Source organism: Oncorhynchus mykiss, unplaced genomic scaffold, assembly GCF_013265735.2.
Source record: "Oncorhynchus mykiss isolate Arlee unplaced genomic scaffold, USDA_OmykA_1.1 un_scaffold_248, whole genome shotgun sequence".
NCBI lineage: Eukaryota > Metazoa > Chordata > Actinopteri > Salmoniformes > Salmonidae > Oncorhynchus > Oncorhynchus mykiss.
Genome location: NW_023493707.1, coordinates 181,800 through 252,076, shown reverse-complemented (window position 1 = coordinate 252,076; position 70,277 = coordinate 181,800). Strand labels below are relative to the sequence as shown.

General features: G+C 46.5%; 3 protein-coding genes across 3 annotated transcripts in view; 1 reads left to right on the top strand and 2 right to left on the bottom strand.

Annotated features, from left to right (window-relative positions):
- Positions 1-11,410: 11,410 nt before the first annotated feature.
- Positions 11,411-29,228, bottom strand: LOC118948715 (small integral membrane protein 27-like). Its single transcript, XM_036973406.1, has 3 exons — positions 29,010-29,228; positions 26,850-26,987; positions 11,411-11,651 (listed from the first exon to the last, which is right to left on the bottom strand). Exons 1-2 carry the CDS (start codon positions 29,052-29,054, stop codon positions 26,880-26,882), a joined length of 153 nt encoding a protein of 50 aa, XP_036829301.1. The 5' UTR covers positions 29,055-29,228; the 3' UTR covers positions 11,411-11,651; positions 26,850-26,879.
- Positions 29,229-36,291: 7,063 nt separating this feature from the next.
- Positions 36,292-38,625, bottom strand: LOC118948716. The gene is made up of 4 exons (XM_036973409.1): positions 38,614-38,625; positions 38,154-38,347; positions 36,532-37,574; positions 36,292-36,443 (listed from the first exon to the last, which is right to left on the bottom strand). Exons 1-4 carry the CDS (start codon positions 38,623-38,625, stop codon positions 36,292-36,294), a joined length of 1,401 nt encoding a protein of 466 aa, XP_036829304.1.
- A 24,741-nt stretch (positions 38,626-63,366) lies between these two features.
- Positions 63,367-70,277, top strand: part of ddx58 (DEAD (Asp-Glu-Ala-Asp) box polypeptide 58) — a 60,559-nt gene continuing 53,648 nt past the window's right edge. The window contains exon 1 of the mRNA XM_036973405.1: positions 63,367-63,591. Within this exon, the coding sequence (XP_036829300.1) occupies positions 63,486-63,591 (106 nt within the window). The 5' untranslated portion in view covers positions 63,367-63,485. The remainder of the gene's footprint in view (positions 63,592-70,277) is intronic.

The window sequence follows — 70,277 nt, the reverse complement described above, 5'->3', positions numbered from 1 at the left end:
CTACTCTACCAGTCTAAACTACTAGTCTACTCTACTAGTCTACTCTACCAGTCTACTCTACTAGTCTACTCTACCAGTCTAAACTACTAGTCTACTCTACTAGTCTACTCTACTAGTCTACTCTACCAGTCTACTCTACTAGTCTACTCTACCAGTCTAAACTACTAGTCTACTCTACTAGTCTACTCTACCAGTCTAAACTACTAGTCTACTCTACTAGTCTACTCTACCAGTCTAAACTACTAGTCTACTCTACCAGTCTAAACTACTAGTCTACTCTACTAGTCTACTCTACTAGTCTACTCTACCAGTCTACTCTACTAGTCTACTCTACCAGTCTAAACTACTAGTCTACTCTACTAGTCTAAACTACTAGTCTACTCTACTAGTCTACTCTACCAGTCTACTCTACTAGTCTACTCTACCAGTCTAAACTACTAGTCTACTCTACTAGTCTACTCTACCAGTCTACTCTACTAGTCTACTCTACCAGTCTAAACTACTAGTCTACTCTACTAGTCTACTCTACCAGTCTACTCTACTAGTCTACTCTACCAGTCTAAACTACTAGTCTACTCTACTAGTCTACTCTACCAGTCTACTCTACTAGTCTACTCTACCAGTCTAAACTACTAGTCTACTCTACTAGTCTACTCTACCAGTCTACTCTACTAGTCTACTCTACCAGTCTAAACTACTAGTCTACTCTACTAGTCTAAACTACTAGTCTACTCTACTAGTCTACTCTACCAGTCTAATCTACTAGCATACTCGACTCTACTAGTCTACTCTACTAGCATACTCTACTCTACTAGTCTAAACTACTAGCATACTCTACTCTACTAGTCTACTTTACTAGTCTACTCTACTAGCATACTCTACTCTACTAGTCTACTTTACTAGTCTACTCTACTAGCATACTCTACTCTACTAGTCTAAACTACTAGCATACTCTACTCTACTAGTCTACTTTACTAGTCTAATCTACTAGCATACTCAACTCTACTAGTCTACTCTACTAGCATACTCTACTCTAAAAGTCTACTTTACTAGTCTACTCTACTAGCATACTCTACTAGTCTACTTTACTAGTCTAAACTACTAGCATACTCTACTCTACTAGTCTACTTTACTAGTCTACTCTACTAGCATACTCTACTCTACTAGTCTACTTTACTAGTCTACTCTACTAGCATACTCTACTCTACTAGTCTACTTTACTAGTCTAAACTACTAGCATACTCTACTCTACTAGTCTACTTTACTAGTCTACTCTACTAGCATACTCTACTCTACTAGTCTACTTTACTAGTCTAATCTACTAGCATACTCTACTCTACTAGTCTACTCTACTAGTCTTCTCTACTCTATTAGTCTACTCTACTAGTCTAATCTACTAGCATACTCGACTCTACTAGTCTACTCTACTAGCATACTCTACTCTACTAGTCTAAACTACTAGCATACTCTACTCTACTAGTCTACTTTACTAGTCTACTCCAATAGCATACTCTACTCTACTAGTCTACTTTACTAGTCTACTCTACTAGCATACTCTACTCTACTAGTCTAAACTACTAGCATACTCTACTCTACTTTACTAGTCTAATCTACTAGCATACTCAACTCTACTAGTCTACTCTACTAGCATACTCTACTCTACTAGTCTACTTTACTAGTCTACTCTACTAGCATACTCTACTAGTCTACTTTACTAGTCTAAACTACTAGCATACTCTACTCTACTAGTCTACTTTACTAGTCTACTCTACTAGCATACTCTACTCTACTAGTCTACTTTACTAGTCTAAACTACTAGCATACTCTACTCTACTAGTCTACTTTACTAGTCTAAACTACTAGCATACTCTACTCTACTATTCTACTTTACTAGGCTACTCTACTAGCATACTCTACTCTACTAGTCTAAACTACTAGCATACTCTACTCTACTAGTCTACTTTACTAGTCTACTCTACTAGCATACTCTACTCTACTAGTCTACTTTACTAGTCTACTCTACTAGCATACTCTACTAGTCTACTTTACTAGTCTAAACTACTAGCATACTCTACTCTACTAGCCTACTTTACTAGTCTACTCTACTAGCATACTCTACTCTACTAGTCTACTTTACTAGTCTAAACTACTAGCATACTCTACTCTACTAGTCTACTTTACTAGTCTACTCTACTAGCATACTCTACTCTACTAGTCTACTTTACTAGTCTAATCTACTAGCATACTCTACTCTACTAGTCTACTCTACTAGTCTTCTCTACTCTATTAGTCTACTCTACTAGTCTAATCTACTAGCATACTCGACTCTACTAGTCTACTCTACTAGCATACTCTACTCTACTAGTCTAAACTACTAGCATACTCTACTCTACTAGTCTACTTTACTAGTCTAAACTACTAGCATACTCTACTCTACTAGTCTACTCTACTAGCATACTCTACTCTACTAGTCTACTTTACTAGTCTAAACTACTAGCATACTCTACTCTACTAGTCTACTTTACTAGTCTAAACTACTAGCATACTCTACTCTACTATTCTACTTTACTAGGCTACTCTACTAGCATACTCTACTCTACTAGTCTAAACTACTAGCATACTCTACTCTACTAGTCTACTTTACTAGTCTACTCTACTAGCATACTCTACTCTACTAGTCTACTTTACTAGTCTACTCTACTAGCATACTCTACTAGTCTACTTTACTAGTCTAAACTACTAGCATACTCTACTCTACTAGCCTACTTTACTAGTCTACTCTACTAGCATACTCTACTCTACTAGTCTACTTTACTAGTCTAAACTACTAGCATACTCTACTCTACTAGTCTACTTTACTAGTCTACTCTACTAGCATACTCTACTCTACTAGTCTACTTTACTAGTCTAATCTACTAGCATACTCTACTCTACTAGTCTACTCTACTAGTCTTCTCTACTCTATTAGTCTACTCTACTAGTCTAATCTACTAGCATACTCGACTTTACTAGTCTACTCTACTAGCATACTCTACTCTACTAGTCTAAACTACTAGCATACTCTACTCTACTAGTCTACTTTACTAGTCTACTCTACTAGCATACTCTACTCTACTAGTCTACTTTACTAGTCTACTCTACTAGCATACTCTACTCTACTAGTCTAAACTACTAGCATACTCTACTCTACTAGTCTACTTTACTAGTCTACTCTACTAGCATACTCTACTAGTCTACTTTACTAGTCTAAACTACTAGCATACTCTACTCTACTAGTCTACTTTACTAGTCTACTCTACTAGCATACTCTACTCTACTAGTCTACTTTACTAGTCTAAACTACTAGCATACTCTACTCTACTAGTCTACTTTACTAGTCTACTCTACTAGCATACTCTACTCTACTAGTCTAAACTACTAGCATACTCTACTCTACTAGTCTACTTTACTAGTCTACTCTACTAGCATACTCTACTCTACTAGTCTACTTTACTAGTCTAATCTACTAGCATACTCTACTCTACTAGTCTACTCTACTAGTCTTCTCTACTCTATTAGTCTACTCTACTAGTCTACTCTACTAGTCTACTAGTCTATTCTACTCTACTAGTCTACTCTACTAGCTACTCTACTACTCTACTCTACTCTACTAGTCTAAACTACTAGTCTACTCTACTATTTAAACTACTAGTCTAATCTACTAGTCTAAACCTCTAGTCTAAACTACTAGTCTAAACTACTAGTCTACTCTACTCTACTAGTCTAAACTACTAGTCTACTCTACTCTACTAGTCTACTCTACTAGTCTACTCTACCAGTCTAAACTACTAGTCTACTCTACTAGTCTACTCTACCAGTCTAAACTACTAGTCTACTCTACTAGTCTACTCTACCAGTCTAAACTACTAGTCTACTCTACTAGTCTACTCTACCAGTCTAAACTACTAGTCTACTCTACTAGTCTACTCTACCAGTCTAAACTACTAGTCTACTCTACTAGTCTACTCTACCAGTCTAAACTACTAGTCTACTCTACTAGTCTACTCTACCAGTCTAAACTACTAGTCTACTCTACTAGTCTACTCTACCAGTCTACTCTACTAGTCTACTCTACCAGTCTAAACTATTAGTCTACTCTACTAGTCTACTCTACCAGTCTAAACTACTAGTCTACTCTACTAGTCTACTCTACCAGTCTACTCTACTAGTCTACTCTACCAGTCTAAACTACTAGTCTACTCTACTAGTCTACTCTACCAGTCTAAACTACTAGTCTACTCTACTAGTCTACTCTACCAGTCTAAACTACTAGTCTACTCTACTAGTCTACTCTACCAGTCTAAACTACTAGTCTACTCTACTAGTCTACTCTACCAGTCTAAACTACTAGTCTACTCTACTAGTCTACTCTACCAGTCTACTCTACTAGTCTACTCTACCAGTCTAAACTACTAGTCTACTCTACTAGTCTACTCTACCAGTCTAAACTACTAGTCTACTCTACTAGTCTACTCTACCAGTCTAAACTACTAGTCTACTCTACCAGTCTAAACTACCAGTCTAAACTACTAGTCTACTCTACTAGTCTACTCTACCAGTCTACTCTACTAGTCTACTCTACCAGTCTAAACTACTAGTCTACTCTACTAGTCTACTCTACCAGTCTACTCTACTAGTCTACTCTACCAGTCTAAACTACTAGTCTACTCTACTAGTCTACTCTACCAGTCTACTCTACTAGTCTACTCTACCAGTCTAAACTACTAGTCTACTCTACTAGTCTACTCTACCAGTCTACTCTACTAGTCTACTCTACCAGTCTAAACTACTAGTCTACTCTACTAGTCTAAACTACTAGTCTACTCTACTAGTCTACTCTACCAGTCTACTCTACTAGTCTACTCTACCAGTCTAAACTACTAGTCTACTCTACTAGTCTACTCTACCAGTCTACTCTACTAGTCTACTCTACCAGTCTAAACTACTAGTCTACTCTACTAGTCTACTCTACCAGTCTACTCTACTAGTCTACTCTACCAGTCTAAACTACTAGTCTACTCTACTAGTCTACTCTACCAGTCTACTCTACTAGTCTACTCTACCAGTCTAAACTACTAGTCTACTCTACTAGTCTACTCTACCAGTCTACTCTACTAGTCTACTCTACCAGTCTAAACTACTAGTCTACTCTACTAGTCTACTCTACCAGTCTACTCTACTAGTCTACTCTACCAGTCTAAACTACTAGTCTACTCTACTAGTCTACTCTACCAGTCTACTCTACTAGTCTACTCTACCAGTCTAAACTACTAGTCTACTCTACTAGTCTACTCTACCAGTCTACTCTACTAGTCTACTCTACCAGTCTAAACTACTAGTCTACTCTACTAGTCTAAACTACTAGTCTACTCTACTAGTCTATTCTACCAGTCTACTCTACTAGTCTACTCTACCAGTCTAAACTACTAGTCTACTCTACTAGTCTACTCTACCAGTCTACTCTACTAGTCTACTCTACCAGTCTAAACTACTAGTCTACTCTACTAGTCTACTCTACCAGTCTACTCTACTAGTCTACTCTACCAGTCTAAACTACTAGTCTACTCTACTAGTCTACTCTACCAGTCTACTCTACTAGTCTACTCTACCAGTCTAAACTACTAGTCTACTCTACTAGTCTACTCTACCAGTCTACTCTACTAGTCTACTCTACCAGTCTAAACTACTAGTCTACTCTACTAGTCTACTCTACCAGTCTATTCTACTAGTCTACTCTACCAGTCTAAACTACTAGTCTACTCTACTAGTCTACTCTACCAGTCTACTCTACTAGTCTACTCTACCAGTCTAAACTACTAGTCTACTCTACTAGTCTACTCTACCAGTCTACTCTACTAGTCTACTCTACCAGTCTAAACTACTAGTCTACTCTACTAGTCTACTCTACCAGTCTACTCTACTAGTCTACTCTACCAGTCTAAACTACTAGTCTACTCTACTAGTCTACTCTACCAGTCTACTCTACTAGTCTACTCTACCAGTCTAAACTACTAGTCTACTCTACTAGTCTACTCTACCAGTCTACTCTACTAGTCTACTCTACCAGTCTAAACTACTAGTCTACTCTACTAGTCTACTCTACCAGTCTACTCTACTAGTCTACTCTACCAGTCTAAACTACTAGTCTACTCTACTAGTCTACTCTACCAGTCTACTCTACTAGTCTACTCTACCAGTCTAAACTACTAGTCTACTCTACTAGTCTACTCTACCAGTCTACTCTACTAGTCTACTCTACCAGTCTAAACTACTAGTCTACTCTACTAGTCTACTCTACCAGTCTAAACTACTAGTCTACTCTACTAGTCTACTCTACCAGTCTACTCTACTAGTCTACTCTACCAGTCTAAACTACTAGTCTACTCTACTAGTCTACTCTACCAGTCTACTCTACTAGTCTACTCTACCAGTCTACTCTACTAGTCTACTCTACCAGTCTAAACTACTAGTCTACTCTACTAGTCTACTCTACCAGTCTACTCTACTAGTCTACTCTACCAGTCTAAACTACTAGTCTACTCTACTAGTCTACTCTACCAGTCTAAACTACTAGTCTACTCTACTAGTCTACTCTACCAGTCTACTCTACTAGTCTACTCTACCAGTCTAAACTACTAGTCTACTCTACTAGTCTACTCTACCAGTCTACTCTACTAGTCTACTCTACCAGTCTAAACTACTAGTCTACTCTACTAGTCTACTCTACCAGTCTACTCTACTAGTCTACTCTACCAGTCTAAACTACTAGTCTACTCTACTAGTCTACTCTACTAGTCTACTCTACTAGTCTACTCTACTAGTCTACTCTACCAGTCTAAACTACTAGTCTACTCTACTAGTCTACTCTACTAGTCTACTCTACCAGTCTAAACTACTAGTCTACTCTACTAGTCTACTCTATTAGTCTACTCTACTAGTCTACTCTACTAGTCTACTCTACTAGTCTACTCTATTAGTCTACTCTACTAGTCTACTCTACTAGTCTACTCTACTAGTCTACTCTACTAGTCTACTCTACTAGTCTAAACTACCAGTCTACTCTACTAGTCTACTCTACTAGTCTACTCTACTAGTCTACTCTACTAGTCTACTCTACTAGTCTAAACTACCAGTCTACTCTACTAGTCTACTCTACTAGTCTACTCTACTAGTCTACTCTACTCTACTCTACTAGTCTACTCTACCAGTCTAAACTACTAGTCTACTCTACTAGTCTACTCTACTAGTCTACTCTACTAGTCTACTCTACAAGCCTGAGTAGCAGTACTGTCTTTCATACCACTATATAGGGAATAGGGCTCTGGTCTAAAGTAGTGTACTATATAGGGAATAGGGCTCTGGTCTAAAGTAGTGTACTATATAGGGAATAGGGCTCTGGTCTAAAGTAGTACCACTATATAGGGAATAGGGCTCTGGTCTATACTAGTGCACTATATAGGGAATAGGGTCCTGGTCTAAAGTAGTGTACTATATAGGGAATAGGGCTCTGGTCTATAGTAGTGCACTATATAGGGAATAGGGCTCTGGTCTAAAGTGGTACCACTATATAGGGAATAGGGCTCTGGTCTAAAGTAGTACCACTATATAGGGAATAGGGTCCTGGTCTAAAGTAGTGCACTATATAGGGAATAGGGTCCTGGTGTAAAGTAGTGCACTATATAGGGAGTAGGGCTCTGGTCTAAAGTAGTACCACTATATAGGGAATAGGGCTCTGGTCTAAAGTAGTACCACTATATAGGGAATAGGGCTCTGGTCTATAGTAGTGCACTATATAGGGAATAGGGCTCTGGTCTAAAGTAGTGTACTATATAGGGAATAGGGCTCTGGTCTAAAGTAGTGTACTATATAGGGAATAGGGCTCTGGTCTAAAGTAGTACCACTATATAGGGAATAGGGCTCTGGTCTATACTAGTGCACTATATAGGGAATAGGGTCCTGGTCTAAAGTAGTGTACTATATAGGGAATAGGGCTCTGGTCTATAGTAGTGCACTATATAGGGAATAGGGCTCTGGTCTAAAGTGGTACCACTATATAGGGAATAGGGCTCTGGTCTAAAGTAGTACCACTATATAGGGAATAGGGTCCTGGTCTAAAGTAGTGCACTATATAGGGAATAGGGTCCTGGTGTAAAGTAGTGCACTATATAGGGAGTAGGGCTCTGGTCTAAAGTAGTACCACTATATAGGGAATAGGGCTCTGGTCTAAAGTAGTACCACTATATAGGGAATAGGGCTCTGGTCTATAGTAGTGCACTATATAGGGAATAGGGCTCTGGTCTAAAGTAGTACCACTATATAGGGAATAGGGCTCTGGTCTAAAGTAGTACCACTATATAGGGAATAGGGCTCTGGTCTAAAGTAGTACCACTATATAGGGAATAGGGCTCTGGTCTATATTAGTGCACTATATAGGGAATAGGGCTCTGGTCTATAGTAGTGCACTATATAGGGAATAGGGCTCTGGTCTATAGTAGTGCACTATATAGGGAATAGGGCTCTGGTCTATAGTAGTGTACTATATAGGGAATAGGGCTCTGGTCTATACTAGTGTACTATATAGGGAATAGGGCTCTGGTCTATAGTAGTGCACTATATAGGGAATAGGGCTCTGGTCTAAAGTAGTACCACTATATAGGGAATAGGGCTCTGGTCTAAAGTAGTACCACTATATAGGGAATAGGGCTCTGGTCTAAAGTAGTACCACTATATAGGGAATAGGGCTCTGGTCTAAAGTAGTGTACTATATAGGGAATAGGGCTCTGGTCTAAAGTAGTGCACTATATAGGGAATAGGGCTCTGGTCTAAAGTAGTACCACTATATAGGGAATAGGGCTCTGGTCTATATTAGTGCACTATATAGGGAATAGGGCTCTGGTCTATAGTAGTGCACTATATAGGGAATAGGGCTCTGGTCTATAGTAGTGCACTATATAGGGAATAGGGCTCTGGTCTATAGTAGTGCACTATATAGGGAATAGGGCTCTGGTCTAAAGTAGTACCACTATATAGGGAATAGGGCTCTGGTCTAAAGTAGTACCACTATATAGGGAATAGGGCTCTGGTCTAAAGTAGTACCACTATATAGAGAATAGGGCTCTGGTCTAAAGTAGTACCACTATATAGGGAATAGGGCTCTTGTCTAAAGTAGTGCACTATATAGGGAATAGGGTCCTGGTCTAAAGTAGTGCACTATATAGGGAATAGGGCTCTGGTCTAAAGTAGTACCACTATATAGGGAATAGGGCTAAGGTCTAAAGTAGTGCACTATATAGGGAATAGGGTCCTGGTCTAAAGTAGTACCACTATATAGGGAATAGGGTGCCATTTGGGATGAACCCTGGGATGTGTTTTGAAGTGTTTTGGTTAATTAAATGCGTATGCACCGAAGAGGACAATAGAGACTCTCTCTCATCCATCTCTCTCATGTCCCCTTCACCCATTTCATTAGTGGTCCTCTACATATCAGACATCCAGACACATCAAAGAGCAGGGGGCCACCTGGAGTGTGTGTGTACGGAGTGTGTGTGTGTGTGGAGTGTGTACGGAGTGTGTGTGTGTGTGGAGTGTGTACGGAGTGTGTGTGTGTGTGTGAAGTGGAGTGTGTGTGTGGAGTGTGTACGGAGTGTGTGTGTGTGTGTGAAGTGGAGTGTGTGTGTGGAGTGTGTACGGAGTGTGTGTGAAGTGTGTGTGTGGAGTGTGTACGGAGTGTGTGTGTGTGTGTGAAGTGGAGTGTGTGTGTGGAGTGTGTGTGAAGTGTTTGTGTGTGTGTGTGTGTGTGTGTGTGTGTGTGTGTGTGTGTGTGTGTGTGTGTGTGTGTGTGTGACTACCACAACATTCAGGTACAGAACACATTTAAAAGCGGTGTTTTGTTGCTGCTGCTGCTTTCAAAGCAGGTTTTTATGTCCTGACAACCAACACGTCTTTGTGAGAGACAGAAGGATATCAGTGACGTGGGTCACCGAGGTAGCTGGCCCTTTAAACACGCTACACTTTATAACCACACTGACCCTGTCAGCTATAGATCAACCTTATCCACAGGCTGAGGTAAACAAACCTCTGGTATCTATGGCCATGTTGGCTTCATTGTTTAGATTGTATTATCGTTTTATCAATAACTACAATCAGAGTTAACCTCAAAACAACACAGTCAGAGGAAGGTTCTCCTCAGAACAACAGTCAGAGGAAGGTTCTCCTCAGAACAACAGTCAGAGGAAGGTTCTCCTCAGAACACCCAGTCAGAGGAAGGTTCCCCTCAAAACAACACAGTCAGAGGAAGGTTCTCCTCAGAACAACACCCAGTCAGAGGAAGGTTCCCCTCAAAACAACACAGTCAGAGGAAGGTTCTCCTCAGAACAATAATCAGAGGAAGGTTCTCCTCAGAAGAACAGTCAGAGGAAGGTTCTCCTCAGAACAACAGTCAGAGGAAGGTTCTCCTCAGAACAACAGTCAGAGGAAGGTTCTCCTCAGAACAACAGTCAGAGGAAGGTTCCCCTCAGAACAACAGTCAGAGGAAGGTTCCCCTCAGAACAACAGTCAGAGGAAGGTTCTCCTCAGAACAACAGTCAGAGGAAGGTTCTCCTCAGAACAACAGTCAGAGGAAGGTTCCCCTCAGAACAACAGTCAGAGGAAGGTTCTCCTCAGAACAACAGTCAGAGGAAGGTTCCCCTCAGAACAACAGTCAGAGGAAGGTTCTCCTCAGAACAACAGTCAGAGGAAGGTTCCCCTCAGAACAACAGTCAGAGGAAGGTTCTCCTCAGAACAACAGTCAGAGGAAGGTTCCCCTCAGAACAACAGTCAGAGGAAGGTTCCCCTCAGAACAACAGTCAGAGGAAGGTTCCCCTCAGAACAACAGTCAGAGGAAGGTTCTCCTCAGAACAACAGTCAGAGGAAGGTTCTCCTCAGAACAACAGCCAGAGGAAGGTTCTCCTCAGAACAACACCCAGTCAGAGGAAGGTTCCCCTCAGAACAACAGTCAGAGGAAGGTTCTCCTCAGAACAACAGTCAGAGGAAGGTTCTCCTCAGAACAACACACAGTCAGAGGAAGGTTCTCCTCAGAACAACAGTCAGAGGAAGGTTCCCCTCAGAACAACAGTCAGAGGAAGGTTCCCCTCAGAACAACAGTCAGAGGAAGGTTCTCCTCTGAACAACACACAGTCAGAGGAAGGTTCTCCTCAGAACAACAGTCAGAGGAAGGTTCCCCTCAGAACAACACACAGTCAGAGGAAGGTTCTCCTCAGAACAACAGTCAGAGGAAGGTTCCCCTCAGAACAACAGTCAGAGGAAGGTTCTCCTCAGAACAACACACAGTCAGGGGAAGTGGTTTGATTTTAAGGAAAGACACTTTTGGTAACTCTTAGTTTTTTTTCCATTTTTTTAATAAAAATAATTTTGCACGATATGAAAAATATGACTCACATCTAAGACAAACTAACATGGTAACAAAGCATTCAGCATAGTGGAGTATACATGAGACAGGAAGAGCAGCTGGTCAGTAAAGACAGACTTCATCACAGCAACGGGATGGAGACTCGTCCAGGGGCCTTGACTTTGTCTTGGGAATGTCCACGGGAATTCATAACTCCAGACTTTAGCTGTGGGGGAAACGAGGGATCGATTCGAGTTTCATTCATTGTTTTGTGAAATTATAATGGACAGAGGGCAGTTAAAATGACATCGTGTCGAATATTCATAAAAACACAAACGAACAAACAAACATTCGCATCTTATTAGCCGGGACGACAAGTGAAATATTCAGAACGTAGACGCGGTCAACGTAATGACAAGACAGAGGACATCCTCAGAGAATATGAACGTAATCAGGTAAGGAGAGAGAGTCCCGGCAGAGATTGGGGTTCACACCGTACTGTAGGAGTTCAGTAGCCTCACGCCAGTTCGTGCAGGGGTTTGGTTTTGTGCCGTTAGTTTGATCATGATGTCCAACAAATGGAAAGACCACAGTGGATACTATCCTCAGAAAGAATAGGCTCCACAGACCACATCACTTGGTCAGGAGTTAGAGTTACCTTAGTAGTTTAGCTGTTAGTGTCCTGAGTTACCTTAGTAGTTTAGATGTTAGTGTCCTGAGTTACCTTAGTAGTTTAGCTGTTAGTTAGTGTCCTGAGTTACCTTAGTAGTTCAGCTGTTAGTTAGTGTTCTGAGTTACCTTAGTAGTTTAGCTGTTAGTTAGTGTCCTGAGTTACCTTAGTAGTTTAGCTGTTAGTTAGTGTCCTGAGTTACCTTAGTAGTTTAGATGTTAGTGTCCTGAGTTACCTTAGTAGTTTAGCTGTTAGTTAGTGTCCTGAGTTACCTTAGTAGTTTAGATGTTAGTGTCCTGAGTTACCTTAGTAGTTTAGCTGTTAGTTAGTGTTCTGAGTTACCTTAGTAGTTCAGCTGTTAGTTAGTGTTCTGAGTTACCTTAGTAGTTTAGCTGTTAGTTAGTGTCCTGAGTTACCTTAGTAGTTTAGCTGTTAGTTAGTGTCCTGAGTTACCTTAGTAGTTTAGATGTTAGTGTCCTGAGTTATCTTAGTAGTTTAGCTGTTAGTTAGTGTTCTGAGTTACCTTAGTAGTTTAGCTGTTAGTTAGTGTCCTGAGTTACCTTAGTAGTTTAGATGTTAGTGTCCTGAGTTATCTTAGTAGTTTAGCTGTTAGTGTCCTGAGTTACCTTAGTAGTTTAGCTGTTAGTGTCCTGAGTTACCTTAGTAGTTTAGATGTTAGTGTCCTGAGTTACCTTAGTAGTTTAGCTGTTAGTGTCCTGAGTTACCTTAGTAGTTTAGATGTTAGTGTCCTGAGTTACCTTAGTAGTTTAGCTGTTAGTTAGTGTTCTGAGTTACCTTAGTAGTTTAGCTGTTAGTGTCCTGAGTTACCTTAGTAGTTTAGCTGTTAGTTAGTGTCCTGAGTTACCTTAGTAGTTTAGATGTTAGTGTCCTGAGTTACCTTAGTAGTTTAGCTGTTAGTGTCCTGAGTTACCTTAGTAGTTTAGCTGTTAGTGTTCTGAGTTACCTTAGTAGTTTAGCTGTTAGTGTCCTGAGTTACCTTAGTAGTTTAGCTGTTAGTGTCCTGAGTTACCTTAGTAGTTTAGATGTTAGTGTCCTGAGTTACCTTAGTAGTTTAGCTGTTAGTTAGTGTTCTGAGTTACCTTAGTAGTTTAGATGTTAGTGTCCTGAGTTATCTTAGTAGTTTAGATGTTAGTGTCCTGAGTTACCTTAGTAGTTTAGCTGTTAGTTAGTGTTCTGAGTTACCTTAGTAGTTTAGATGTTAGTGTCCTGAGTTATCTTAGTAGTTTAGCTGTTAGTGTCCTGAGTTACCTTGGTAGTTTAGCTGTTAGTGTCCTGAGTAACCTTAGTAGTTTAGATGTTAGTGTCCTGAGTTACCTTAGTAGTTTAGATGTTAGTGTCCTGAGTTACCTTAGTAGTTTAGCTGTTAGTTAGTGTTCTGAGTTACCTTAGTAGTTTAGATGTTAGTGTCCTGAGTTACCTTAGTAGTTTAGCTGTTAGTTAGTGTCCTGAGTTACCTTAGTAGTTTAGCTGTTAGTTAGTGTCCTGAGTTACCTTAGTAGTTTAGCTGTTAGTTAGTGTTCTGAGTTACCTTAGTAGTTTAGATGTTAGTGTCCTGAGTTACCTTAGTAGTTTAGCTGTTAGTGTCCTGAGTTACCTTAGTAGTTTAGATGTTAGTGTCCTGAGTTACCTTAGTAGTTTAGCTGTTAGTTAGTGTTCTGAGTTACCTTAGTAGTTTAGCTGTTAGTGTCCTGAGTTACCTTAGTAGTTTAGCTGTTAGTGTCCTGAGTTACCTTAGTAGTTTAGATGTTAGTGTCCTGAGTTACCTTAGTAGTTTAGCTGTTAGTTAGTGTTCTGAGTTACCTTAGTAGTTTAGCTGTTAGTTAGTGTCCTGAGTTACCTTAGTAGTTTAGCTGTTAGTTAGTGTCCTGAGTTACCTTAGTAGTTTAGATGTTAGTTAGTGTCCTGAGTTACCTTAGTAGTTTAGATGTTAGTGTCCTGAGTTACCTTAGTAGTTTAGCTGTTAGTGTCCTGAGTTACCTTAGTAGTTTAGCTGTTAGTGTCCTGAGTTACCTTAGTAGTTTAGATGTTAGTGTCCTGAGTTACCTTAGTAGTTTAGCTGTTAGTGTCCTGAGTTACCTTAGTAGTTTAGATGTTAGTGTCCTGAGTTACCTTAGTAGTTTAGCTGTTAGTTAGTGTTCTGAGTTACCTTAGTAGTTTAGCTGTTAGTGTCCTGAGTTACCTTAGTAGTTTAGCTGTTAGTTAGTGTCCTGAGTTACCTTAGTAGTTTAGATGTTAGTGTCCTGAGTTACCTTAGTAGTTTAGCTGTTAGTGTCCTGAGTTACCTTAGTAGTTTAGCTGTTAGTGTTCTGAGTTACCTTAGTAGTTTAGCTGTTAGTGTCCTGAGTTACCTTAGTAGTTTAGCTGTTAGTGTCCTGAGTTACCTTAGTAGTTTAGATGTTAGTGTCCTGAGTTACCTTAGTAGTTTAGCTGTTAGTTAGTGTTCTGAGTTACCTTAGTAGTTTAGATGTTAGTGTCCTGAGTTATCTTAGTAGTTTAGATGTTAGTGTCCTGAGTTACCTTAGTAGTTTAGCTGTTAGTTAGTGTTCTGAGTTACCTTAGTAGTTTAGATGTTAGTGTCCTGAGTTATCTTAGTAGTTTAGCTGTTAGTGTCCTGAGTTACCTTAGTAGTTTAGCTGTTAGTGTCCTGAGTTACCTTAGTAGTTTAGATGTTAGTGTCCTGAGTTACCTTAGTAGTTTAGATGTTAGTGTCCTGAGTTACCTTAGTAGTTTAGCTGTTAGTGTCCTGAGTTACCTTAGTAGTTTAGCTGTTAGTGTCCTGAGTTACCTTAGTAGATTAGATGTTAGTGTCCTGAGTTACCTTAGTAGTTTAGCTGTTAGTTAGTGTCCTGAGTTACCTTAGTAGTTTAGCTGTTAGTTAGTGTCCTGAGTTACCTTAGTAGTTTAGCTGTTAGTTAGTGTTCTGAGTTACCTTAGTAGTTTAGATGTTAGTGTCCTGAGTTACCTTAGTAGTTTAGCTGTTAGTGTCCTGAGTTACCTTAGTAGTTTAGATGTTAGTGTCCTGAGTTACCTTAGTAGTTTAGCTGTTAGTTAGTGTTCTGAGTTACCTTAGTAGTTTAGCTGTTAGTGTCCTGAGTTACCTTAGTAGTTTAGCTGTTAGTGTCCTGAGTTACCTTAGTAGTTTAGATGTTAGTGTCCTGAGTTACCTTAGTAGTTTAGCTGTTAGTTAGTGTTCCGAGTTACCTTAGTAGTTTAGCTGTTAGTTAGTGTCCTGAGTTACCTTAGTAGTTTAGCTGTTAGTTAGTGTCCTGAGTTACCTTAGTAGTTTAGATGTTAGTTAGTGTCCTGAGTTACCTTAGTAGTTTAGATGTTAGTGTCCTGAGTTACCTTAGTAGTTTAGCTGTTAGTGTCCTGAGTTACCTTAGTAGTTTAGCTGTTAGTGTCCTGAGTTACCTTAGTAGTTTAGCTGTTAGTGTCCTGAGTTACCTTAGTAGTTTAGATGTTAGTGTCCTGAGTTACCTTAGTAGTTTAGCTGTTAGTTAGTGTCCTGAGTTACCTTAGTAGTTTAGCTGTTAGTTAGTGTCCTGAGTTACCTTAGTAGTTTAGCTGTTAGTTAGTGTTCTGAGTTACCTTAGTAGTTTAGATGTTAGTGTCCTGAGTTACCTTAGTAGTTTAGCTGTTAGTGTCCTGAGTTACCTTAGTAGTTTAGATGTTAGTGTCCTGAGTTACCTTAGTAGTTTAGCTGTTAGTTAGTGTTCTGAGTTACCTTAGTAGTTTAGCTGTTAGTGTCCTGAGTTACCTTAGTAGTTTAGCTGTTAGTGTCCTGAGTTACCTTAGTAGTTTAGATGTTAGTGTCCTGAGTTACCTTAGTAGTTTAGCTGTTAGTTAGTGTTCTGAGTTACCTTAGTAGTTTAGCTGTTAGTTAGTGTCCTGAGTTACCTTAGTAGTTTAGCTGTTAGTTAGTGTCCTGAGTTACCTTAGTAGTTTAGATGTTAGTTAGTGTCCTGAGTTACCTTAGTAGTTTAGATGTTAGTGTCCTGAGTTACCTTAGTAGTTTAGCTGTTAGTGTCCTGAGTTACCTTAGTAGTTTAGCTGTTAGTGTCCTGAGTTACCTTAGTAGTTTAGATGTTAGTGTCCTGAGTTACCTTAGTAGTTTAGCTGTTAGTGTCCTGAGTTACCTTAGTAGTTTAGATGTTAGTGTCCTGAGTTACCTTAGTAGTTTAGCTGTTAGTTAGTGTTCTGAGTTACCTTAGTAGTTTAGCTGTTAGTGTCCTGAGTTACCTTAGTAGTTTAGCTGTTAGTTAGTGTCCTGAGTTACCTTAGTAGTTTAGATGTTAGTGTCCTGAGTTACCTTAGTAGTTTAGCTGTTAGTGTCCTGAGTTACCTTAGTAGTTTAGCTGTTAGTGTTCTGAGTTACCTTAGTAGTTTAGCTGTTAGTGTCCTGAGTTAGCTTAGTAGTTTAGCTGTTAGTGTCCTGAGTTACCTTAGTAGTTTAGATGTTAGTGTCCTGAGTTACCTTAGTAGTTTAGCTGTTAGTTAGTGTTCTGAGTTACCTTAGTAGTTTAGATGTTAGTGTCCTGAGTTATCTTAGTAGTTTAGATGTTAGTGTCCTGAGTTACCTTAGTAGTTTAGCAGTTAGTTAGTGTTCTGAGTTACCTTAGTAGTTTAGATGTTAGTGTCCTGAGTTATCTTAGTAGTTTAGCTGTTAGTGTCCTGAGTTACCTTAGTAGTTTAGCTGTTAGTGTCCTGAGTTACCTTAGTAGTTTAGATGTTAGTGTCCTGAGTTACCTTAGTAGTTTAGATGTTAGTGTCCTGAGTTACCTTAGTAGTTTAGCTGTTAGTGTCCTGAGTTACCTTAGTAGTTTAGCTGTTAGTGTCCTGAGTTACCTTAGTAGATTAGATGTTAGTGTCCTGAGTTACCTTAGTAGTTTAGCTGTTAGTTAGTGTCCTGAGTTACCTTAGTAGTTTAGCTGTTAGTTAGTGTCCTGAGTTACCTTAGTAGTTTAGCTGTTAGTTAGTGTTCTGAGTTACCTTAGTAGTTTAGATGTTAGTGTCCTGAGTTACCTTAGTAGTTTAGCTGTTAGTGTCCTGAGTTACCTTAGTAGTTTAGATGTTAGTGTCCTGAGTTACCTTAGTAGTTTAGCTGTTAGTTAGTGTTCTGAGTTACCTTAGTAGTTTAGCTGTTAGTGTCCTGAGTTACCTTAGTAGTTTAGCTGTTAGTGTCCTGAGTTACCTTAGTAGTTTAGATGTTATTGTCCTGAGTTACCTTAGTAGTTTAGCTGTTAGTTAGTGTTCTGAGTTACCTTAGTAGTTTAGCTGTTAGTTAGTGTCCTGAGTTACCTTAGTAGTTTAGCTGTTAGTTAGTGTCCTGAGTTACCTTAGTAGTTTAGATGTTAGTTAGTGTCCTGAGTTACCTTAGTAGTTTAGATGTTAGTGTCCTGAGTTACCTTAGTAGTTTAGCTGTTAGTGTCCTGAGTTACCTTAGTAGTTTAGCTGTTAGTTAGTGTCCTGAGTTACCTTAGTAGTTTAGCTGTTAGTTAGTGTCCTGAGTTACCTTAGTAGTTTAGCTGTTAGTGTCCTGAGTTACCTTAGTAGTTTAGCTGTTAGTGTCCTGAGTTACCTTAGTAGTTTAGCTGTTAGTGTCCTGAGTTACCTTAGTAGTTTAGCTGTTAGTGTCCTGAGTTACCTTAGTAGTTTAGCTGTTAGTTAGTGTCCTGAGTTACCTTAGTAGTTTAGCTGTTAGTTAGTGTCCTGAGTTACCTTAGTAGTTTAGCTGTTAGTTAGTGCCCTGAGTTACCTTAGTAGTTTAGCTGTTAGTTAGTGTTCTGAGTTACCTTAGTAGTTTAGCTGTTAGTGTTCTGAGTTACCTTAGTAGTTTAGCTGTTAGTGTCCTGAGTTACCTTAGTAGTTTAGCTGTTAGTGTCCTGAGTTACCTTAGTAGTTTAGCTGTTAGTTAGTGTTCTGAGTTACCTTAGTAGTTTAGCTGTTAGTTAGTGTTCTGAGTTACCTTAGTAGTTTAGCTGTTAGTTAGTGTCCTGAGTTACCTTAGTAGTTTAGCTGTTAGTTAGTGTTCTGAGTTACCTTAGTAGTTTAGCTGTTAGTTAGTGTTCTGAGTTACCTTAGTAGTTTAGCTGTTAGTTAGTGTTCTGAGTTACCTTAGTAGTTTAGCTGTTAGTGTCCTGAGTTATCTTAGTAGTTTAGCTGTTAGTGTCCTGAGTTACCTTAGTAGTTTAGCTGTTAGTGTCTTGAGTTACCTTAGTAGTTTAGCTGTTAGTGTCCTGAGTTACCTTAGTAGTTTAGCTGTTAGTGTCCTGAGTTACCTTAGTAGTTTAGCTGTTAGTTAGTGTCCTGAGTTACCTTAGTAGTTTAGCTGTTAGTTAGTGTCCTGAGTTACCTTAGTAGTTTAGCTGTTAGTTAGTGTCCTGAGTTACCTTAGTAGTTTAGCTGTTAATTAGTGTCCTGAGTTACCTTAGTAGTTTAGCTGTTAGTTAGTGTCCTGAGTTACCTTAGTAGTTTAGCTGTTAGTTAGTGTTCTGAGTTACCTTAGTAGTTTAGCTGTTAGTTAGTGTCCTGAGTTACCTTAGTAGTTTAGCTGTTAGTTAGTGTCCTGAGTTACCTTAGTAGTTTAGCTGTTAGTTAGTGTTCTGAGTTACCTTAGTAGTTTAGCTGTTAGTTAGTGTCCTGAGTTACCTTAGTAGTTTAGCTGTTAGTTAGTGTCCTGAGTTACCTTAGTAGTTTAGCTGTTAGTTAGTGTCCTGAGTTACCTTAGTAGTTTAGCTGTTAGTTAGTGTCCTGAGTTACCTTAGTAGTTTAGCTGTTAGTTAGTGTCCTGAGTTACCTTAGTAGTTTAGCTGTTAGTGTCCTGAGTTATCTTAGTAGTTTAGCTGTTAGTGTCCTGAGTTACCTTAGTAGTTTAGATGTTAGTGTTCTGAGTTACCTTAGTAGTTTAGATGTTAGTGTCCTGAGTTATCTTAGTAGTTTAGCTGTTAGTGTCCTGAGTTACCTTAGTAGTTTAGCTGTTAGTGTCCTGAGTTACCTTAGTAGTTTAGATGTTAGTGTCCTGAGTTACCTTAGTAGTTTAGATGTTAGTGTCCTGAGTTACCTTAGTAGTTTAGCTGTTAGTGTCCTGAGTTACCTTAGTAGTTTAGCTGTTAGTGTCCTGAGTTACATTAGTAGTTTAGATGTTAGTGTCCTGAGTTACCTTAGTAGTTTAGCTGTTAGTTAGTGTCCTGAGTTACCTTAGTAGTTTAGCTGTTAGTTAGTGTCCTGAGTTACCTTAGTAGTTTAGCTGTTAGTTAGTGTTCTGAGTTACCTTAGTAGTTTAGATGTTAGTGTCCTGAGTTACCTTAGTAGTTTAGCTGTTAGTGTCCTGAGTTACCTTAGTAGTTTAGATGTTAGTGTCCTGAGTTACCTTAGTAGTTTAGCTGTTAGTTAGTGTTCTGAGTTACCTTAGTAGTTTAGCTGTTAGTGTCCTGAGTTACCTTAGTAGTTTAGCTGTTAGTGTCCTGAGTTACCTTAGTAGTTTAGATGTTAGTGTCCTGAGTTACCTTAGTAGTTTAGCTGTTAGTTAGTGTTCTGAGTTACCTTAGTAGTTTAGCTGTTAGTTAGTGTCCTGAGTTACCTTAGTAGTTTAGCTGTTAGTTAGTGTCCTGAGTTACCTTAGTAGTTTAGATGTTAGTTAGTGTCCTGAGTTACCTTAGTAGTTTAGATGTTAGTGTCCTGAGTTACCTTAGTAGTTTAGCTGTTAGTGTCCTGAGTTACCTTAGTAGTTTAGCTGTTAGTTAGTGTCCTGAGTTACCTTAGTAGTTTAGCTGTTAGTTAGTGTCCTGAGTTACCTTAGTAGTTTAGCTGTTAGTGTCCTGAGTTACCTTAGTAGTTTAGCTGTTAGTGTCCTGAGTTACCTTAGTAGTTTAGCTGTTAGTGTCCTGAGTTACCTTAGTAGTTTAGCTGTTAGTTAGTGTCCTGAGTTACCTTAGTAGTTTAGCTGTTAGTTAGTGTCCTGAGTTACCTTAGTAGTTTAGCTGTTAGTTAGTGCCCTGAGTTACCTTAGTAGTTTAGCTGTTAGTTAGTGTTCTGAGTTACCTTAGTAGTTTAGCTGTTAGTGTTCTGAGTTACCTTAGTAGTTTAGCTGTTAGTGTCCTGAGTTACCTTAGTAGTTTAGCTGTTAGTTAGTGTCCTGAGTTACCTTAGTAGTTTAGCTGTTAGTTAGTGTCCTGAGTTACCTTAGTAGTTTAGCTGTTAATTAGTGTCCTGAGTTACCTTAGTAGTTTAGCTGTTAGTTAGTGTCCTGAGTTACCTTAGTAGTTTAGCTGTTAGTTAGTGTTCTGAGTTACCTTAGTAGTTTAGCTGTTAGTTAGTGTCCTGAGTTACCTTAGTAGTTTAGCTGTTAGTTAGTGTCCTGAGTTACCTTAGTAGTTTAGCTGTTAGTTAGTGTTCTGAGTTACCTTAGTAGTTTAGCTGTTAGTTAGTGTCCTGAGTTACCTTAGTAGTTTAGCTGTTAGTTAGTGTCCTGAGTTACCTTAGTAGTTTAGCTGTTAGTTAGTGTCCTGAGTTACCTTAGTAGTTTAGCTGTTAGTTAGTGTCCTGAGTTACCTTAGTAGTTTAGCTGTTAGTTAGTGTCCTGAGTTACCTTAGTAGTTTAGCTGTTAGTGTCCTGAGTTATCTTAGTAGTTTAGCTGTTAGTGTCCTGAGTTACCTTAGTAGTTTAGATGTTAGTGTTCTGAGTTACCTTAGTAGTTTAGATGTTAGTGTCCTGAGTTATCTTAGTAGTTTAGCTGTTAGTGTCCTGAGTTACCTTAGTAGTTTAGCTGTTAGTGTCCTGAGTTACCTTAGTAGTTTAGATGTTAGTGTCCTGAGTTACCTTAGTAGTTTAGATGTTAGTGTCCTGAGTTACCTTAGTAGTTTAGCTGTTAGTGTCCTGAGTTACCTTAGTAGTTTAGCTGTTAGTGTCCTGAGTTACATTAGTAGTTTAGATGTTAGTGTCCTGAGTTACCTTAGTAGTTTAGCTGTTAGTTAGTGTCCTGAGTTACCTTAGTAGTTTAGCTGTTAGTTAGTGTCCTGAGTTACCTTAGTAGTTTAGCTGTTAGTTAGTGTTCTGAGTTACCTTAGTAGTTTAGATGTTAGTGTCCTGAGTTACCTTAGTAGTTTAGCTGTTAGTGTCCTGAGTTACCTTAGTAGTTTAGATGTTAGTGTCCTGAGTTACCTTAGTAGTTTAGCTGTTAGTTAGTGTTCTGAGTTACCTTAGTAGTTTAGCTGTTAGTGTCCTGAGTTACCTTAGTAGTTTAGCTGTTAGTGTCCTGAGTTACCTTAGTAGTTTAGATGTTAGTGTCCTGAGTTACCTTAGTAGTTTAGCTGTTAGTTAGTGTTCTGAGTTACCTTAGTAGTTTAGCTGTTAGTTAGTGTCCTGAGTTACCTTAGTAGTTTAGCTGTTAGTTAGTGTCCTGAGTTACCTTAGTAGTTTAGATGTTAGTTAGTGTCCTGAGTTACCTTAGTAGTTTAGATGTTAGTGTCCTGAGTTACCTTAGTAGTTTAGCTGTTAGTGTCCTGAGTTACCTTAGTAGTTTAGCTGTTAGTTAGTGTCCTGAGTTACCTTAGTAGTTTAGCTGTTAGTTAGTGTCCTGAGTTACCTTAGTAGTTTAGCTGTTAGTGTCCTGAGTTACCTTAGTAGTTTAGCTGTTAGTGTCCTGAGTTACCTTAGTAGTTTAGCTGTTAGTGTCCTGAGTTACCTTAGTAGTTTAGCTGTTAGTTAGTGTCCTGAGTTACCTTAGTAGTTTAGCTGTTAGTTAGTGTCCTGAGTTACCTTAGTAGTTTAGCTGTTAGTTAGTGCCCTGAGTTACCTTAGTAGTTTAGCTGTTAGTTAGTGTTCTGAGTTACCTTAGTAGTTTAGCTGTTAGTGTTCTGAGTTACCTTAGTAGTTTAGCTGTTAGTGTCCTGAGTTACCTTAGTAGTTTAGCTGTTAGTGTCCTGAGTTACCTTAGTAGTTTAGCTGTTAGTTAGTGTTCTGAGTTACCTTAGTAGTTTAGCTGTTAGTTAGTGTTCTGAGTTACCTTAGTAGTTTAGCTGTTAGTTAGTGTCCTGAGTTACCTTAGTAGTTTAGCTGTTAGTTAGTGTTCTGAGTTACCTTAGTAGTTTAGCTGTTAGTTAGTGTCCTGAGTTACCTTAGTAGTTTAGCTGTTAGTTAGTGTTCTGAGTTACCTTAGTAGTTTAGCTGTTAGTTAGTGTTCTGAGTTACCTTAGTAGTTTAGCTGTTAGTGTCCTGAGTTATCTTAGTAGTTTAGCTGTTAGTGTCCTGAGTTACCTTAGTAGTTTAGCTGTTAGTGTCCTGAGTTACCTTAGTAGTTTAGCTGTTAGTGTCCTGAGTTACCTTAGTAGTTCAGCTGTTAGTGTCCTGAGTTACCTTAGTAGTTTAGCTGTTAGTGTCCTGAGTTACCTTAGTAGTTTAGCTGTTAGTGTCCTGAGTTACCTTAGTAGTTCAGCTGTTAGTGTCCTGAGTTACCTTAGTAGTTTAGCTGTTAGTGTCCTGAGTTACCTTAGTAGTTTAGCTGTTAGTGTCCTGAGTTACCTTAGTAGTTTAGCTGTTAGTTAGTGTCCTGAGTTACCTTAGTAGTTTAGCTGTTAGTTAGTGTCCTGAGTTACCTTAGTAGTTTAGCTGTTAGTTAGTGTTCTGAGTTACCTTAGTAGTTTAGCTGTTAGTTAGTGTCCTGAGTTACCTTAGTAGTTTAGCTGTTAGTTAGTGTCCTGAGTTACCTTAGTAGTTTAGCTGTTAGTTAGTGTTCTGAGTTACCTTAGTAGTTTAGCTGTTAGTTAGTGTCCTGAGTTACCTTAGTAGTTTAGCTGTTAGTTAGTGTCCTGAGTTACCTTAGTAGTTTAGCTGTTAGTTAGTGTCCTGAGTTACCTTAGTAGTTTAGCTGTTAGTTAGTGTCCTGAGTTACCTTAGTAGTTTAGCTGTTAGTTAGTGTCCTGAGTTACCTTAGTAGTTTAGCTGTTAGTGTCCTGAGTTATCTTAGTAGTTTAGCTGTTAGTGTCCTGAGTTACCTTAGTAGTTTAGCTGTTAGTGTCCTGAGTTACCTTAGTAGTTTAGCTGTTAGTGTTCTGAGTTACCTTAGTAGTTTAGCTGTTAGTTAGTGTCCTGAGTTACCTTAGTAGTTTAGCTGTTAGTGTTCTGAGTTACCTTAGTAGTTTAGCTGTTAGTGTTCTGAGTTACCTTAGTAGTTTAGCTGTTAGTTAGTGTCCTGAGTTACCTTAGTAGTTTAGCTGTTAGTTAGTGTCCTGAGTTACCTTAGTAGTTTAGCTGTTAGTGTCCTGAGTTACCTTAGTAGTTTAGCTGTTAGTGTTCTGAGTTACCTTAGTAGTTTAGCTGTTAGTTAGTGTCCTGAGTTACCTTAGTAGTTTAGCTGTTAGTTAGTGTCCTGAGTTACCTTAGTAGTTTAGCTGTTAGTGTCCTGAGTTACCTTAGTAGTTTAGCTGTTAGTTAGTGTCCTGAGTTACCTTAGTAGTTTAGCTGTTAGTGTCCTGAGTTACCTTAGTAGTTCAGCTGTTAGTGTCCTGAGTTACCTTAGTAGTTTAGCTGTTAGTGTTCTGAGTTATCTTAGTAGTTTAGCTGTTAGTGTCCTGAGTTACCTTAGTAGTTTAGCTGTTAGTGTCCTGAGTTACCTTAGTAGTTTAGCTGTTAGTGTCCTGAGTTACCTTAGTAGTTTAGCTGTTAGTGTCCTGAGTTACCTTAGTAGTTTAGCTGTTAGTGTCCTGAGTTACCTTAGTAGTTTAGCTGTTAGTGTCCTGAGTTACCTTAGTAGTTTAGCTGTTAGTGTCCTGAGTTACCTTAGTAGTTTAGCTGTTAGTGTCCTGAGTTACCTTAGTAGTTTAGCTGTTAGTGTCCTGAGTTACCTTAGTAGTTTAGCTGTTAGTGTCCTGAGTTACCTTAGTAGTTTAGCTGTTAGTGTCCTGAGTTACCTTAGTAGTTTAGATGTTAGTTAGTGTTCTGAGTTACCTTAGTAGTTTAGCTGTTAGTTAGTGTCCTGAGTTACCTTAGTAGTTTAGCTGTTAGTTAGTGTCCTGAGTTACCTTAGTAGTTTAGCTGTTAGTTAGTGTCCTGAGTTACCTTAGTAGTTTAGCTGTTAGTTAGTGTCCTGAGTTACCTTAGTAGTTTAGCTGTTAGTTAGTGTCCTGAGTTACCTTAGTAGTTTAGCTGTTAGTTAGTGTCCTGAGTTACCTTAGTAGTTTAGCTGTTAGTTAGTGTCCTGAGTTACCTTAGTAGTTTAGATGTTAGTTAGTGTCCTGAGTTACCTTAGTAGTTTAGCTGTTAGTTAGTGTCCTGAGTTACCTTAGTAGTTTAGCTGTTAGTTAGTGTCCTGAGTTACCTTAGTAGTTTAGCTGTTAGTTAGTGTCCTGAGTTACCTTAGTAGTTTAGCTGTTAGTGTCCTGAGTTACCTTAGTAGTTCGGCTGTTAGTGTCCTGAGTTACCTTAGTAGTTTAGATGTTAGTGTCCTGAGTTACCTTAGTAGTTTAGCTGTTAGTTAGTGTCCTGAGTTACCTTAGTAGTTTAGCTGTTAGTTAGTGTCCTGAGTTACCTTAGTAGTTTAGCTGTTAGTGTCCTGAGTTACCTTAGTAGTTTAGCTGTTAGTTAGTGTCCTGAGTTACCTTAGTAGTTTAGCTGTTAGTGTCCTGAGTTACCTTAGTAGTTTAGATGTTAGTTAGTGTTCTGAGTTACCTTAGCAGTTCAGCTGTTAGTTAGTGTCCTGAGTTACCTTAGTAGTTCAGCTGTTAGTGTCCTGAGTTACCTTAGTAGTTTAGCTGTTAGTTAGTGTCCTGAGTTACCTTAGTAGTTCAGCTGTTAGTTAGTGTCCTGAGTTACCTTAGTAGTTTAGCTGTTAGTTAGTGTCCTGAGTTACCTTAGTAGTTCAGCTGTTAGTGTCCTGAGTTACCTTAGTAGTTTAGCTGTTAGTTAGTGTCCTGAGTTACCTTAGTAGTTCAGCTGTTAGTGTCCTGAGTTACCTTAGTAGTTTAGCTGTTAGTGTCCTGAGTTACCTTAGTAGTTCAGCTGTTAGTGTCCTGAGTTACCTTAGTAGTTTAGCTGTTAGTTAGTGTCCTGAGTTACCTTAGTAGTTCAGCTGTTAGTGTCCTGAGTTACCTTAGTAGTTTAGATGTTAGTTAGTGTTCTGAGTTACCTTAGTAGTTTAGCTGTTAGTTAGTGTTCTGAGTTATCTTAGTAGTTTAGCTGTTCGTTAGTGTCCTGAGTTACCTTAGTAGTTTAGCTGTTAGTTAGTGTTCTGAGTTACCTTAGTAGTTTAGCTGTTAGTTAGTGTTCTGAGTCGGGGTTATCTTACTGTTTGTAGTTTAGCTGTTAGTTAGTGTTCTGAGTCTGAGTCGGGGTTATTTTACTGTATTGGAGTTGAGTTATTAGTGTTCTGAGTCGGGGTTATCTTACTGTTTGTAGTTTAGCTGTTAGTTAGTGTTCTGAGTCTGAGTCGGGGTTAGCTTACTGTATGGGAGTTGAGCTGTTAGTTAGTGTTCTGAGTCTGAGTCGGGGTTAACTTACTGTATTGGAGTTGAGTTATTAGTGTTCTGAGTCTGGGTTAGCTTACTGTATGGGAGTTGAGTTATTAGTGTTCTGAGTCTGAGTCTGGGTTATTTTACTGTATTGGAGTTGAGTTATTAGTGTTCTGAGTCTGAGTCGGGGTTATCTTACTGTTTGTAGTTTAGCTGTTAGTTAGTGTTCTGAGTCTGAGTCTGGGTTATTTTACTGTTTGTAGTTTAGGTGTTAGTTAGTGTTCTGAGTCTGAGTCTGGGTTATTTTACTGTATTGGAGTTGAGTTATTAGTGTTCTGAGTCTGAGTCGGGGTTAGCTTACTGTATTGGAGTTGAGTTATTAGTATTCTGAGTCTGAGTCGGGGTTAACTTACTGTTAGTAATTTAGGTGTTAGTTAGTGTTCTGAGTCTGAGTCTGGGTTAACTTACTGTTAGTAGTTTAGGTGTTAGTTAGTGTTCTGAGTCTGAGTCTGGGTTAACTTACTGTATGGGAGTTGAGTTATTAGTGTTCTGAGTCGGGGTTAACTTACTGTATTGGAGTTGAGCTGTTAGTTAGTGTTCTGAGTCGGGGTTAACTTACTGTATTGGAGTTGAGCTGTTAGTTAGTGTTCTGAGTCGGGGTTAACTTACTGTATGGGAGTTGAGTTATTAGTGTTCTGAGTCGGGGTTAACTTACTGTATTGGAGTTGAGTTATTAGTGTTCTGAGTCTGGGTTAACTTACTGTTAGTAGTTTAGGTGTTAGTTAGTGTTCTGAGTCTGGGTTAACTTACTGTTAGTAGTTTAGGTGTTAGTTAGTGTTCTGAGTCTGGGTTAACTTACTGTTAGTAGTTTAGGTGTTAGTTAGTGTTCTGAGTCGGGGTTAACTTACTGTATTGGAGTTGAGCTGTTAGTTAGTGTTCTGAGTCGGGGTTAACTTACTGTATTGGAGTTGAGCTGTTAGTTAGTGTTCTGAGTCTGGGTTAACTTACTGTTAGTAGTTTAGGTGTTAGTTAGTGTTCTGAGTCTGGGTTAACTTACTGTTAGTAGTTTAGGTGTTAGTTAGTGTTCTGAGTCGGGGTTAACTTACTGTATTGGAGTTGAGTTATTAGTGTTCTGAGTCGGGGTTAACTTACTGTATTGGAGTTGAGCTATTAGTGTTCTGAGTCGGGGTTAACTTACTGTATTGGAGTTGAGTTATTAGTGTTCTGAGTCGGGGTTAACTTACTGTATTGGAGTTGAGTTATTAGTGTTCTGAGTCGGGGTTAACTTACTGTATTGGAGTTGAGCTAGCCGTAGGTGCTTTAGTTGTGTAGTTTGATGTTGAGTCTCTTCTCCAACTGTCTCTGTGCTGCTATTCTACTCCCATAGATGACGTAGGTCCACGACAGTAACACCACGGCCAGGAGGAGCTGGAAACAAACAACACAACACTTATAGCAACTTACTGAGTATGTTCACAGCCTTACATAGGTTAAATAACAAAAAATACATACAATATTTACATGTACTCTCTCTTATGTTTACAGGGGTTAACTTCTAAATTGTTACAATGACATAGAATTTAGCTAGCTAACTATGGTACTGACTGTGTGTGTGTGTGTGTGTGTGTGTGTGTGTGTGTGTGTGTGTGTGTGTGTGGCAGGGAGCTGGCCACTTAGGCCAGTGCTGAAACTGCCAGCTAGATAACGTTAGCTAGCTGGCAACCAGGCTAGTTAGCTAAACTCACAACGTTTTCAAACATATTAGGGGATTACAAAAAACGGTAACTGTAATCCGTTACTAAAATATTGTAATCAGATTACAGATACCCTTGAAAAACTAGATTATTACTTAGAGGATAACTTTTAAATTCAGAAAGGATGTTTGCGGAAAAAATAATCCTTAATGACATTGAAATCAGCATTGAAGAAAGGCACAAGTTTAAGTTTGTTCCACATGAGTTGTTTTTTCCCCAATGTTTGTAAACATTGTGCATGTAAACAAAAACTGTATAGCCTCATAACATGGTTATAACTATAATGTTGATATCATGGATGGTCAGTCCTGTATAGCCTCATAACATGGTTATAACTATAATGTTGATATCATGGATGGTCAGTCCTGTATAGCCTCATAACATGGTTATAACTATAATGTTGATATCATGGATGGTCAGTCCTGTATAGTCTCATAACATGGTTATAACTATAATGTTGATGTCATGGATGGTCAGTCCTGTATAGTCTCATAACATGGTTATAACTATAATGTTGATATCATGGATGGTCAGTCCTGTATAGTCTCATAACATGGTTATAACTATAGTGTTGATATCATGGATGGTCAGTCCTGTATAGCCTCATAACATGGTTATAACTATAATGTTGATATCATGGATGGTCAGTCCTGTATAGCCTCATAACATGGTTATAACTATAATGTTGATATCATGGATGGTCAGTCCTGTATAGCCTCATAACATGGTTATAACTATAATGTTGATATCATGGATGGTCAGTCCTGTATAGCCTCATAACATGGTTATAACTATAATGTTGATATCATGGATGGTCAGTCCTGTATAGTCTCATAACATGGTTATAACTATAATGTTGATATCATGGATGGTCAGTCCTGTATAGTCTCATAACATGGTTATAACTATAATGTTGATATCATGGATGGTCAGTCCTTACATCCACAGCTCTGTCTATTCATCTGAGAGTGGTTACGTTTCTCCAGGACCATCCCTCAGCGTTTTACCAAAACAGAGGCCGTTTTGTTATTGTTTCACCTGTGGATTTGCCCTTTAAAAACTAAAGTCTATCAGTCAGTATCACGACTGAAAAGGGCTATCTAGATGTGAAAAATTAATATGCTGCCATATGCTGCATTTGCTACAGGCCTCGTGTTTACCTTTTAGTTGGTGACACTTTGATATCTTGATAATATGCAGCTGTTTAATGTAAAGATATAATTGAATCGTATTATTATATGTAGTAGAACGTGATGGGTTAGAAGAAGCCTACATAACCAACCCATAAAGTAACATGTAACATCCATATATGTCCAGCTATGTAAACTTTAACAATGATTTATCCTGCAATAGATGTCATCCAATTGGTAACACACATACTTGTCTTCTTCTAACAGGAATATGATCAGATTACGTTACTGAGTTTGGGTAATCCAAAAGTTAAATGACTGATTATAATTTTGGACAGGTAACAGATTAGATTTAGAAAGTAACCTAGTCAACCCTGCATATTGGCCACATCTTGTCTGTCTGGATACGTTCAGTAGGGAGTTATGTGATTAGCTATGTACTGTAGTATAGATAAATAGGGCTGCTCACACTTTGGAAGTGTTATCCCTAGCAGTTAGCTAGTAGCTAGTTAGCACAACCAGTTGGCTAAAACAACCAGCTACGGGGGGACATAAAAACTACTCACAACAGAGTAGAGTCTATCCAATGCTCGGTTGCTGATGTTCATCATCTTCAATTTTGGTAGAAATGGATCACGTTTTGTTTAGCTGCGGTTAGCTGGTTAGCTGGCTGGTCAGCTGGCTGGTTAGCTGGTTAGCTGGCTGGTTAGCTGACTGGCTGGTTAGCTGGTTGGTTGGCTGGCTAGCTGGCTGGCTGGTTAGCTGGCTGACTGGCTGGTTAGCTGGTTGGTTGGCTGGCTGGCTGGTTAGCTGGTTGGTTGGCTGGCTGGCTGGTTAGCTGGTTGGTTAGTTAGCTGGCTGGTCAGCTGGCTGGTTAGCTGGTTGGTTGGCTGGCTGGTTAGCTGGCTGGCTGGTTAGCTGGTTGGTTGGCTGGCTGGCTGGTTAGTTAGCTGTCTTCCATGTCTATGACAACGTGGATTGTAAACAACCGAGGAGTCGCACTTGTTGTCAGTCAATAGCTTCACGCTGGCGCCATCTGGCGGAATTACTGGCATTAAAAGACAATAACAATAGCTGCTAGCACGGGAAATGATTACATGACAATTGTCCCATTTATAGATGAGATGTGGATGTTTAATACTAATAAAACAATATTAAATAGTTTATACCAACAACAACAACAAAAGTAGATGCAATTAAATCGACATTAACCCCTTATATGTGATCCTCCTTGGCAACCAGTGTTGCGGAAGTCCTCCAGTATCCCAGAATCCTCTCTGTTGCCAAAGTCTCTCTGATTCACAACAGTCCGCTACCTCGCCGATAAAATCCTACTGTAACATTATATCTTTATAATTTATACTATTATTTAGGTCTGAATGATTCTTAGTGTTGTCAGATAGTTTAGTTGGTGAGACTAACGGATTCGGTGGTGTGATGTTTTGACTGTGAACCGGAGAACTCTGCAGGGATTCGAGTTGTCAGGAAGAGAGACGCTACTCGGTTAGCCTGTCAGCTGACGAGCTATCTAACGTTAACTACTATAAACCAACATCAAAGTTGTATTTTAAAATATATATTGTTAGTGCTAGAAAACTCGCTAGTGATGCAGCTAACCAGGGCATGGATGGTTAGCTGTAGCGTTCAAATTCGGCTACTGGAGACGACGTGTGGACAGACACGGAAGCAGCACGTTACCCAGCTGTAAAGGGTATATGCTACATCTTGTGGATAAAGCCACACGTTTCACTCTACATATCAATCCTAACAGGTACATTTGACTTTAAAATGTAGGTAGCTAAACAGGGAAATATCTAGGCCGTAAGACTAGATCACTGGTAACATTGTTGTTGACCCAACATTCCCATAGTAGGCTAACCTACATTAATCTCAGCCCTACCTACACTTTAGGCAGCTCCATTGTTCAAAGTGGGGAGTTGGATCAACTGACACTGTGTCCAGGTAAGTCATGTTATTGAATCGGTCTAGGCAGATGGGAGTCTTAGAGTCTGGGGACAAGACTGCAATAAAGTCTTAGAGGGCTCCTGTTCCTGACCCCCCCCCCCCCCCCCCCCCCCCCCTCTAGAAGATGGCCCCTACTAAGATGAAGTTGCGTGTTTGTCTGAGGGAGAGCGGAGGATTAGGTCAGCAACAGGAGGAATCCCTCCCTTTGTCGCAGTCTGTCTCGGCCGAGGAGTCTCCAAACTCTTAAGACTGGTATCTGCCTAGGACCGGTTCTACAACATAACTTACCTGGACAGGTGCCTCCATTGCTTTTGCTTCCTCTGCAATCAGGAGTGGAACAACAACAAGATAGGACTGTGTCCCTAATTACACCATTTTCCTTATATAGTGCACTACTTTTGACCAGGGCCTGTGCATCGCAAATGGCACCTAGGGCTCTGGTCGAAAGCAGCACACTATCCTGCCCTACCAAGCAAAAAGGCAGCAACTGCTCATAGCGTGGAACTGAGAAAAATTTCATTTTTTTTTTTACCTTGGTTTCACAGTAAACTTATGCAGTTACTGCTAACATTGACCCCCATTTTCTCCAAAACACAATACGAGGCAGGATACTTGTCCACATGATTAAGCATGTATTTAATGTAGCAAAACATGACAACTCATTTTTGACCAAATTAGCATTTACTGCCGTTTTGCTTGGTAGGGCAGTATAGGGTGTCAACTAAGGTGTTCAGGAAATCCTTCCTACCAGCTCTAGGCTCTAGAATGAATAACATTTTCCTTCTCTGATCTTTCATCTTAATCTTGGTCTCTAGGTGTCCGCTGTGTAAGCAGCCGTTCTCCTCCAGCCTTACTCTCAAACCTCCTGTACCCGGAGAAAACAGGACCGCAGCTGCCATGGTGACCACCAGAGCAGGTGGTAACCATGGAGAGTGAAAGAGGAGGAGAGGACGAAGGTGGAAAGGGTGGGAACTCCTCTTCTACCCCGGCCAGAGGATGGAGGGATCGATGGATAGATGAGAGGTAACTTTTTGTTGTTGTATTGTTCAAGTTAGCAACTGTTTCTACACTCTGATAGCTACAATAGTGATGTTATGATTGATTAATACTGTTTCTACACTCTGATAGCTACAGTAGTGCTGTTATGATTGATAGCTACAGTAGTGATGTTATGATTGATAGCTACAGTAGTGATGTTATGATTGATTAATACTGTTTCTACACTCTGATAGCTACAGTAGTGCTGTTATGATTGATAGCTACAGTAGTGATGTTATGATTGATTAATACTGTTTCTACACTCTGATAGCTACAATAGTGCTGTTATGATTGATTAATACTGTTTCTACACTCTGATAGCTACAGTAGTGCTGTTATGATTGATTAATACTGTTTCTACACTCTGATAGCTACAGTAGTGCTGTTATGATTGATAGCTACAATAGTGCTGTTATGATTGATTAATACTGTTTCTACACTCTGATAGCTACAATAGTGCTGTTATGATTGATTAATACTGTTTCTACACTCTGATAGCTACAGTAGTGCTGTTATGATTGATAGCTACAGTAGTGGTGTTATGACTGATTAATACTGTTTCTACACTCTGATAGCTACAGTAGTGCTGTTATGATTGATTAATACTGTTTCTACACTCTGATAGCTACAGTAGTGCTGTTATGATTGATTAATACTGTTTCTACACTCTGATAGCTACAGTAGTGCTGTTATGATTGATAGCTACAGTAGTGCTGTTATGATTGATTAATACTGTTTCTACACTCTGATAGCTACAGTAGTGCTGTTATGATTGATAGCTACAGTAGTGGTGTTATGACTGATTAATACTGTTTCTACACTCTGATAGCTACAGTAGTGCTGTTATGATTGATAGCTACAGTAGCGCTGTTATGATTGATAGCTACAATAGTGCTGTTATGATTGATTAATACTGTTTCTACACTCTGATAGCTACAGTAGTGCTGTTATGATTGATAGCTACAGTAGCGCTGTTATGACTGATAGCTACAGTAGTGCTGTTATGATTGATAGCTACAGTAGCGCTGTTATGATTGATAGCTACAATAGTGCTGTTATGATTGATTAATACTGTTTCTACACTCTGATAGCTACAGTAGTGCTGTTATGATTGATAGCTACAATAGTGCTGTTATGATTGATTAATACTGTTTCTACACTCTGATAGCTACAGTAGTGCTGTTATGATTGATAGCTACAGTAGCGCTGTTATGATTGATTAATACTGTTTCTACACTCTGATAGCTACAGTAGTGCTGTTATGATTGATTAATACTGTTTCTACACTCTGATAGCTACAGTAGCGCTGTTATGATTGATAGCTACAGTAGCGCTGTTATGATTGATTAATACTGTTTCTACACTCTGATAGCTACAGTAGTGCTGTTATGATTGATTAATACTGTTTCTACACTCTGATAGCTACAGTAGTGCTGTTATGATTGATAGCTACAGTAGCGCTGTTATGATTGATAGCTACAATAGTGCTGTTATGATTGATTAATACTGTTTCTACTCTGATAGCTACAATAGTGCTGTTATGATTGATAGCTACAGTAGTGCTGTTATGATTGATTAATACTGTTTCTACACTCTGATAGCTACAGTAGTGCTGTTATGATTGATTAATACTGTTTCTACACTCTGATAGCTACAATAGTGCTGTTATGATTGATAGCTACAGTAGTGCTGTTATGATTGATTAATACTGTTTCTACTCTGATAGCTACAATAGTGCTGTTATGATTGATTAATACTGTTTCTACTCTGATAGCTACAATAGTGCTGTTATGATTGATAGCTACAGTAGCGCTGTTATGATTGATTAATACTGTTTCTACACTCTGATAGCTACAGTAGTGCTGTTATGATTGATTAATACTGTTTCTACACTCTGATAGCTACAGTAGTGCTGTTATGATTGATTAATACTGTTTCTACTCTGATAGCTACAATAGTGCTGTTATGATTGATTAATACTGTTTCTACTCTGATAGCTACAATAGTGCTGTTATGATTGATTAATACTGTTTCTACTCTGATAGCTACAGTAGTGCTGTTATGATTGATAGCTACAGTAGTGCTGTTATGATTGATTAATACTGTTTCTACACTCTGATAGCTACAGTAGTGCTGTTATGATTGATTAATACTGTTTCTACACTCTGATAGCTACAGTAGTGCTGGCGTGTCAATAATGACTTGTGTTCAGAAAATGACGTGGTGTCGCCGGCTCTGTTTAGATTTGGACGGTGTAGCTCACGTCCACTTTCTTTCTATGTTTAATTCGGGAGAGGTGGATTACCCATAATGCTCATTGACTGAACATTCCAATTTACCCATGGCAATTATGCACCACAATAATAATAATATTTCTATGGTGAAGGACAGACCAGTAAGCCAGTCTTTCAGTGTCGAGTCTTTCGGGTTAAAAGGTTTGCAGTAATGTTGGACGATCAAATCCTCTGAATCTTGGTTACAGTGGGAGCTGGCAGTGTTCCACGGCTCATTGGTCAACATCGTCCAACGTTTCATCACCTCGCCAATCGCACGCCGTAATAGGGAGGGAGGGGGCGGGGTCATCCAGGATGAACTCCACCCCTTTCCAGCTGGCACGGATGGACCACTTCTTCCACGAGCTGGTGAGCACACATACACCTGCACACGCAGACATTTAAATACTTAATTTGACTCCACGTTAGTCTAGGCTCCCGATGAGAGCACACACATCCTCTCCCTAACCCTCCTGTGTGTGTGTCTCTCCCTCATATCAGTTCAACCCGTTTCTCCTCTCTCCAAGGAAGCCTTTGACCAGCTGGCCATCTACGACCCTCCGGCGCCGACCTACGAGGACGGTAATGACATCATCAACCAGTGACACTGACCTCTCTGTCACCTCCATCTACGACCCTCCGGCGCCGACCTACGAGGACGGTAATGACATCATCAACCAGTGACACTGACCTCTCTGTCACCTCCATCTACGACCCTCCGGCGCCGACCTACGAGGACGGTATGACATCATCAACCAGTGACACTGACCTCTCTGTCACCTCCATCTACGACCCTCCGGCGCCGACCTACGAGGACGGTAATGACATCATCAACCAGTGACACTGACCTCTCTGTCACCTCCATCTACGACCCTCCGGCGCCGACCTACGAGGACGGTAATGACATCATCAACCAGTGACACTGACCTCTCTGTCACCTCCATCTACGACCCTCCGGCGCCGACCTACGAGGACGGTATGACATCATCAACCAGTGACACTGACCTCTCTGTCACCTCCATCTACGACCCTCCGGCGCCGACCTACGAGGACGGTATGACATCATCAACCAGTGACACTGGCCTCTCTGTCACCTCCATCTACGACCCTCCGGCGCCGACCTACGAGGACGGTATGACATCATCAACCAGTGACACTGACCTCTCTGTCACCTCCATCTCAGAGGAAGAGATATTGTTTTGTTACTACTTTTGGGATGAGCTTCCAGTTGGCTCATCTATCCCCCCTCCTCCTCTCCCCTGGAACTATTCCCCAGGTCGTTGAGGTCGTTGGGGTAAATGAGCATCCAGTTGGCTCATCTATCCCCCCTCCTCTCCCCTGGAACTAGTCCCCAGGTCGTTGAGGTAAAAGAGAATGTGTTCTCAGTCATCTGACCTGGTCAAATAAATCAATAAAATAATATATTTTTATACTGTGTCCTATATGGCAGCCTGTTCCCTATTAAGTGCTCTACTGCCTGTGTAGTCCACTGTGTAGTCCACTGTGTAGTCCACTGTGTGGTCCACTGTGTAGTCCACTGTGTAGTCCACTGTGTGGTCCACTGTGTAGTCCACTGTGTAGTCCGCTGTGTAGTCCACTGTGTAGTCCACTGTGTAGTCCGCTGTGTAGTCCACTGTGTGGTCCACTGTGTAGTCCACTGTGTGGTCCACTGTGTAGTCCACTGTGTGGTCCACTGTGTAGTCCACTGTGTAGTCCACTGTGTAGTCCACTGTGTTGTCCGCTGTGTAGTCCGCTGTGTAGTCCACTGTGTAGTCCACTGTGTAGTCCACTCTGTGGTCCACTGTGTAGTCCACTGTGTAGTCCACTGTGTAATTCACTGTGTAGTCTGCTGTGTAATCCACTGTGTAGTCTGCTGTGTAATCCACTGTGTAGTCTGCTGTGTAGTCTGCTGTGTAGTCCACTGTAGGGAATAGGCTGCCATTTGGGACTATGCCTTATAGTTGCTGCACTGTTTGAGAGGAGAGCTGGCAGGGAAGTGTTACATTATACTGTGTACGCTATGCTGTTCTGTTCATATGACCATCTATCTCTCTATCTATCTATCTAGGAAGTGTTACATTATACTGTGTACACTATGCTGTTCTGTTCATATCACCACCTATCTCTATCTATATCTATCTAGGAAGAGGAGGATGGGTCGGAGGGATGGAAAGAGAGAGACTGCAGCAGGAAGTAGCGCATTGTCGGTAACAGGAAGTAGGAGTGGAAGAGAGGAGTCGGGAGGGGAGGAAGAGGGGAGGAAGAGAGGAGTGAGGGAGGACATGGCTAAGACCATATTACTCCACATACACTGGGGGTAGAGGATAATCAATAGTGTTGCTGTGGACACTGGGTAATCTGACTAACACACCTGTTTGACCTGGCTGTGGACACTGGGTCATCTGACGAACACACCTGTTTGACCTGGCTGTGGACACTGGGTCATCTGAACAACACACCTGTTTGACCTGGCTGTGATACTGGTAATCTGACTAACACACCTGTTTGACCTGGCTGTGGACACTGGGTAATCTGACTAACACACCTTTTTGACCTGGCTGTGGACACTGGGTCATCTGAACAACACACCTGTTTGACCTGGCTGTGATACTGGTAATCTGACTAACACACCTGTTTGACCTGGCTGTGATACTGGTAGTCTGACGAACACACCTGTTTGACCTGGCTGTGATACTGGTAATCTGACTAACACACCTGTTTGACCTGGCTGTGGACACTGGGTAATCTGACTAACACACCTTTTTGACCTGGCTGTGGACACTGGGTCATCTGAACAACACACCTGTTTGACCTGGCTGTGATACTGGTAATCTGACTAACACACCTGTTTGACCTGGCTGTGATACTGGTAATCTGACTAACACACCTGTTTGACCTGGCTGTGATACTGGTAGTCTGACGAACACACCTGTTTGACCTGGCTGTGATACTGGTAGTCTGACGAACACACCTGTTTGACCTGGCTGTGATACTGGTAGTCTGACGAACACACCTGTTTGACCTGGCTGTGATACTGGTAGTCTGACGAACACACCTGTTTGACCTGGCTGTGATACTGGTAGTCTGACGAACACACCTGTTTGACCTGGCTGTGATACTGGTAATCTGACTAACACACCTGTTTGACCTGGCTGTGATACTGGTAATCTGACTAACACACCTGTTTGACCTGGCTGTGGACACTGGGTAATCTGACTAACACACCTGTTTGACCTGGCTGTGATACTGGTAATCTGACTAACACACCTGTTTGACCTGGCTGTGATACTGGTAATCTGACTAACACACCTGTTTGACCTGGCTGTGATACTGGTAGTCTGACGAACACACCTGTTTGACCTGGCTGTGATACTGGTAGTCTGACGAACACACCTGTTTGACCTGGCTGTGATACTGGTAGTCTGACTAACACACCTGTTTGACCTGGCTGTGATACTGGTAATCTGACGAACACACCTGTTTGACCTGGCTGTGATACTGGTAGTCTGACGAACACACCTGTTTGACCTGGCTGTGATACTGGTAGTCTGACGAACACACCTGGCTGTGATACTGGTAATCTGACGAACACACCTGTTTGACCTGGCTGTGATACTGGTAGTCTGACTAACACACCTGTTTGACCTGGCTGTGATACTGGTAATCTGACGAACACACCTGTTTGACCTGGCTGTGATACTGGTAATCTGACTAACACACCTGTTTGACCTGGCTGTGATACTGGTAATCTGACGAACACACCTGTTTGACCTGGCTGTGATACTGGTAATCTGACTAACACACCTGTTTGACCTGGCTGTGATACTGGTAATCTGACGAACACACCTGTTTGACCTGGCTGTGATACTGGTAGTCTGACGAACACACCTGTTTGACCTGGCTGTGATACTGGTAGTCTGACGAACACACCTGGCTGTGATACTGGTAATCTGACGAACACACCTGTTTGACCTGGCTGTGATACTGGTAGTCTGACTAACACACCTGTTTGACCTGGCTGTGATACTGGTAGTCTGACGAACACACCTGTTTGACCTGGCTGTGATACTGGTAATCTGACTAACACACCTGTTTGACCTGGCTGTGATACTGGTAATCTGACTAACACACCTGTTTGACCTGGCTGTGATACTGGTAATCTGACGAACACACCTGTTTGACCTGGCTGTGATACTGGTAATCTGACGAACACACCTGTTTGACCTGGCTGTGATACTGGTAATCTGACGAACACACCTGTTTGACCTGGCTGTGATACTGGTAGTCTGACGAACACACCTGTTTGACCTGGCTGTGATACTGGTAGTCTGACTAACACACCTGTTTGACCTGGCTGTGATACTGGTAATCTGACTAACACACCTGTTTGACCTGGCTGTGATACTGGTAGTCTGATGAACACACCTGTTTGACCTGGCTGTGATACTGGTAATCTGACTAACACACCTGTTTGACCTGGCTGTGATACTGGTAGTCTGACGAACACACCTGTTTGACCTGGCTGTGATACTGGTAATCTGAAGAACACACCTGTTTGACCTGGCTGTGGACACTGGGTAATCTGACGAACACACCTGTTTGACCTGGCTGTGATACTGGTAATCTGACTAACACACCTGTTTGACCTGGCTGTGGACACTGGGTAATCTGACGAACACACCTGTTTGACCTGGCTGTGGACACTGGGTAATCTGACTAACACACCTGTTTGACCTGGCTGTGATACTGGTAATCTGACGAACACACCTGTTTGACCTGGCTGTGATACTGGTAATCTGACTAACACACCTGTTTGACCTGGCTGTGATACTGTAGGACTACTCATTCACTGAGTCAATTCAGGAAGCATTCGATGTCCTGTATTTGTGTTAACCATGGCAACCATCGGTGTCAATAAAGAGATGATCTTCCTGCACGTGTGTCTGTGGATCCTTTCCCCTTAATGTATTGTTGTTGTCAGCCACGCCCATTATTTCAGGCTCTAATTGGGCGAAGAGGCTACTTGTATAGTTTCCACTTGTTGTTACCTGGTAAATAAGCAGCAACCGTCGTTAACCTCAATGAGAATAAGGTGAGGAAACGGTCCACTTCAGGCAGGACCAGCTTTAAAAAAACAATTTAAACACTGTTTATTTAAATCTTTAGTTGAGTAAAATAAGTAGAGCTGTTCTGGTCAAGATAAGACAGAATACTATACTGTACACTCAGACAGAATACTATACTGTACACTCAGACAGAAGACTGCAGTAAACAGCGATACTGTACACTCAGGTAGAAAACTGCAGTAAACAGCGATACTGTACACTCAGACAGAAAACTGCAGTAAACAGCGATACTGTACACTCAGACAGTAAACAGGGATACTGTACACTCAGACAGTAAACAGGGATACTGTACACTCAGACAGTAAACAGGGATACTGTACACTCAGACAGTAAACAGGGATACTGTACACTCAGGCAGAAAACTGTAGTAAACAGGGATACTGTACACTCAGGCAGAAAACTGCAGTAAACAGGGATACTGTACACTCAGGCAGAAAACTGCATGTTCAATTCTCAGCCGTCTTTCCAAGTAAAACACAATTTAATCACATCTCTTTTTGAGCAAAATACGTAGTTTTGTTGTGATCGCAATAAAAAATTCCTAATGATTGTAGTTAAGAGCCCCACAGTCAGGCAGACACCTGAATGTTCCATCATATAGTGAAAACATTTAGTTTCCCTGATATGGCTTCTACGCGGACCTTCCACGTTCCGTGGTCTGTTTTTGTCAACGAGCTCAACGCGTTCCAAACACTGGTGGGTCACCAGATGATGCTAATAGTTTAGGTAGTAAACGACATACCTCCTCCTGTATGTTCTATTGAGAACCGTCTGGGACTCGTCGTTGTTTCCCTGTTTACAACTCAAAAGATATTTTACTGATTTAAGTCGATTACTAAATTATTTGCAATACACTAGTCTCAAATATATGTCACCTCCCTCCCCCCACATTCGGAAATACAGTGCCTTGCGAAAGTATTCGGCCCCCTTGAACTTTGCGACCTTTTGCCACATTTCAGGCTTCAAACATAAAGATATAAAACTGTATTTTTTTTGTGAAGAATCAACAACAAGTGGGACACAATCATGAAGTGGAACGACATTTATTGGATATTTCAAACTTTTTTAACAAATCAAAAACTGAAAAATTGGGCGTGCAAAATTATTCAGCCCCTTTACTTTCAGTGCAGCAAACTCTCTCCAGAAGTTCAGTGAGGATCTCTGAATGATCCAATGTTGACCTAAATGACTAATGATGATAAATACAATCCACCTGTGTGTAATCAAGTCTCCGTATAAATGCACCTGCACTGTGATAGTCTCAGAGGTCCGTTAAAAGCGCAGAGAGCATCATGAAGAACAAGGAACACACCAGGCAGGTCCGAGATACTGTTGTGAAGAAGTTTAAAGCCGGATTTGGATACAAAAAGATTTCCCAAGCTTTAAACATCCCAAGGAGCACTGTGCAAGCGATAATATTGAAATGGAAGGAGTATCAGACCACTGCAAATCTACCAAGACCTGGCCTCCCCTCTAAACTTTCAGCTCATACAAGGAGAAGACTGATCAGAGATGCAGCCAAGAGGCCCATGATCACTCTGGATGAACTGCAGAGATCTACAGCTGAGGTGGGAGACTCTGTCCATAGGACAACAATCAGTCGTATATTGCACAAATCTGGCCTTTATGGAAGAGTGGCAAGAAGAAAGCCATTTCTTAAAGATATCCATAAAAAGTGTTGTTTACAGTTTGCCACAAGCCACCTGGGAGACACACCAAACATGTGGAAGAAGGTGCTCTGGTCAGATGAAACCAAAATGTAACTTTTTTGGCAACAATGCAAAACGTTATGTTTGGCGTAAAAGCAACACAGCCCATCACCCTGAACACACCATCCCCACTGTCAAACATGGTGTTGGCAGCATCATGGTTTGGGCCTGCTTTTCTTCAGCAGGGACAGGGAAGATGGTTAAAATTGATGGAAAGATGGATGGAGCCAAATACAGGACCATTCTGGAAGAAAACCTGATGGAGTCTGCAAAAGACCTGAGACTGGGACGGAGATTTGTCTTCCAACAAGACAATGATCCAAAACATAAAGCAAAATCTACAATGGAATGGTTCAAAAATAAACATATCCAGGTGTTAGAATGGCCAAGTCAAAGTCCAGACCTGAATCCAATCGAGAATCTGTGGAAAGAACTGAAAACTGCTGTTCACAAATGCTCTCCATCCAACCTCACTGAGCTCGAGCTGTTTTGCAAGGAGGAATGGAAAAAATGTCAGTCTCTCGATGTGCAAAACTGATAGAGACATACCCCAAGCGACTTACAGCTGTAATCGCAGCAAAAGGTGGCGCTACAAAGTAGTAACTTAAGGGGGCTGAATAATTTTGCAAGGCACTGTAGCTTTTTCTGTCCCCTCCCCCCCAGTTTTATAATTATAAAGTGCTACACAACAAGGCAACGGTGTGCTTTAGGACCATGTGGACACCTCCAAGCAGTCAGGGTGGCTGTTTAAAGCCTACTGGATTAGGGACCATGTGGACAACGAAGGAACGGTCTGTGTGAAGACCTAGAGGCCCCTCTATCCCGTCCCCTCTATCCGGTCCCCTGTACCCCGTCCCCTCTATCCCGTCCCTGCAGCTAAAGCCTCTATCCCGTCCCCTCTATCCCGTCCCCTCTATCCCATCCCCTCTATCCCGTCCCCTCTATCCCGTCCCCTGCAGCTAAACCCTCTATCCCGTCCCCTCTATCCCGTCCCCTCTATCCAGTCCCCTCTACCCCGTCTCCTCTATCCCGTACCCTCTACCCCGTCCCCTCTACCCCGTCCCCTCTATCCCGTCCCCTCTACCCCGTCCTCTCTATCCCGTCCCCTCTACCTCGTCACCTCTACCCCGTCCCCTCTATCCCGTCCCCTGCAACTAAAGCCTCTATCCCATCCCCTCTATTCCGTCCCCTCTTTCCGTCCCTTCTATCCCGTCCCCTGCAGCTAAAGCCTATATCCCGTCCCCTCTACCCCGTCCCCTGCAGCTAAAGCCTCTATCCCGTCCCCTCTACCCCGTCCCCTGCAGCTAAAGCCTCTATCCCGTCCCCTCTATCCCGTCCCCTGCAGATAAAGCCTCTATCCCGTCCCCTCTATCCCATCCCCTCTACCCCGTCCCATCTGCCCCGTCCCCTCTATCCCGTCCCCTCTATCCCGTCCCCTCTACCCCGTCCCCTCTATCCCGTCCTCTGCAGCTAAAGCCTCTATCCCGTCCCCTCTATCCCGTCCCCTCTATCCAGTCCCCTCTACCCCGTCTCCTCTACCCCGTACCCTCTACCCCGTCCCCTCTACCCCGTCCCCTCTATCCCGTCCCCTCTACCCCGTCCTCTCTATCCCGTCCCCTCTACCTCGTCACCTCTACCCCGTCCCCTCTATCCCGTCCCCTGCAACTAAAGCCTCTATCCCATCCCCTCTATTCCGTCCCCTCTTTCCGTCCCTTCTATCCCGTCCCCTGCAGCTAAAGCCTATATCCCGTCCCCTCTACCCCGTCCCCTGCAGCTAAAGCCTCTATCCCGTCCCCTCTACCCCGTCCCCTGCAGCTAAAGCCTCTATCCCGTCCCCTCTATCCCGTCCCCTGCAGCTAAAGCCTCTATCCCGTCCCCTCTATCCCATCCCCTCTACCCCGTCCCATCTGCCCCGTCCCCTCTATCCCGTCCCCTCTATCCCGACCCTCTACCCCGTCCCCTCTATCCCGTCCTCTGCAGCTAAAGCCTCTATCCCGTCCCCTCTATCCCGTCCCCTCTATCCCATCCCCTCTATCCCGTCCCCTCTATCCCATCCCCTGCAGCTAAAGCCTCTATCCCGTCCCCTCTATCCCGTACCCTCTATCCCGTACCCTCTACCCCGTCCCTCTCCGCCCTGTCTCCTCTATCCCGTCCCCTCTACCCCGTCCCCTCTACCCCGTCCCCTCTACCCCGTCCCCTCTATCCCGTCCCCTGCAGCTAAAGCCTCTATCCCATCCCCTCTATCCCGTCCCCTCTTTCCGTCCCTTCTATCCCGTCCCCTGCAGCTAAAGCCTATATCCCGTCCCCTCTACCCCGTCCCCTGCAGCTAAAGCCTCTATCCCGTCCCCTCTACCCTGTCCCCTGCAGCTAAAGCCTCTATCCCGTCCCCTCTATCCCGTCCCCTGCAGCTAAAGCCTCTATCCCGTCCCCTCTGCCCCGTCCCCTCTATCCCGTCCCCTCTACCCCGTCCCCTCTATCCCGTCCCCTCTATCCCGTCCCCTGCAGCTAAAGTCTCTATCCCGTCCCCTCTACCCCGTCCCCTACAGCTAAAGCCTCTATCACGTCCCCTGCAGCTAAAGCCTCTATCCCGTCCCCTGCAGCTAAAGCCTCTATCCCGTCTCCTCTATCCCGTCCCCTCTATCCCGTCCCCTGCAGCTAAAGCCTCTATCCCGTCCCCTCTATCCCGTCCCCTGCAGCTAAAGCCTCTATCCCGTCCCCTCTATCCCGTCCCCTGCAGCTAAAGCCTCTATCCCGTCCCCTCTTTCCGTCCCTTCTATCCCGTCCCCTGCAGCTAAAGCCTCTATCCAGTCCCCTCTACCTCGTCCCCTCTACCCCGTCCCCTCTACCCCGTCCCCTCTATCCCGTCCCCTCTATCCCGTCCCCTGCAGCTAAAGTCTCTATCCCGTCCCCTCTACCCCGTCCCCTACAGCTAAAGCCTCTATCACGTCCCCTGCAGCTAAAGCCTCTATCCCGTCCCCTGCAGCTAAAGCCTCTATCCCGTCTCCTCTATCCCGTCCCCTCTATCCCGTCCCCTGCAGCTAAAGCCTCTATCCCGTCCCCTCTATCCCGTCCCCTGCAGCTAAAGCCTCTATCCCGTCCCCTCTATCCCGTCCCCTGCAGCTAAAGCCTCTATCCCGTCCCCTCTTTCCGTCCCTTCTATCCCGTCCCCTGCAGCTAAAGCCTCTATCCAGTCCCCTCTACCCCGTCCCCTCTACCTCGTCCCCTCTACCCCGTCCCCTCTACCCCGTCCCCTACAGCTAAAGCCTCTATCCCGTCCCCTGCAGCTAAAGCCTCTATCCCGTCCCCTGCAGCTAAAGCCTCTATCCCGTCTCCTCTATCCCGTCCCCTCTATCCCGTCCCCTGCAGCTAAAGCCTCTATCCCATCCCCTCTATCCCGTCCCCTGCAGCTAAAGCCTCTATCCCATCCCCTCTATCCCGTCCCCTCTATCCCGTCCCCTGCAGCTAAAGCCTCTATCCCGTCCCCTCTATCCCATCCCCTCTATCCCGTCCCCTCTTTCCGTCCCTTCTATCCCGTCCCCTGCAGCTAAAGCCTCTACCCCGTCCCCTCTACCCCATCCCCTCTACCCCGTCCCCTGCAGCTAAAGCCTCTATCCCGTCCCCTCTACCCCGTCCCCTGCAGCTAAAGCCTCTATCCCGTCCCCTCTATCCCGTCCCCTGCAGCTAAAGCCTCTATCCCGTCCCCTCTACCCCGTCCCCTCTGCCCCGTCCCCTCTATCCCGTCCCCTCTATCCCGTCCCCTCTATCCCATCCCCTCTATCCCGTCCCCTCTATCCCATCCCCTGCAGCTAAAGCCTCTATCCCGTCCCCTCTATCCCGTCCCCTCTACCCCGTCCCCTCTACCCCGTCCCCTCTACCCCGTCCCCTCTACCCCGTCCCCTCTATCCCGTCCCCTCTACCCCGTCCCCTCTATCCCGTCCCCTCTACCTCGTCACCTCTACCCCGTCCCCTCTACCCTGTCCCCTCTATCCCGTCCCCTGCAGCTAAAGCCTCTATCCCATCCCCTCTATCCCGTCCCCTCTTTCCGTCCCTTCTATCCCGTCCCCTGCAGCTAAAGCCTATATCCCGTCCCCTCTACCCCGTCCCCTGCAGCTAAAGCCTCTATCCCGTCCCCTCTACCCCGTCCCCTGCAGCTAAAGCCTCTATCCCGTCCCCTCTACCCCGTCCCCTCTGCCCCGTCCCCTCTATCCCGTCCCCTCTATCCCGTACCCTGCAGCTAAAGCCTTAATCCCGTCCCCTCTACCCCGTCCCCTCTACCCCGTCCCCTCTACCCCTTCCCCTCTACCCCGTCCCCTCTACCCCGTCCCCTCTACCCCTTCCCCTCTACCCCTTCCCCTCTATCCCATCCCTTCTATCCCGTCCCCTCTATCCCGTCCCCTGCAGCTAAAGCCTCTATCCCGTCCCCTCTATCCCGTCCCCTGCAGCTAAAGCCTCTATCCCGTCCCCTCTATCCCGTCCCCTCTATCCCGTCCCCTCTATCCCATCCCCTGCAGCTAAAGCCTCTATCCCGTCCCCTCTATCCCGTCCCCTGCAGCTAAAGCCTCTATCCCGTCCCCTCTACCCCGTCCCCTCTACCCCGTCCCCTGCAGCTAAAGCCTCTATCCCGTCCCCTCTATCCCGTCCCCTGCAGCTAAAGCCTCTATCCCGTCCTCTCTACCCCGTCCCCTGCAGCTAAAGCCTCTATCCCGTCCCCTCTACCCCGTCCCCTCTGCCCCGTCCCCTCTATCCCGTCCCCTCTACCCCGTCCCCTCTATCCCGTCCCCTCTATCCCGTCCCCTGCAGCTAAAGCCTCTATCCCGTCCCCTCTACCCCGTCCCCTACAGCTAAAGCCTCTATCCCGTCCCCTGCAGCTAAAGCCTCTATCCCGTCCCCTGCAGCTAAAGCCTCTATCCCGTCTCCTCTATCCCGTCCCCTCTATCCCGTCCCCTGCAGCTAAAGCCTCTATCCCGTCCCCTCTATCCCGTCCCCTGCAGCTAAAGCCTCTATCCCGTCCCCTCTATCCCGTCCCCTGCAGCTAAAGCCTCTATCCCGTCCCCTCTATCCCGTCCCCTCTATCCCGTCCCCTCTTTCCGTCCCTTCTATCCCGTCCCCTGCAGCTAAAGCCTCTATCCAGTCCCCTCTACCCCGTCCCCTCTACCCCGTCCCCTGCAGCTAAAGCCTCTATCCCGTCCCCTCTATCCCGTCCCCTGCAGCTAAAGCCTCTATCCCGTCCCCTCTATCCCGTCCCCTGCAGCTAAAGCCTCTATCTCGTCCCCTCTATCCCGTCCCCTCTATCCCGTCCCCTCTTTCCGTCCCTTCTATCCCGTCCCCTGCAGCTAAAGCCTCTATCCCGTCCCCTCTATCCCGTCCCCTCTATCCCGTCCCCTGCAGCTAAAGCCTCTATCCCGTCCCCTCTATCCCGTCCCCTCTTTCCGTCCCTTCTATCCCGTCCCCTGCAGCTAAAGCCTCTATCCCGTCCCCTCTACCCCGTCCCCTGCAGCTAAAGCCTCTATCCCGTCCCCTCTATCCCGTCCCCTGCAGCTAAAGCCTCTATCCCGTCCCCTCTGCCCCGTCCCCTCTGCCCCGTCCCCTCTATCCCGTCCCCTCTATCCCGTCCCCTCTACCCCGTCCCCTCTATCCCGTCCTCTGCAGCTAAAGCCTCTATCCCGTCCCCTCTATCCCATCCCCTCTATCCCGTCCCCTCTATCCCGTCCCCTGCAGCTAAAGCCTCTATCCCGTCCCCTCTATCCCGTCCCCTATATCCCGTCCCCTCTACCCCGTCCCCTCTACCCCGTCCCCTCTATCCCGTCCCCTCTACATCGTCACCTCTACCCCGTCCCCTCTACCCCGTCCCCTCTATCCCGTCCCCTGCAGCTAAAGCCTCTATCCCATCCCCTCTATCCCGTCCCCTCTTTCCGTCCCTTCTATCCCGTCCCCTGCAGCTAAAGCCTATATTCCGTCCCCTCTACCCCGTCCCCTGCAGCTAAAGCCTCTATCCCGTCCCCTCTACCCCGTCCCCTGCAGCTAAAGCCTCTATCCCGTCCCCTGCAGCTAAAGCCTCTATCCCGTCCCCTCTATCCCGTCCCCTCTACCCCGTCCCCTGCAGCTAAAGCCTCTATCCCGTCCCCTCTACCCCGTCCCCTGCAGCTAAAGCCTCTATCCCGTCCCCTCTATCCCGTCCCCTGCAGCTAAAGCCTCTATCCCGTCCCCTCTATCCCGTCCCCTGCAGCTAAAGCCTCTATCCCGTCCCCTCTATCCCGTCCCCTCTACCCCGTCCCCTCTATCCCGTCCCCTCTACCCCGTCCCCTCTATCCCATCCCCTCTATCCCGTCCCCTGCAGCTAAAGCCTCTATCCCGTCCCCTCTACCCCGTCCCCTACAGCTAAAGCCTCTATCCCGTCCCCTGCAGCTAAAGCCTCTATCCCGTCCCCTGCCGCTAAAGCCTCTATCCCGTCCCCTCTATCCCGTCCCCTCTATCCCGTCCCCTGCAGCTAAAGCCTCTATCCCGTCCCCTCTACCCCGTCTCCTCTATCCCGTCCCCTCTATCCCGTCCCCTGCAGCTAAAGCCTCTATCCCGTCCCCTCTATCCCGTCCCCTGCAGCTAAAGCCTCTATCCCGTCCCCTCTATCCCGTCCCCTGCAGCTAAAGCCTCTATCCCGTCCCCTCTATCCCGTCCCCTCTTTCCGTCCCTTCTATCCCGTCCCCTGCAGCTAAAGCCTCTATCCAGTCCCCTCTACCCCGTCCCTTCTATCCCGTCCCCTGCAGCTAAAGCCTCTATCCAGTCCCCTCTACCCCGTCCCCTGCAGCTAAAGCCTCTATCCCGTCCCCTCTATCCCGTCCCCTGCAGCTAAAGCCTCTATCCCGTCTCCTGTATCCCGTCCCCTCTATCCCGTCCCCTGCAGCTAAAGCCTCTATCCCATCCCCTCTATCCCGTCCCCTGCAGCTAAAGCCTCTATCCCGTCCCCTCTATCCCGTCCCCTCTATCCCGTCCCCTCTATCCCGTCCCCTGCAGCTAAAGCCTCTATCCCGTCCCCTCTATCCCGTCCCTTCTATCCCGTCCCCTGCAGCTAAAGCCTTTACCCCGTCCCCTCTTTCCGTCCCTTCTATCCCGTCCCCTGCAGCTAAAGCCTCTATCCCGTCCCCTCTACCCCATCCCCTCTACCCCGTCCCCTGCAGCTAAAGCCTCTATCCCGTCCTCTCTACCCCGTCCCCTGCAGCTAAAGCCTCTATCCCGTCCCCTCTACCCCATCCCCTCTACCCCGTCCCCTGCAGCTAAAGCCTCTATTCCGTCCCCTCTACCCCGTCCCCTGCAGCTAAAGCCTCTATCCCGTCCCCTCTATCCCGTCCCCTCTTTCCGTCCCTTCTATCCCGTCCCCTGCAGCTAAAGCCTCTATCCCATCCCCTCTACCCCATCCCCTCTACCCCGTCCCCTGCAGCTAAAGCCTCTATCCCGTCCCCTCTACCCCGTCCCCTGTATCCCGTCCCCTGCAGCTAAAGCCTCTATCCCGTCCCCTCTGCCCCGTCCCCTCTGCCCCGTCCCCTCTATCCCGTCCCCTCTACCCCGTCCCCTCTATCCCGTACCCTGCAGCTAAAGCCTCTATCCCGTCCCCTCTACCCCGTTCCCTACCCCGTCTCCTCTACCCCTTCCCCTCTATCCCGTCCCCTCTACCCCGTCCCCTCTACCCCTTCCCCACTATCCCGTCTCCTCTATCCCGTCCCCTGCAGCTAAAGCCTCTATCCCGTCCCCTCTATCCCGTTCCCTCTGCCCCGTCCCCTCTACACCGTCCCCTCTATCCCGTCCCCTGCAGCTAAAGCCTCTATCCCGTCCCCTGCAGCTAAAGCCTCTATCCCGTCCCCTCTACCCCGTCCCCTACAGCTAAAGCCTCTATCCCGTCCCCTGCAGCTAAAGCCTCTATCCCGTCCCCTGCAGCTAAAGCCTCTATCCCGTCCCCTCTATCCCGTCCCCTCTATCCCGTTCCCTCTATCCCGTCCCCTCTATCCCGTCTCCTGCAGCTAAAGCCTCTATCCCGTCCCCTCTATCCCGTCCACTGCAGCTAAAGCCTCTATCCCGTCCCCTCTACCCCGTCCCCTCTATCCCGTTCCCTGCAGCTAAAGCCTCTATCCCGTCCCCTCTATCCCGTCCCCTCTACCCCGTCCCCTCTGCCCCGTCCCCTTTATCCCGTCCCCTCTACCCCGTCCCCTCTATCCCGTACCCTGCAGCTAAAGCCTCTATCCCGTCCCCTCTACCCCGTCCCCTCTACCCCGTCCCCTCTATCCCGTCCCCTCTATCCCGTCCCCTCTACCCCGTCCCCTCTATCCCGTCTCCTCTACCCCGTCCCCTCTATCCCGTTCCCTGCAGCTAAAGCCTCTATCCCGTCCCCTCTACCCCGTCCCCTCTATCCCGTCCCCTCTACCCCTTCCCCTGCAGCTAAAGCCTCTATCCCGTCCCCTCTACCCCGTCCCCTCTATCCCGTCCCCTGCAGCTAAAGCCTCTATCCCGTCCCCTCTATCCCGTCCCCTCTGCCCCGTCCCCTCTATCCCGTCCCCTCTATCCCGTCCCCTCTACCCCGTCCCCTGCAGCTAAAGCCTCTATCCCGTCCCCTCTATCCCGTTCCCTCTACCCCGTCCCCTCTGCCCCGCCCCCTCTACCCCGTCCCCTCTACCCCGTCCCCTGCAGCTAAAGCCTCTATCCCGTCCCCTGCAGCTAAAGCCTCTATCCCATCCCCTGCAGCTAAAGCCTCTATCCCGTCCCCTCTATCCCGTCCCCTCTACCCCGTCCCCTACAGCTAAAGCCTCTATCAAGTCCCCTGCAGCTAAAGCCTCTATCCCATCCCCTGCAGCTAAATCCTCTATCCCGTCCCCTCTATCCCGTCCCCTGCAGCTAAAGCCTCTATCCCCTCCCCTTTATCCCGTCCCCTCTATCCCGTCCCCTGCAGCTAAAGCCTCTATCCCGTCCCCTCTATCCCGTCCCCTCTATCCCGTCCCCTGCAGCTAAAGCCTCTATCCCATCCCCTCTACCCCGTCCCCTCTATCCCGTCCCCTCTATCCCGTCCCCTCTACCCCGTCCCCTGCAGCTAAAGCCTCTATCCCGTCCCCTTTATCCCGTCCCCTCTATCCCGTCCCCTGCAGCTAAAGCCTCTATCCCGTCCCCTCTATCCCGTTCCCTCTACCCCGTCCCCTCTGCCCCGCCCCCTCTACCCCGTCCCCTCTACCCCGTCCCCTGCAGCTAAAGCCTCTATCCCGTCCCCTGCAGCTAAAGCCTCTATCCCATCCCCTGCAGCTAAAGCCTCTATCCCGTCCCCTCTATCCCGTCCCCTCTACCCCGTCCCCTACAGCTAAAGCCTCTATCAAGTCCCCTGCAGCTAAAGCCTCTATCCCATCCCCTGCAGCTAAATCCTCTATCCCGTCCCCTCTATCCCGTCCCCTGCAGCTAAAGCCTCTATCCCCTCCCCTTTATCCCGTCCCCTCTATCCCGTCCCCTGCAGCTAAAGCCTCTATCCCGTCCCCTCTATCCCGTCCCCTCTATCCCGTCCCCTGCAGCTAAAGCCTCTATCCCATCCCCTCTACCCCGTCCCCTCTATCCCGTCCCCTCTATCCCGTCCCCTCTACCCCGTCCCCTGCAGCTAAACCCTCTATCCCGTCCCCTCTATCCCGTCCCCTCTACCCCGTCCCCTCTATCCCGTCCCCTGCAGCTAAAGCCTCTACCCCGTCCCCTCTACCCCGTCCCCTCTACCCCGTCCCCTGCAGCTAAAGCCTCTATCCCGTCCCCTCTATCCCGTCCCCTGCAGCTAAAGCCTCTATCCCGTCCCCTCTATCCCGTTCCCTCTGCCCCGTCCCCTCTACACGTCCCCTCTATCCCGTCCTCTCTATCCCGTCCCCTGCAGCTAAAGCCTCTATCCCGTCCCCTCTATCCCGTCCCCTACAGCTAAAGCCTCTATCCCGTCCCCTGCAGCTAAAGCCTCTATCCCGTCCCCTGCAGCTAAAGCCTCTATCCCGTCCCCTCTATCCCGTCCCCTCTACCCCGTCCCATCTATCCCGTCCCCTGCAGCTAAAGCCTCTATCCCGTCCCCTCTATCCCGTCCCCTCTATCCCGTCCCCTCTATCCCGTCCCCTGCAGCTAAAGCCTCTATCCCGTCCCCTCTACCCCGTCCCCTACAGCTAAAGCCTCTATCCCGTCCCCTGCAGCTAAAGCCTCTATCCCGTCCCCTCTATCCCGTCCCCTCTACCCTGTCCCCTCTATCCCGTCCCCTGCAGCTAAAGCCTCTATCCCGTCCCCTCTATCCCGTCCCCTCTATCCCGTCCCCTCTATCCCGTCCCCTGCAGCTAAAGCCTCTATCCCGTCCCCTCAATCCGGTCCCCTCTACCCCGTCCCCTCTACCCCGTCCCCTGCAGCTAAAGCCTCTATCCCGTCCCCTCTACCCCGTCCCCTGCAGCTAAAGCCTCTATCCCGTCACCTCTATCCCGTCCCCTGCAGCTAAAGCCTCTATCCCGTCCCCTCTACCCCGTCCCCTCTATCCCGTCCCCTCTATCCCGTCCCCTCTACCCCGTCCCCTCTACCCCTTCCCCTCTATCCCGTCTCCTCTATCCCGTCCCCTCTATCCCGTCCCCTGCAGCTAAAGCCTCTATCCCGTCCCCTCTATCCCGTCCCCTCTATCCCGTCCCCTGCAGCTAAAGCCTCTATCCCGTCCCCTCTACCCCGTCCCCTCTATCCCGTCCCCTCTACCCCGTCCCCTGCAGCTAAAGCCTCTATCCCGTCCCCTCTATCCCGTCCCCTCTATCCCGTCCCCTCTGCCCCGTCCCTTCTATCCCGTCCCCTCTATCCCGTCCCCTCTACACCGTCCCCTGCAGCTAAAGCCTCTATCCCGTCCCCTCTATCCCGTTCCCTCTACCCCGTCCCCTCTACCCCGTCCCCTGCAGCTAAAGCCTCTATCACGTCCCCTCTATCCCGTCCCCTCTACCCCGTCCCCTACAGCTAAAGCCTCTATCCCGTCCCCTGCAGCTAAAGCCTCTATCCCGTCCCCTGCAGCTAAAGCCTCTATCCCATCCCCTGCAGCTAAACCCTCTATCCCGTCCCCTCTATCCCGTCCCCTCTATCCCGTCCCCTGCAGCTAAAGCCTCTATCGCGTCCCCTTTATCCCGCCCCCTCTATCCCGTCCCCTGCAGCTAAAGCCTCTATCCCGTCCCCTCTATCCCGTTCCCTCTGCCCCGTCCCCTCTACACGTCCCCTCTATCCCGTCCTCTCTATCCCGTCCCCTGCAGCTAAAGCCTCTATCCCGTCCCCTCTATCCCGTCCCCTACAGCTAAAGCCTCTATCCCGTCCCCTGCAGCTAAAGCCTCTATCCCGTCCCCTGCAGCTAAAGCCTCTATCCCGTCCCCTCTATCCCGTCCCCTCTACCCCGTCCCATCTATCCCGTCCCCTGCAGCTAAAGCCTCTATCCCGTCCCCTCTATCCCGTCCCCTCTATCCCGTCCCCTCTATCCCGTCCCCTGCAGCTAAAGCCTCTATCCCGTCCCCTCTACCCCGTCCCCTACAGCTAAAGCCTCTATCCCGTCCCCTGCAGCTAAAGCCTCTATCCCGTCCCCTCTATCCCGTCCCCTCTACCCTGTCCCCTCTATCCCGTCCCCTGCAGCTAAAGCCTCTATCCCGTCCCCTCTATCCCGTCCCCTCTATCCCGTCCCCTCTATCCCGTCCCCTGCAGCTAAAGCCTCTATCCCGTCCCCTCAATCCGGTCCCCTCTACCCCGTCCCCTCTACCCCGTCCCCTGCAGCTAAAGCCTCTATCCCGTCCCCTCTACCCCGTCCCCTGCAGCTAAAGCCTCTATCCCGTCACCTCTATCCCGTCCCCTGCTGCTAAAGCCTCTATCCCGTCCCCTCTACCCCGTCCCCTCTATCCCGTCCCCTCTATCCCGTCCCCTCTACCCCGTCCCCTCTACCCCTTCCCCTCTATCCCGTCTCCTCTATCCCGTCCCCTCTATCCCGTCCCCTGCAGCTAAAGCCTCTATCCCGTCCCCTCTATCCCGTCCCCTCTATCCCGTCCCCTGCAGCTAAAGCCTCTATCCCGTCCCCTCTACCCCGTCCCCTCTATCCCGTCCCCTCTACCCCGTCCCCTGCAGCTAAAGCCTCTATCCCGTCCCCTCTATCCCGTCCCCTCTATCCCGTCCCCTCTGCCCCGTCCCTTCTATCCCGTCCCCTCTATCCCGTCCCCTCTACACCGTCCCCTGCAGCTAAAGCCTCTATCCCGTCCCCTCTATCCCGTTCCCTCTACCCCGTCCCCTCTACCCCGTCCCCTGCAGCTAAAGCCTCTATCACGTCCCCTCTATCCCGTCCCCTCTACCCCGTCCCCTACAGCTAAAGCCTCTATCCCGTCCCCTGCAGCTAAAGCCTCTATCCCGTCCCCTGCAGCTAAAGCCTCTATCCCATCCCCTGCAGCTAAACCCTCTATCCCGTCCCCTCTATCCCGTCCCCTCTATCCCGTCCCCTGCAGCTAAAGCCTCTATCGCGTCCCCTTTATCCCGCCCCCTCTATCCCGTCCCCTGCAGCTAAAGCCTCTATCCCGTCCCCTCTATCCCGTCCCCTCTATCCCGTCCCCTGCAGCTAAAACCTCTATCCCGTCCCCTCTATCCCGTCCCCTCTACCCCGTTCCCTGCAGCTAAAGCCTGTATCCCGTCCCTTCTATCCCGTCCCCTATACCCCGTCCCCTGCAGCTAAAGCCTCTGTCCCGTCCCCTCTACCCCGTCCCCTCTATCCCGTCCCCTGCAGCTAAAGCCTCTATCCCGTCCCCTCTATCCCGTCCCCTCTATCCCGTCCCCTGCAGCTAAACCCTCTATCCCGTCCCCTCTACCCCGTCCCCTGCAGCTAAATCCTCTATCCCGTCCCCTCTACCCGTCCCCTCTATCCCATCCCCTGCAGCTAAAGCCTCTACCCCGTCCCCTCTACCCCGTCCCCTCTGCCCCGTCCCCTCTATCCCGTCCCCTGTAGCTAAAGCCTCTATCCCGTCCCCTCTATCCCGTCCCCTCTATCCCGTCCCCTGCAGCTAAAGCCTCTACCCCGTCCCCTCTTCCCCGTCCCCTCTATCCCGTCCCCTGCAGCTAAAGCCTCTACCCCGTACCCTCTACCCCGTCCCCTCTACCCCGTCCCGTCTACCCCGTCCCCTCTATCCCGTCCCCTCTATCCCGTCCCCTGCAGCTAAAGCCTCTATCCCGTCCCCTCTACCCCGTCCCCTCTACCCCGTCCCCTCTATCCCGTCCGCTCTATCCCGTCCCCTGCAGCTAAAGCCTCTATCCCATCCCCTCTATCCCGTCCCCTCTACCCCTTCCCCTGCAGCTAAAGCCTCTATCTCGTCCCCTCTACACCGTCCCCTACAGCTAAAGCCTCTATCCCGTCCCCTGCAGCTAAAGCCTCTATCCCGTCCCCTGCAGCTAAAGCCTCTATCCCGTCCCCTCTACCCCGTCCCCTCTATCCCGTCCCCTGCAGCTAAAGCCTCTATCCCGTCCCCTCTATCCCATACCCTCTATCCCGTACCCTCTACCCCGTTCCCTCTATCCCGTCCCCTCTATCCCGTCCCCTGCAGCTAAAGCCTCTATCCCATCCCCTCTATCCCGTCTCCTCTGCCCCGTCCCCTCTATCCCGTCCCCTGCAGCTAAAGCCTCTATCCCGTCCCCTGCAGCTAAAGACTCTATCCCATCCCCTCTACCCCGTCTCCTCTACCCCGTCCCCTGCAGCTAAAGCCTCTATCCCGTCCCCTCTATCCTGTCCTCTCTATCCCGTCCCCTGCAGCTAAAGCCTCTATCCCGTCCCCTCTATCCCGTCCCCTCTACCCCGTCCCTTCTATCCCGTCCCCTCTACCTCGTCCCCTGCAGCTAAAGCCTCTATCCCGTCCCCTCTATCCCGTCCCCTCTATCCCGTCCCCTGCAGCTAAAGCCTCTATCCCGTCCCCTCTATCCCGTCCCCTCTATCCCGTCCCCTGCAGCTAAAGCCTCTATCCCGTCCCCTCTATCCCGTCCCCTCTATCCCGTCCCCTCTATCCCGTCCCCTCTACCCCGTACCCTCTATCCCGTCCCCTCTATCCCGTCCCCTCTATCCCGTCCCCTGCAGCTAAAGCCTCTACCCTGTACCCTCTACCCCGTCCCCTCTACCCCGTCCCCTCTACCCCGTCCCCTGCAGCTAAAGCCTCTATCCCGTCCCCTCTATCCCGTCCCCTGCAGCTAAAGCCTCTATCCCGTCCCCTCTATCCCGTTCCCTCTGCCCCGTCCCCTCTACACGTCCCCTCTATCCCGTCCTCTCTATCCCGTCCCCTGCAGCTAAAGCCTCTATCCCGTCCCCTCTATCCCGTCCCCTACAGCTAAAGCCTCTATCCCGTCCCCTGCAGCTAAAGCCTCTATCCCGTCCCCTGCAGCTAAAGCCTCTATCCCGTCCCCTCTATCCCGTCCCCTCTACCCCGTCCCCTCTATCCCGTCCCCTGCAGCTAAAGCCTCTATCCCGTCCCCTCTATCCCGTCCCCTGCAGCTAAAGCCTCTATCCCGTCCCCTCTACCCCGTCCCCTACAGCTAAAGCCTCTATCCCGTCACCTCTATCCCGTCCCCTGCAGCTAAAGCCTCTATCCCGTCCCCTCTATGCCGTCCCCTCTATCCCGTCCCCTCTATCCCATCCCCTCTATCCCGTACCCTCTACCCCGTTCCCTCTATCCCGTCCCCTCTATCCCGTCCCCTGCAGCTAAAGCCTCTATCCCATCCCCTCTATCCCGTCTCCTCTGCCCCGTCCCCTCTATCCCGTCCCCTGCAGCTAAAGCCTCTATCCCGTCCCCTCTATCCCGTCCCCTGCAGCTAAAGCCTCTATCCCGTCCCCTCTATCCCGTCCCCTCTGCCCCGTCCCCTCTATCCCGTCCCCTCTATCCCGTCCCCTCTACACCGTCCCCTGCAGCTAAAGCCTCTATCCCGTCCCCTCTATCCCGTTCCCTCTACCCCGTCCCCTCTACCCCGTCCCCTGCAGCTAAAGCCTCTATCACGTCCCCTCTATCCCGTCCCCTCTACCCCGTCCCCTAGAGCTAAAGCCTCTATCCCGTCCCCTGCAGCTAAAGCCTCTATCCCGTCCCCTGCAGCTAAAGCCTCTATCCCATCCCCTGCAGCTAAACCCTCTATCCCGTCCCCTCTATCCCGTCCCCTCTATCCCGTCCCCTGCAGCTAAAGCCTCTATCGCGTCCCCTTTATCCCGCCCCCTCTATCCCGTCCCCTGCAGCTAAAGCCTCTATCCCGTCCCCTCTATCCCGTCCCCTCTATCCCGTCCCCTCTATCCCGTCCCCTGCAGCTAAAACCTCTATCCCGTCCCCTCTATCCCGTCCCCTCTACCCCGTTCCCTGCAGCTAAAGCCTGTATCCCGTCCCTTCTATCCCGTCCCCTATACCCCGTCCCCTGCAGCTAAAGCCTCTGTCCCGTCCCCTCTACCCCGTCCCCTCTATCCCGTCACCTGCAGCTAAAGCCTCTATCCCGTCCCCTCTATCCCGTCCCCTGCAGCTAAACCCTCTATCCCGTCCCCTCTACCCCGTCCCCTGCAGCTAAATCCTCTATCCCGTCCCCTCTACCCGTCCCCTCTATCCCATCCCCTGCAGCTAAAGCCTCTACCCCGTCCCCTCTACCCCGTCCCCTCTGCCCCGTCCCCTCTATCCCGTCCCCTGTAGCTAAAGCCTCTATCCCGTCCCCTCTATCCCGTCCCCTCTATCCCGTCCCCTGCAGCTAAAGCCTCTACCCCGTCTCCTCTTCCCCGTCCCCTCTATCCCGTCCCCTGCAGCTAAAGCCTCTACCCCGTACCCTCTACCCCGTCCCCTCTACCCCGTCCCGTCTACCCCGTCCCCTCTATCCCGTCCCCTCTATCCCGTCCCCTGCAGCTAAAGCCTCTATCCCGTCCCCTCTATCCCGTCCCCTCTACCCCGTCCCCTCTATCCCGTCCGCTCTATCCCGTCCCCTGCAGCTAAAGCCTCTATCCCATCCCCTCTATCCCGTCCCCTCTACCCCGTCCCCTGCAGCTAAAGCCTCTATCTCGTCCCCTCTACACCGTCCCCTACAGCTAAAGCCTCTATCCCGTCCCCTGCAGCTAAAGCCTCTATCCCGTCCCCTGCAGCTAAAGCCTCTATCCCGTCCCCTCTACCCCGTCCCCTCTATCCCGTCCCCTGCAGCTAAAGCCTCTATCCCGTCCCCTCTATCCCATCCCCTCTATCCCGTACCCTCTACCCCGTCCCCTCTATCCCGTCCCCTCTATCCCGTCCCCTGCAGCTAAAGACTCTATCCCATCCCCTCTACCCCGTCTCCTCTACCCCGTCCCCTGCAGCTAAAGCCTCTATCCCGTCCCCTCTATCCTGTCCCCTCTATCCCGTCCCCTGCAGCTAAAGCCTCTATCCCGTCCCCTCTATCCCGTCCCCTCTACCCCGTCCCTTCTATCCCGTCCCCTCTACCCCGTCCCCTGCAGCTAAAGCCTCTATCCCGTCCCCTCTATCCCGTCCCCTCTATCCCGTCCCCTGCAGCTAAAGCCTCTATCCCGTCCCCTCTATCCCGTCCCCTGCAGCTAAAGCCTCTATCCCGTCCCCTCTATCCCGTCCCCTCTATCCCGTCCCCTCTATCCCGTCCCCTCTATCCCATCCCCTCTACCCCGTACCCTCTATCCCGTCCCCTCTATCCCGTCCCCTCTATCCCGTCCCCTGCAGCTAAAGCCTCTACCCTGTACCCTCTACCCCGTCCCCTCTACCCCGTCCCCTCTACCCCGTCCCCTGCAGCTAAAGCCTCTATCCCGTCCCCTCTATCCCGTCCCCTGCAGCTAAAGCCTCTATCCCGTCCCCTCTATCCCGTTCCCTCTGCCCCGTCCCCTCTACACGTCCCCTCTATCCCGTCCTCTCTATCCCGTCCCCTGCAGCTAAAGCCTCTATCCCGTCCCCTCTATCCCGTCCCCTACAGCTAAAGCCTCTATCCCGTCCCCTGCAGCTAAAGCCTCTATCCCGTCCCCTGCAGCTAAAGCCTCTATCCCGTCCCCTCTATCCCGTCCCCTCTACCCCGTCCCCTCTATCCCGTCCCCTGCAGCTAAAGCCTCTATCCCGTCCCCTCTATCCCGTCCCCTGCAGCTAAAGCCTCTATCCCGTCCCCTCTACCCCGTCCCCTACAGCTAAAGCCTCTATCCCGTCCCCTGCAGCTAAAGCCTCTATCCCGTCCCCTCTACCCCGTCCCCTGCAGCTAAAGCCTCTATCCCGTCACCTCTATCCCGTCCCCTGCAGCTAAAGCCTCTATCCCGTCCCCTCTATGCCATCCCCTCTATCCCGTCCCCTCTATCCCGTCCCCTCTACCCCGTCCCCTCTACCCCTTCCCCTCTATCCCGTCTCCTCTATCCCGTCCCCTCTATCCCGTCCCCTGCAGCTAAAGCCTCTATCCCGTCCCCTCTATCCCGTCTCCTCTACCCCGTCCCCTCTATCCCGTCCCCTGCAGCTAAAGCCTCTATCCCGTCCCCTCTACCCCGTCCCCTCTATCACGTCCCCTCTACCCCGTCCCCTGCAGCTAAAGCCTCTATCCCGTCCCCTCTATCCCGTCCCCTGCAGCTAAAGCCTCTATCCCGTCCCCTCTATCCCGTCCCCTCTGCCCCGTCCCCTCTATCCCGTCCCCTCTACACCGTCCCCTGCAGCTAAAGCCTCTATCCCGTCCCCTCTATCCCGTTCCCTCTACCCCGTCCCCTGCAGCTAAAGCCTCTATCACGTCCCCTCTATCCCGTCCCCTCTACCCCGTCCCCTACAGCTAAAGCCTCTATCCCGTCCCCTGCAGCTAAAGCCTCTATCCCATCCCCTGCAGCTAAACCCTCTATCCCGTCCCCTCTATCCCGTCCCCTCTATCCCGTCCCCTGCAGCTAAAGCCTCTATCGCGTCCCCTTTATCCCGCCCCCTCTATCCGGTCCCCTGCAGCTAAAGCCTCTATCCCGTCCCCTCTATCCCGTCCCCTCTATCCCGTCCCCTCTATCCCGTCCCCTGCAGCTAAAGCCTCTATCCCATCCCCTCTACCCCGTCCCCTCTATCCCATCCCCTGCAGCTAAAACCTCTATCCCGTCCCCTCTATCCCGTCCCTTCTACCCCGTTCCCTGCAGCTAAAGCCTGTATCCCGTCCCCTCTATCCCGTCCCCTATACCCCGTCCCCTGCAGCTAAAGCCTCTGTCCCGTCCCCTCTACCCCGTCCCCTCTATCCCGTCCCCTGCAGCTAAAGCCTCTATCCCGTCCCCTCTATCCCGTCCCCTCTATCCCGTCCCCTGCAGCTAAACCCTCTATCCCGTCCCCTCTACCCCGTCCCCTGCAGCTAAATCCTCTATCCCGTCCCCTCTACCCGTCCCCTCTATCCCGTCCCCTGCAGCTAAAGCCTCTACCCCGTCCCCTCTACCCCGTCCCCTCTGCCCCGTCCCCTCTATCCCGTCCCCTGTAGCTAAAGCCTCTATCCCGTCCCCTCTATCCCGTCCCCTCTATCCCGTCCCCTGCAGCTAAAGCCTCTATCCCGTCCCCTGCAGCTAAAGCCTCTACCCCGTCCCCTCTTCCCCGTCCCCTCTATCCCGTCCCCTGCAGCTAAAGCCTCTACCCCGTACCCTCTACCCCGTCCCCTCTACCCCGTCCCCTCTACCCCGTCCCCTCTATCCCGTCCCCTCTATCCCGTCCCCTGCAGCTAAAGCCTCTATCCCGTCCCCTCTATCCCGTCCCCTCTACCCCGTCCCCTCTATCCCGTCCGCTCTATCCCGTCCCCTGCAGCTAAAGCCTCTATCCCATCCCCTCTATCCTGTCCCCTCTACCCCGTCCCCTGCAGCTAAAGCCTCTATCTCGTCCCCTCTACCCCGTCCCCTACAGCTAAAGCCTCTATCCCGTCCCCTGCAGCTAAAGCCTCTATCCCGTCCCCTGCAGCTAAAGCCTCTATTCTGTCCCCTCTATCCCGTCCCCTGCAGCTAAATCCTCTATCCCGTCCCCTCTATCCCATCCCCTCTATCCCGTACCCTCTACCCCGTTCCCTCTATCCCGTCCCCTCTATCCCGTCCCCTGCAGCTAAAGCCTCTATCCCATCCCCTCTATCCCATCCCCTCTATCCCGTACCCTCTACCCCGTTCCCTCTATCCCGTCCCCTCTATCCCGTCCCCTGCAGCTAAAGCCTCTATCCCGTCCCCTCTATCCCATCCCCTCTATCCCATCCCCTCTACCCCGTCTCCTCTACCCCGTCCCCTGCAGCTAAAGCCTCTATCCCGTCCCCTCTATCCTGTCCCCTCTATCCCGTCCCCTGCAGCTAAAGCCTCTATCCCGTCCCCTCTATCCCGTCCCTTCTACCCCGTCCCTTCTATCCCGTCCCCTCTACCCCGTCCCCTGCAGCTAAAGCCTCTATCCCGTCCCCTCTATCCCGTCCCCTCTATCCCGTCCCCTGCAGCTAAAGCCTCTATCCCGTCCCCTCTATCCCGTCCCCTGCAGCTAAAGCCTCTATCCCGTCCCCTCTATCCCGTTCCCTCTATCCTGTCCCCTCTATCCCGTCCCCTCTATCCCATCCCCTCTACCCCGTACCCTCTATCCCGTCCCCTCTACCCCGTCCCATCTATCCCGTCCCCTCTGTCCCGTCCTCTGGCTAGGCAGAGTACTGTAGGATTTTAGTTACTGCGGTGTATGTATTCGTAATGGCCCTTCGCGGGAGTTGGGTTTGTTCCTTCGTTCACGTTGTCACTCCCTTATTTCCCCGGTCTAGTGTGGGGCCTTGGATAGATGAGTACTGTATTACTTAATGTTTATAGACTCTTCCTATACTCCCTTACCTTGTCTTCTTTTATATATCAATAACTAATAACTAATCTTCTGTTAGTTATTATGCTCGTCAGCTAGTAGTCACTTGGAAACTAGTATTGTTATATGTATGGACTTTTCCAAAGATATATTATTGTCCACACAATGAAATATTCTTTAGTGCAATCACTTTAACCTATAACCAGGGTCACTTTCTGTTCAGTGAGAGTGTTAAAGGCGTTTGCTCTCCAGACCGTTAATCTGGCCTAGTTGTCAAAGTTTCAAGCTTTTATTAAGTCACTCTGTTTTTGTCTTATACACATTATTACAATTCAATGGTTCTACAGTTTCCCAATACATCAATAATGCTCAATCAATCCTTAATGCGCTATACTATGCCAGATAATACTGCAAATGTGAATCGCTTAACACACTTCTTATAGACACTTATAGACACTTAACACACTTCTTATAACTCTATAAACAAAGCAAACAGCCATATATTTACCTTGAAGCTCTATTCCCCTGGTCTCTATAAGAGTAGTAATATTTACCTTGAAGCTCTATTCCCCTGGTCTCTATAAGAGTAGTAATATTGACCTTGAAGCTCTATTCCCCTGGTCTCTATAAGAGTAGTAATATTGACCTTGAAGCTCTATTCCCCTGGTCTCTATAAGAGTAGTAATATTGACCTTGAAGCTCTATTCCCCTGGTCTCTATAAGAGTAGTAATATTGACCTTGAAGCTCTATTCCCCTGGTCTCTATAAGAGTAGTAATATTGACCTTGAAGCTCTATTCCCCTGGTCTCTATAAGAGTAGTAATATTGACCTTGACGCTCTATTCCCCTGGTCTCTATAAGAGTAGTAATATTGACCTTGACGCTCTATTCCCCTGGTCCTTCCCCTGGTCTCTATAAGAGTAGTAATATTTACCTTGACGCTCTATTCCCCTGGTCCTTCCCCTGGTCTCTATAAGAGTAGTAATATTTACCTTGAAGCTCTATTCCCTTGGTCCTTCCCCTGGTCTCTATAAGAGTAGTAATATTTACCTTGACGCTCTATTCCCTTGGTCCTTCCCCTGGTCTCTATAAGAGTAGTAATATTTACCTTGAAGCTCTATTCCCTTGGTCCTTCCCCTGGTCTCTATAAGAGTAGTAATATTTACCTTGAAGCTCTATTCCCCTGGTCTCTATAATAGTAATATTTACCTTGAAGCTCTATTCCCTTGGTCCTTCCCCTGGTCTCTATAAGAGTAGTAATATTTACCTTGACGCTCTATTCCCTTGGTCCTTCCCCTGGTCTCTATAATAGTAATATTTACCTTGAAGCTCTATTCCCTTGGTCCTTCCCCTGGTCTCTATAATAGTAATATTTACCTTGAAGCTCTATTCCCCTTGGTCCTTCCCCTGGTCTCTATAAGAGTAGTAATATTTACCTTGAAGCTCTATTCCCCTGGTCCTTCCACTGGTCTCTATAAGAGTAGTAATATTTACCTTGACGCTCTATTCCCCTGGTCCTTCCACTGGTCTCTATAAGAGTAGTAATATTTACCTTGAAGCTCTATTCCCCTGGTCTCTATAAGAGTAGTAATATTGACCTTGAAGCTCTATTCCCCTGGTCTCTATAAGAGTAGTAATATTTACCTTGAAGCTCTATTCCCCTGGTCCTTCCACTGGTCTCTATAAGAGTAGTAATATTTGTGCAGCCTCTGCTGTTTATACTACTATAATCTTCTTATTTAGTCTGAATTTCCTATGGTTTTTACTGCCTACTGTTTAGATATTGATTTCCTTTTATCGACCCTTGGCTACTACGAGGCTTTAACTATTTCTGGGCTTTTTCAATCTTGCCAAACTGCGATTGTCTCTGGCACTCCAAAGATGGAACGTTGTTGCTCTCAAGAGTTCTCTACGCCTCGCTCCGTTGAGGGGTGAAGTTCTCTCTTCCACAACCTTGTTCTCTTATTATTTTTATAAGGTGTGAGCTTCCAGTGTACAACACAATACTTAAGATATACCAGTCAATAGTTTTGCTCGTGCCTTGATGTCAATGTAGTCAATACAAACAGAGTATAGTAAAAGTAATTTACCTTGTCTGATGATTCTCTATGATGTCCAAATCATATGGGTAGAGGATCATGTCTAGGCACTGATCTCTCCTCCTTTTATACCTCGTTTAGACACTCAGTTTGGGGGAAGATGTTTGGGAGTGCAATTTATCTTAATGTAACAGTACTCGTCTTGCGTTGTGTATAACCCTGTTACATTAACACAGTGTGCCATTACATTATGTCCTTGCCACTTTTTGTTGCAGCGTGCTCAAGATTAAGTAGCACTTAGTCCAATGTTAAGTCCTTCAGCACTGATGCCCATAGGTATTCTTCCGTTGGGGCGTTGGTTTGGTAGATCTGTTCCTACCACTCCTCCTCAGTCTTCCTGTAGGTTGGTTCTTGTTTAATGTCCAGTACTTGTAGTGCCTGTGTATTTGGCTCCCTCTGCTGGTCACTTGCTGTTGTGGCAGTTTGTTCCCGCATTCCCCAGTCAATAGCTGGTCTTAGAGCCCATGGATGTGGCTCTGGATCTGGACCGGCTACAGGGGGAGGGGTCTGATCTCTTTTGGCTTTTGCTACAACTGTTATGAGTGGTTATGGTGTTAAAACAAGATGCTGCTTTGCATAATATTGTATAATAAATTGTCACAGGGAATTTGTCCTAAATAAAAATGTGTCATTTGTATGCTCTGCTATTTCATTGATGCAGCACCTCTATTGATCAATTGAATCTATCCTGTATGGTATATACTGAATGTTATTTGGCACAGATTAGTTCACCACGACCATAGAGACTGATCTTTGGTATTGTTTGGTGTTGCCCTCGCTAGTGGGTTATGTAACGATTAGCTGAGTCCAAACTGATCCTAGATCTGGGTCTAACTGCCCAACCACCTCTGGGGACTTTACTGAGGCAGGTGTTTCGTTTTATGGTCACTGGGGAAGTTTCGGTTTCGTTTCTTCAGGCTGGCGAGGCTGAGGCGTGGTTACCACTGACATGTTATAGGAGATCAGCTGAGTCAGTACGACCAATATCACGGAACACCAAACCACTAAACCCGTTGAGCAGCTGTCAGCTTAATGCAAGAGACATAGTCAATATCTCTCTGCTATCAGTTCATCGATCATGTATGAGTTGGAGAAGAGCAATCTACAGAGGTGTAGTGAATACGTGGTTCATATTTTGCGACCGTCTTACGTCAAAGGCTTCATGACAACTTACCTGCGTCCAGGTACAGTGTGTATAATGTCGTTTTAGCTACTAACGGTAGTCTGTGAAGTTCCTTTACCTCTTATCCTGTTTTAGCTACTAACGATTATTTCACCTTAGTTATCCTGTTGTTTTAGCTACTAACGATTATTTTACCTTAGTTATCCTGTTGTTTTAGCTACTAACGATTGTTTTACCATTGTTATCCTGTTGTTTTAGCTACTGACTGTAGTCTATACGGTTGTTTTACATTTGTTGTCCTGTTGTTTTAGCTACTAACGATTATTTTACCATTGTTATCCTGTTGTTTTAGCTACTAACGATTATTTTACCTTTGTTATCCTGTTGTTTTAGCTACTAACGATTGTTTTACCATTGTTATCCTGTTGTTTTAGCTACTGACTGTAGTCTATACGGTTGTTTTACATTTGTTGTCCTGTTGTTTTAGCTACTAACGATTATTTTACCATTGTTATCCTGTTGTTTTAGCTACTAACGATTATTTTACCATTGTTATCCTGTTGTTTTAGCTACTGACTGTAGTCTATACGGTTGTTTTACATTTGTTGTCCTGTTGTTTTAGCTACTAACGATTATTTTACCATTGTTATCCTGTTGTTTTAGCTACTAACGATTGTTTTACCTTTGTTATCCTGTTGTTTTAGCTACTAACGATTGTCTAGACGATTGTTTTACATTTGTTATCCTGTTGTTTTAGCTACTAACGGTAGTCTAGACGATTGTTTTACATTTGTTATCCTGTTGTTTTAGCTACTAACGGTAGTCTAGACGATTGTTTTACATTTGTTATCCTGTTGTTTTAGCTACTAACGATTGTTTTACCTTTGTTATCCTGTTTCATATCGACAGACACGGTCAGCTTTTGATTACATGATTTGGTTCTTGCAATTCTACAAAACAATGATTTGTTTTCATTTGTGTCTCATGGCCTGTAACGCTGACAAATGGTTTGCATGTAGAGAAATGACTGCCACCGTTGTGCCAGACCCCCCCAGCCAGACCCCCCCAGCCAGAACACTTCCCGTTCGCGTGAACGCGCACGCACTCAGTTATTCCTCATTGCGACATACGTGAACGCGCACGCACTCAATTCTTCACTGCTGCGACTAGCTCGCTAGTTGAGATATCTGTTCTTTTAGGCTGCGTTTCATTTTATTTTTTTATGTCGGTTTTATCGCGGGGGAGGCACTAGTAATGTCTGAGGTTTTCGGTTTGGCTATTTGTTTCAGGTGTAGTAGTCTATAAATAAATCTCTTTGCCAAAATTCGTCATCTCTCCCATGTCTTATTCGACTAGTAGTTGTTCTGAAATGTTTATTGCTAGCCTACATTGGACTCCCTCCTCAATGTTTTAATATAACACACATACATCAATTATTAATTTCGGTTGCCTGTCCTGATGTGACGTGTGTTCTATGGAAAGTATTTGACTCTGATGTGTGCCACAGAAAGTACTGGACTCTAAACTACAAAATTAAGGAAATTAGAAGGGGGGGGGGGGGGGGGGGGGGTCGGCAAGGCAATTTATTGCCGAGCATAAAGAAACAAACATTTATTTTAGAAACATTTTGTAATGTTTAAGAAAATAAAGATGATACACAAATATTATCACACAATTACACAAAACATCACAGAAAGTTTAGTTTGTTAACAAACATTAAATAGGAAATCTTTGCATAATAACTTATAAAATGACAAATCACTTTCTTGGAACAGAGTCCTCTTTTGGGGGGGGGGGGGGTGGCAGCATAACCTTTCAAGTTTAGACAGACAGACAGACACACATACGTTACACACACATACATTACACACACATTACACACACTATACATTACACACACACACATTACACACACATACATTACACACACACACATTACACACACACACACATTACACACACACATTACACACACATTACACACATTACACACACACACATTACACACACTATACATTACACACATATGGCGCACACGTCTATTCTGTATGTCGTTCTTCTTTCTTAGTTAGACAACAGCACATAAACATATTTTCTCTCCCCGAGCCACATTTATTGTAATGTCTTGGAAAACGGGTGTAAATACAAACGTATCATTACATTCTTTATCATCTACGATGTTGATTTATATACAGCATGTTGTTCATAGCAGTGCAGCCATATCACCTTGTAGGCAGAAGAGTGACTGTGTGTCTGTATGTGTGTGTGGTGGTTGTTGTCGGATCTTGGACAAGCCACTGTGATGGAAAATAAATCACTTCATTCTGTTCTTTATTGTATATCATGATATCTATGAGGCAAGACAATGTTATGTTATGATTTAAAAAGACAAACCTAAATCTTGTTGTGTCATTCTACTCAATGTAGAAATAAGGACCGTATGTAATCAATTTGTACAGTATATGCAGTATATATACAGTATATCATCAATTTGTACAGTATATGCAGTATATATACAGTATATAATCAATTTGTACAGTATATGCAGTATATATACAGTATGTAATCAATTTGTACAGTATATGCAGTATATATACAGTATGTAATCAATTTGTACAGTATATGCAGTATATATACAGTATATCATCAATTTGTACAGTATATGCAGTATATATACAGTATGTAATCAATTTGTACAGTATATGCAGTATATATACAGTATGTAATCAATTTGTACAGTATATGCAGTATATATACAGTATGTAATCAATGTGTACAGTATATGCAGTATATATACAGTATATAATCAATTTGTACAGTATATGCAGTATATATACAGTATATCATCAATTTGTACAGTATATGCAGTATATATACAGTATATCATCAATTTGTACAGTATATGCAGTATATATACAGTATGTAATCAATTTGTACAGTATATGCAGTATATATACAGTATGTAATCAATTTGTACAGTATATGCAGTATATATACAGTATGTAATCAATGTGTACAGTATATGCAGTATATATACAGTATGTAATCAATTTGTACAGTATATGCAGTATATATACAGTATATAATCAATTTGTACAGTATATGCAGTATATATACAGTATGTAATCAATTTGTACAGTATATGCAGTATATATACAGTATATAATCAATGTGTACAGTATATGCAGTATATATACAGTATATAATCAATGTGTACAGTATATGCAGTATATATACAGTATATAATCAATGTGTACAGTATATGCAGTATATATACAGTATATCATCAATTTGTACAGTATATGCAGTATATATACAGTATGTCATCAATTTGTACAGTATATGCAGTATATATACAGTATATCATCAATTTGTACAGTATATGCAGTATATATACAGTATATAATCAATTTGTACAGTATATGCAGTATATATACAGTATATAATCAATTTGTACAGTATATGCAGTATATATACAGTATATAATCAATGTGTACAGTATATGCAGTATATATACAGTATATAATCAATTTGTACAGTATATGCAGTATATATACAGTATGTAATCAATTTGTACAGTATATGCAGTATATATACAGTATGTAATCAATGTGTACAGTATATGCAGTATATATACAGTATATCATCAATTTGTACAGTATATGCAGTATATATACAGTATGTAATCAATTTGTACAGTATATGCAGTATATATACAGTATATGCAGTAAATATACAGTATATAATCAATTTGTACAGTATATGCCGAAACCATAAATACATGTTATGGTAGATGTTGTATTACATGATGGAATCTACCATATTCTAAAATGTAACATATGGAATATGATAAAGTAGAAAACTGCTACCTAACCTGTTCACTGCGACAGTAAAAACACAAATAAAACAGATGTTTTTATTATAAATATAGAGCAACAGGTCCTAGTACAAAAGTACATCAGTATCAAAGTGATTTTTGCATAGGGGGGGTTATATAATCATCAGCATTTCTGATTCCTGCAGCTCAACTCATTCTACCAATTAGGCAACAGTACACAGGGAAGTCCTGGTGATTGGCCACTGAATCTTCAAAGAGAAAGAAAAACAGTACAACACTCTATCCAGGCCGAGAGGTATTAAGGAGCTGGTCGTTTTCTGGCCCTGTAGGCTAGAATTAGAATCCTGAACATCATGTGAGCTGCAATAGGGAGCTAATCAGTGGAGGGGAATCTGAGAATGCAGGCAGTCCAGCAGGGTGGGAGTTGAAGTAGTCAAATCTGGAGCTGACAAGGCTCTGGAATGTAAATGACATGTGATCACCCTGGATGATGTAACAATGAGAATGGCCAGGCATTCCTTATTAGGGCTGGAATGTAAATGTCATCTGATCACCTGGGATGATGTAACAATGAGAATGACCAGGCATTCCTTATTAGGGCTCTGGAATGTAAATGACGTGATCACCTGGGATGATGTAACAATGAGAATGGGCAGGTATTCCCTCAGATGAAGAAGCATCTCCGTGTTGCTGATTATGTGCTGTCACTCATTCTATAATTATTATCATTATTGTGTTTTGTGGCTGAGGGGTGGGTGGGGGGAGGTTGATGGGGATTGTGGAGGTGCTGGGGGTGTCCTATTGAGGGTTGATGGGGATGGTGGAGGTGCTGGGGGTGTCCTATTGAGGGTTGATGGGGATGGTGGAGGTGCTGGGGGTGTCCTATTGAGGGTTGATGGGGATGGTGGAGGTACTGGGGGTGTCCTATTGAAGGTTGATGGGGATGGTGGAGGTGCTGGGGGTGTCCTATTGAGGGATGGTGGAGGTGCTGGGGGTGTCCTATTGAGGGTGAAGGGAGGGTGGAGGTACTGGGGGTGTCCTATTGAGGGTGAAGGGATGGTGGAGGTGCTGGGGGTGTCCTATGGAGGGGGAAGGTATGGTGGAGTTGCTGGGGGTGTCCTATGGAGGGGGAAGGGATGGTGGAGTTGCTGGGGGTGTCCTATTGAGGGGGAAGTGATGGTGGAGGTGCTGGGGTTGTCCTATTGAGGGGGAAGGGATGGTGGAGGTGCTGGGGGTGTCCTATTGAGGGGGAAGGGATGGTGGAGGTGCTGGGGGTGTCCTATGGAGGGGGAAGGGATGGTGGAGGTGCTGGGGGTGTCCTATTGAGGGATGGTGGAGGTGCTGGGGGTGTCCTATGGAGGGGGAAGGGATGGTTGAGGTGCTGGTTGTGTCCTATGGAGGGATGGTGGGGGGGGGGGGGTGGAGGTGCTGGGGGTGACCTATGGAGGGGGAAGGGATGTTGGAGGTGCTGGGGGTGTCCTATTGAGGGTGAAGGGATGGTGGAGGTGCTGGGGGTGTCCTATTGAGGGGGAAGGGATGGTAGAGGTGCTGGGGGTGTCCTATTGAGGGGGAAGGGATGGTAGAGGTGCTGGGGGTGTCCTACTGAGGGTGAAGGGATGGTGGAGGTGCTGGGGGTGTCCTATTGAGGGATGGTGGAGGTGCTGGGGGTGCCCTATTGAGGGATGGTGGAGGTGCTGGGGGTGTCCTATTGAGGGTTGATAGGGATGGTGGAGGTGCTGGGGGTGTCCTATTGAGGGTTGATGGGGATGGTGGAGTTGCTGCTGGGGGTGTCCTATGGAGGGGGGAGGGATGGTGGAGGTGCTGGGGGTGTCCTATGGAGGGGGAAGGGATGGTGGAGGTGCTGGGGGTGTCCTATTGAGGGATGGTGGAGGTGCTGGGGGTGCCCTATTGAGGGATGGTGGAGGTGCTGGGGGTGTCCTATGGAGGGGGAAGGGATGGTGGAGGTGCTGGGGGTGTCCTATCGAGGGGGAAGGGATGGTGGAGGTGCTGGGGGTGTCCTATGGAGGGGGAAGGGATGGTGGAGGTGCTGGGGGTGTCCTATTGAGGGTTGATGGGGATGGTGGAGGTGCTGGGGGTGTCCTATTGAGGGTTGATGGGGATGGTGGAGGTGCTGGGGGTGTCCTATTGAGGGTTGATGGGGATGGTGGAGGTACTGGGGGTGTCCTATTGAAGGTTGATGGGGATGGTGGAGGTGCTGGTGGTGTCCTATTGAGGGATGGTGGAGGTGCTGGGGGTGTCCTATTGAGGGTGAAGGGAGGGTGGAGGTACTGGGGGTGTCCTATTGAGGGTGAAGGGATGGTGGAGGTGCTGGGGGTGTCCTATGGAGGGGGAAGGTATGGTGGAGTTGCTGGGGGTGTCCTATGGAGGGGGAAGGGATGGTGGAGTTGCTGGGGGTGTCCTATTGAGGGGGAAGTGATGGTGGAGGTGCTGGGGGTGTCCTATTGAGGGGGAAGGGATGGTGGAGGTGCTGGGGGTGTCCTATTGAGGGGGAAGGGATGGTGGAGGTGCTGGGGGTGTCCTATGGAGGGGGAAGGGATGGTGGAGGTGCTGGGGGTGTCCTATTGAGGGATGGTGGAGGTGCTGGGGGTGTCCTATGGAGGGGGAAGGGATGGTTGAGGTGCTGGGGGTGTCCTATGGAGGGATGGTGGGGGGGGGGGGGGGTTGGAGGTGCTGGGGGTGACCTATGGAGGGGGAAGGGATGTTGGAGGTGCTGGGGGTGTCCTATTGAGGGTGAAGGGATGGTGGAGGTGCTGGGGGTGTCCTATTGAGGGATGGTGGAGGTGCTGGGGGTGCCCTATTGAGGGATGGTGGAGGTGCTGGGGGTGTCCTATGGAGGGGGAAGGGATGGTGGAGGTGCTGGGGGTGTCCTATCGAGGGGGAAGGGATGG

What these genes read in the sequence shown, in the direction of transcription:
- LOC118948715 (XM_036973406.1), bottom strand. Translation starts at nt 29,054, where the DNA reads ATGATGAACATCAGCAACCGAGCATTGGATAGACTCTACTCTGTT. An exon ending in TGGATAGACTCTACTCTGTT is followed by an intron (nt 26,988 to 29,009) that starts GTGAGTAGTTTT and finishes GTTTGTTTCCAG; the next exon opens with CTCCTCCTGGCCGTGGTGTT.
- LOC118948716 (XM_036973409.1), bottom strand. An exon ending in ATTACCAGTATCACAGCCAG is followed by an intron (nt 37,575 to 38,153) that starts GTCAAACAGGTG and finishes TATCACAGCCAG; the next exon opens with GTCAAACAGGTGTGTTCGTC. An exon ending in ATTACCAGTATCACAGCCAG is followed by an intron (nt 36,444 to 36,531) that starts GTCAAACAGGTG and finishes GTCCACAGCCAG; the next exon opens with GTCAAACAGGTGTGTTAGTC.